Source organism: Bombina bombina, unplaced genomic scaffold, assembly GCF_027579735.1.
Source record: "Bombina bombina isolate aBomBom1 unplaced genomic scaffold, aBomBom1.pri scaffold_648, whole genome shotgun sequence".
Taxonomy (NCBI): Eukaryota; Metazoa; Chordata; class Amphibia; order Anura; family Bombinatoridae; genus Bombina; species Bombina bombina.
In genome coordinates, this window is record NW_026512540.1 from 156,593 (window position 1) to 228,681 (window position 72,089).

At 39.3% G+C, this 72,089-nt stretch overlaps 1 long non-coding RNA gene across 1 annotated transcript; it reads right to left on the reverse strand.

Annotated features, from left to right (window-relative positions):
- Positions 1 to 12,475: 12,475 nt before the first annotated feature.
- Positions 12,476 to 50,265, reverse strand: LOC128644351 (uncharacterized). Its single transcript, XR_008399977.1, has 3 exons — positions 50,129 to 50,265; positions 12,954 to 13,109; positions 12,476 to 12,544 (listed from the first exon to the last, which is right to left on the reverse strand). It is a non-coding gene; the product is annotated as an uncharacterized LOC128644351 (long non-coding RNA).
- Positions 50,266 to 72,089: the final 21,824 nt, after the last annotated feature.

Sequence of the window (72,089 nt, forward strand, 5' to 3'; positions counted from 1 at the left end):
TCCTGGTAGAGCGCTTCTCTCTTTGTATGCGAGGGAATTGAAGTGCAAGGAGACACAGACGATTATGCAGGTAAACTATTATTATTATTATTATTATATTTATATTGCTAATGAAGTATTTAAATCCTAATTGAAATTGATAAAAATGTTTTCATTCTCCTCACTCATTACTGGTGATTGATTTCAAATACAATTTTTTTCCTTATATTAAAATTTATTTTTGTTTTCTTTGAAACTTTTGTTGAAAAGCACATTCGATGTTCAATCTGTTTTTCACTTTTTGTTTGTAATGGAAGTAACTTAAATAATGCAGTAATATATTTCCAATTTTGTGCATTGCTTATTTCACTTTAATGGATATATTACATTAATCTTGGCTATTGATTACCCTTTTTTTTTTTAGGATCCCCACCTACACAATCAGATGCTCATGCATTAACAGAGATTGCCGCTTGCAGCAGCGTCCTGCAAGAAGTTGGTAGGTATTTGTGCCTATATTGTCCCTCAAGAGTGTGCTATACAGTGAGTGCAGAATTATTAGGCAAATGAGTATTTTGACCACATCATCCTCTTTATGCATGTTGTCTTACTCCAAGCTGTATAGGCTCGAAAGCCTACTACCAATTAAGCATATTAGGTGATGTGCATCTCTGTAATGAGAAGGGGTGTGGTCTAATGACATCAACACCCTATATCAGGTGTGCATAATTATTAGGCAACTTCCTTTCCTTTGGCAAAATGGGTCAAAAGAAGGACTTGACAGGCTCAGAAAAGTAAAAAATAGTGAGATATCTTGCAGAGGGATGCAGCACTCTTAAAATTGCAAAGCTTCTGAAGCGTGATCATCGAACAATCAAGCGTTTCATTCAAAATAGTCAACAGGGTCGCAAGAAGCGTGTGGAAAAACCAAGGCGCAAAATAACTGCCCATGAACTGAGAAAAGTCAAGCGTGCAGCTGCCAAGATGCCACTTGCCACCAGTTTGGCCATATTTCAGAGCTGCAACATCACTGGAGTGCCCAAAAGCACAAGGTGTGCAATACTCAGAGACATGGCCAAGGTAAGAAAGGCTGAAGACGACCACCACTGAACAAGACACACAAGCTGAAACGTCAAGACTGGGCCAAGAAATATCTCAAGACTGATTTTTCTAAGGTTTTATGGACTGATGAAATGAGAGTGAGTCTTGATGGGCCAGATGGATGGGCCCGTGGCTGGATTGGTAAAGGGCAGAGAGCTCCAGACCGACTCAGACGCCAGCAAGGTGGAGGTGGAGTACTGGTTTGGGCTGGTATCATCAAAGATGAGCTTGTGGGGCCTTTTCGGGTTGAGGATGGAGTCAAGCTCAACTCCCAGTCCTACTGCCAGTTTCTGGAAGACATCTTCTTCAAGCAGTGGTACAGGAAGAAGTCTGCATCCTTCAAGAAATACATGATTTTCATGCAGGACAATGCTCCATCACACGCGTCCAAGTACTCCACATCGTGGCTGGCAAGAAAGGGTATAAAAGAAGAAAATCTAATGACATGGCCTCCTTGTTCACCTGATCTGAACCCCATTGAGAACCTGTGGTCCATCATCAAATGTGAGATTTACAAGGAGGGAAAACAATACACCTCTCTGAACAGTGTCTGGGAGGCTGTGGTTGCTGCTGCACGCAATGTTGATGGTGAACAGATCAAAACACTGACAGAATCCATGGATGGCAGGCTTTTGAGTGTCCTTGCAAAGAAAGGTGGCTATATTGGTCACTGATTTGTTTTTGTTTTGTTTTTGAATGTCAGAAATGTATATTTGTGAATGTTGAGATGTTATATTGGTTTCAGTGGTAAAAATAAATAATTGAAATGGGTATATATTTGTTTTTTGTTAAGTTGCCTAATAATTATGCACAGTAATAGTCACCTGCACACACAGATATCCCCCTAAAATAGCTATAACTAAAAACAAACTAAAAACTACTTCCAAAACTATTCAGCTTTGATATTAATGAGTTTTTTGGGTTCATTGAGAACATGGTTGTTGTTCAATAATAAAATTAATCCTCAAAAATACAACTTGCCTAATAATTCTGCACTCCCTGTATGTATTTTGCCTCTATAATTTTTTTTTATTTTTTTTTTAAGAAGAGAATGATAATGATCAGAATATTGAAGGAGAGGAAACTTTGCTCCTTTTTGAAGGTAAAGCTACATTTTTTTTGTGTGCAAATCATATTAAAACATTATAAGACTTTTTTTTGTAGATTCAGATACAGCATGAAATTATAAGCAACTTACAATTTCACTACATTTTTCAGCTTTTATTAATTATATTGCTATCTATATTTTATAAGATGGAATGTAAATCTTAGCATCCATCCCATTTTAGGATCAGCACCATGGTTAGTGCTTGTTTATTGGAACCACTGACCATGGTGCTGAAACTAAAATATGATGGATGCTTTAAGAATTGCATTCCAGCTTATAACATACAGATAGCAATAGAATTAACAAAAGCTGACAATTGTAGTGAAATTGTAAGTTGCTTATATCCAGCAATTACAAAATTTGAATGTAATTGTTGTGGAATATTATACTTTAAAGATGCTGATACATGTGTATTCTGCCCTTTTAAAATCTCATCAATATTAAATTTAATTTTCATATTTTCAGTGAAAGATGATAGTAATCTATAATAGGTGGCATTGTCAAAATGAAATTATTGTTTATCTTTATTATAGATGATTCTGAAAATGTTGAATACGTTCTGAATTTACAACCAATACAGGAGACATCTCCTGTACATTCCTCAAGTACAAATGTAGAAGTACCAGAAGAAGAAATTGGAGATGTACACGAAGATATCCAACAAGAAGCACAAGCACCAACTGAAGAGGCAATATCAGTAAATTTGGTTAACATTCTGCAATTAGCCACAATTTTTCAGAATGAACAAAGGGCTTTTTTTCAACAGATGAGTGACCTGCAAAGTGAACGTTTGGAAATTGACAGGCAGAGTTTACTTGCACATCAAGAGACAAATAGGTTGCTTGCATTACTAGTGAATATTTTACAAACAAGAATTGAGAATCATTGATTTTTTTTTGGGTGGGTTTTCTTAAAATGTTTTTTTTGTTTTTTAAACAGTTAATGTATAAATGTTGGTTATGATTTATAACATATCATATGTTAAATTAAAAACTATTAATGCCGTTTGAATGTATTTCTCTATTATTAATCTTTACCTTTTTAAAAAAATAACAGACACATATATTATAATATAATAATTTTTTATAGAAACTAAACCAAAAATGCAAATATAATTGAAACATAGAAAGTTAAATTTTCAGGGTTATTTTTTTTTTTTTAATACATTTGCTCCGTTATGGCTCTTCTAAAATTTTGGATGCTTCTTGTTATAGTATGCATCATGACTTCTAACCGATCAAATTCTGCGATTATGGTCTCTCTTGAGATGACTCCAAGTTCTTCTTCCACAACCTCTTTTAAAGATAAAAAAATTTATTAAAAAATTGTTAGTAAGATTTAACATTCATTTTGTACAATTTTTATAAACTGAAGTTTATAATATATATTAATATGACAATCAACATTACATGCTTCATATAGAACTGAGAATTGGAATACACTTTATAATTTACTCCAATTATCTAAGTTTGTATATTGACAATATCAGTAAATTAGAAAGATGTTTCAAATTTTATGCTGTATCCAAATGCGTTTTGTATAAAGAACATTTCCACGAACATCCTACAATGTATAAATATTTGTTAATAAATATATATATATATATATATATATATATATATATATATATCTTTTTTTTTTTTTTTTTTATTTTTTTTTTAAGAATGATTTTTATTGGTGTTTTCAAATAATAAATTGACAAGTACAATGGTTATAGCACAAGGGTGGTACATGGTGTAATACATTTAGATTATTGGCATTAAATAGTCCTTTAGTTGTTGAGTCTCCCTTGTATATTCTCGGGGGGGGGCGGGCAAAGGGAATGCATACAATAGGGGAGGGGAGTGGAGAAGAGGGGGGGGGGATGACTAGTACATTGTACTCAGAATTGAAGTTAACAATCTATAAATGGATAACATTTATGTCAAACGTGACAACGACAATAACAACAGGAATAAAATGAAAATGAAAATCACTGGAAGAATTTAATGTATACTCATAGTGTGTTCTAGTTTTGTATGTTTATAGGCAAGGTCATCAAGTCAAGGAGGGCCTTTTTATTGTGTTAAGAAGTGTCTCCCAATAGAATTTGACTTCTAGAAATGTATTTAGTTGGTTCCTTTTATAATACCCATACTGCTCTAGCTGAATGATTTCAGAAACCTTAGATAGCCACTGTGAAACTGTTGGTGTTGATACAGACTTCCACTGTTGAGCAATCAGTAATTTCGCGCTATTTATGCATATCCTGGTCAGTGTAGCGCGCAATTTGCAGTGTAGATCTGGATTTTGGTTTAGTAACACTATTTCTGGAGTGAGTGTGAATGTTTCCCCTAATGTGGTTTGTAGTGTCTCTTCTATTGTGCTCCAGAATCTGTGTAGTTTTGGGCATTGCCACCAAATATGAGCCATGGTACCTACTTCTCCGCATCCCCTCCAGCACTGCGCTGTTGAGGAAGGGTATATTTTGTGTAACCTTTGTGGTGTCAAATACCAACGCATGAGGACTTTGAAGTTCATCTCAATGAGTTTTGCAGAGGTGGATGATTTACGTGTGTTGTGGTAGATTATCTGCCAGTCTTTGTCTTCTATTTGGATGTTTAAGTCTCTGTGCCACTGTACTGTGAATTGTGGTGGGGTTTGTTGTTTTGCGGTCTCAAGGGCTTTCTTGGCTCTTGACATAGTTCCTTTAAAGGGAATCTCTGAGAGACATAATTGCTCGAAGGGAGTAGGGGGTCTTATCAGGTCTTCTCTTGTATGATTGTTGTGGAGGTAATGTTGTAATTGAGAATGTTTCAGCCATGAGGTGAATGCGCCTCTTAATATGGTCGTTAAGCTGTTTCTGGGTTTGAGCTTTCGATTTTCTAGTAGAGTAAATATGGGTGCTGTTTCAGGGAGTTCCCATGGGGCCTTGGCGTTTTTCAGTGGGGTGTATCCTCCTGAAAGTTCCATGTTCGGGGAAATTGGGGTTAAGGGTGATTGTGGTGTGGACAGTTTTGGGTACCTCTGCACTAGTTGGTCCCAGGTTTCTAGGATGTGTCTATAGAGGGGGGACGTTGAACATGGGGTGGTTCGAATGTTATTAGGGATCCAGCAGAGTGAGCCTGGTCTAGGTGTTCTTAATATCTGGGAGTCCATGGATACCCAGGCTTTAATTCCACTCTTATTGTGCCAATCTAAGATATGTTGAAGGGCCACTGAATGGTAATATGTTTCTATTTGGGGGACTCCTAGACCTCCCTCCCTCAGGGAGCGGTATAATGTGGCTGCGTTTATACGGGGCTTTTGTCGACCCCAAATGAACATGTTAATACATTGTTGAAGTCTGTGTAGGTAGGGTTTCGGGAGAGTTATAGGTATTGTTTCTAGTATATACAGTATCTTGGGTAGGATTGACATTTTTATGGCTTGAATTCTGCCCCACCATGACAGTGGTTTGTCTTTCCAGTTTTGTAGGGTGTGTTGGACATGGTTATGTAAGGGTTTATAGTTTGCGTCAAACAGTTGTTGTATTTTGGGGGTTATAAGAACTCCTAAGTATTTCAATTGTGAGTTATTTATTTTGTAAGGGCATAGTTTCTCAATTAGATGGAGTTCTTTACGTGGAAGGGAAACATTTAGAATTTCGGATTTCTGACCATTGATCAGGAAGTTGGACAGGTTACCAAATGTCTCAAATTCTTTCATCAGGGCTGGGATAGAGCAAGTGGGGGATGTTAGTGTGAGTAGAACATCGTCGGCAAACATTGATAGTTTGTAGTGATTAGGGCCTATGGGTACTCCTGGAATGTTTGGGTTCATTCTAATGTGGGATGCTAAGGCCTCCATGGTTAACACGAACAAGATTGGGGAAAGAGGGCATCCCTGTCTTGTTCCATTTGTAATACTAAAGCTGTCAGATAATACTCCATTTACCTTAACTCTCGCTGTGGGACTGGAATAAAGTTGGAAAATTCTATTAATCATGTTGTCTCTAAAGCCAAAGTGGAGGAGAGTGCTTCTAAGGAAAGGCCAGGCCACTCTATCAAAGGCCTTCTCCGCATCAGTGGAGACCAGGAACATGGGTATGTTGTGTGACTTGGCATAGTCAATTAAATGTATGGTTCTAATGGTGTTGTCCCTGGCCTCCCTGAGCGGGACAAAACCTGTTTGATCCAGGTGGACTATTTCCGGTAAAACCGAGTTGATCCTACTTGCTAGGACTTTCGCATATATTTTGATATCCCCGTTTAACAAGGAGATCGGGCGGTAACTGCTGGGGCTTGACTGGGGTCTACCATCTTTGTGGATTACTGTGATATGGGCTTCTAGAAGTTGTTGTGATAAATGACCTTCTCCGTCTAATGAGTTGAATAATTTGGTCAAGTGGGGCACTAGAATTTGTTGGAATTGTTTATAATAGCCATTTGTTAAGCCATCTGGGCCTGGGCACTTACGGGTGGGGATTTTTTTAATCGCTGCGACGACCTCCTGCTCTGAGATTGCCTGCTCTAGGGTCTTAGCTTGTGAATCTGTTAGGGTTGGTAACTGAGCTTGTTCTAGGTACTCTTCTATAGGTGCAGTGGGTTGTGAGTTACCTAGGGGGGATATGTTATACAAGGTAGTATAGTAATTACTAAAAGTGTTGGCTATCTCTTTACAGTCATACTGTTCTCTTCCGTCTATGTCTAGCATTTTATGGATGAAGTGGGATAGTTGCTTCTTTTTTAAAGCCCTAGACAGTAGTGGACCTGCTCTATTCCCATCCGTAAAATATAGTTTCTTTAAGTAATAAGCTTTTCTGTGCATTTCCCTAGTTAGAAGGTTGTTTAAATTGGTTCTGGCAGTGGTTAGGGTTGCGAGGGTGTCTGTTGAGCTGGGTGTATTCATGTGGGCATGTTCTGCTGCCCTAAGTTGTTTTGATAATTGTTCATATTCCCTATTGTAAGTTTTTATGAGTATAGCTTTTTGTTTAATAAGTTCCCCTCTCACTACTGCTTTATGAGCTTCCCAGATTATTCTTGGGGACGTCTGAGGTGTTACGTTGAATTGGAAGTACTCAGATAATGTTTTAGTCGTTTTTTCTATTATTTGGGGCTGAAGTAAGAGAGTGTCATCAAGTCTCCAGCAGAAGTCTGTTATCGGCTTGTCTGGCCACTCTAATGACATGGTTACACCCGAATGGTCTGACCATGAAGTTGGTATTATATCAGTATCTCTGGCTAGGGACAACCCTATTTGATCTATGCAAATGTAGTCCAGTCTAGAGTATGTTTTCTTGGGGTTAGAGTAGAAGGTAAATGTTTTTTGTGTCGGATGTTGAATTCTCCAAGCGTCTAGTAATGAGATGGTTCTAAGGCTATGTGTAACCGCTTTAATTGTGTTGTGAGTCTGCGAGCTTTTGGAAGTAGAACAGTCGAGATTGGGGTTAAGAGCTATATTGAAGTCACCCGCTAAAATTATGGTGCCTTTGGCTACTTCTAGCAGTTTCCCTGTGATTTTCTTAAAAAATTTTGCCTGACCTGTATTGGGGGAATATGCATTTGCTAGGGTGATTGGTTTGTTATAAAGTTCTCCCACTAATATCAGATATCTACCTTCTGGGTCTGTGAACGTGGAGATGTTGTGGATATGGATTGATTTGTGGAGGAGGATCCCTACCCCATTTCTTTTTTTGTGGGTGTGTGAGCAGAGATGACATGAAGGGTAGTGTTTAGTTGTGAACTTGGGTTCCTCATTATGTTTGAAGTGGGTTTCTTGGATGAAAATTATCTCACTTCTATGTTTTGAAAACCAATTAAGTGCTATCGATCGTTTTGATTGGGAGTTTAGCCCTTTAGCGTTTTGTGTCAATATATTGAGGCGTTTCACAGCCATCTGTAGGGGTATGTAAGCTGTGTCTGGTGATTAGTAATTGTAGGCTTAGGTGTTGCTAGAATGGGTGTGTTATGGGATGTTGGGTGCTTGATCACCTTCGGTCCTTGCAACAAGATGCTATATGTGACGTTTTGTACAGTCATGGTTCCAGTGTAAACAAACTTAACAATAATGAACTTTGAAACAACAATTAGAAACAAACACAAAGTCATTGCATAAATACATATACAATATATCAGAACAAGGGGGATACTACTCCATTCATAATTATGCATGAACATGAGTGTATCAGCTACTTCCTGTATTTGGGTTATGGTTACTGGTGTGGTGGATTATACATTTACGGTAATACTGTATATTGTGTACACAGACAACACAGTTCAATCAATGATACTCACGTGTCCAGGCGGGTATATGGCTAAACCTGGTCAGTTTGATGTAGCAGACCGGGCTGATTCTACCTCTAGTCTAATAAGAGAAGGGTAAAAAAATAAAAAGAAAGAAACAGTGCTAGGTTAACTGACAAGTCTTTTGGCATTGTTTATAGTCTCAGGTGAGACTCAGTTCAGGGTCCAGAGAGTTAGAGAATTGTTGTGGTCTTTTCCTTCCAACTCTGTTCCATGTGCTTCTCTGCAGCTTGGGGTCATTAGTAGATCTTGTTTCCTTCAGTGGAGAGTCCTCGTCTAGGGGTGGCAAGGTGGGTTGATGAATGTTTAGTTGTTTGCAAAAGCTCTCCAAGTCTTCAGGTGATCTATATATTGCTAATTGGGAGCCTTGGAGGACTTTTATGCTAAATGGGAATCCCCACCTATATGGGATTTTCAGTTCTTGCAGATGCTGTGTTAAATACCTTGCCTCTCTTCTCTTGTTTAAAGTGATACTGCTCAAGTCAGCATATATCTGGATTTTATCTCCTTCAAAGGTAATTTGGTGCATTTTCCTTGAGGCTTCCATGATCTTTTCTTTGTCTGTGAAAAGCTGCATTTTCAGTATGATGTCTCTGGGAGGTTTATCTTCCGGTGGTTTGGGTCTCAAGGCCCTGTGGGCTCTTTCTATGAGCATATTAAGCGGGTCTGTACTTTTCAGGAGGAACTGAAAGAGGTTCCGCAGGTATTGTGGAATTTGGGGTGTATTTATTTTTTCAGGTATTCCTCTTATTCTAAGGTTATTGCGGCGTCCTCGGTTGTCTAGGTCCTCTAGTTGGAGCTGCATTTGCTGTATTAGTGAATCGTGGACTTCCACTGTTCTGTTTCGTGTATCTGAGTCAGTTTGTATGTGGTCTATATCTTCTTCAATATGAAAAACCCTCTCACCTAATTCAGAGATGTCTTTTTGTACTTCTTTGAGACCATCTTTTATCATTTTACCCACTTGAGAGATGAGTATGGCGAAATCTGCTTTTGTGGGGAGATTGTCAATGTCTGCCTTTGTGAGAGGGGCTCCTGGTGCCATGTCTTGTGTGCTTGGGTCTGAGACTGGCAGCATCTCTGTTGAGTCTTGGGATGTAGGTGACTCTAATTCAGGCTCCTCAAGTACTTTAAAAAAATTATTGAGTTTTGCCGATGTTGTTGTGTGTGGTTTTGCATTCTTGTCTTGTTTAGGTAGTCTTCTTGCAGCCATTATATATCCGATTGCACAGACGGTTGTGGCCTGCTCTGAGGGATGTAAGTATGAGAGGGTTTTAGTGATAAGCCTGTGCTGTGGCCTAGTTAAAGAGGTATATTTGCTTTTGTTTGCACTTATTTGTATCCGTGCTGCAGCGTTAAGTAAATATTAAGTGCCCAGGTGTAGGGGCCGGTCTGGTGTTGTGGTGCTTATTTGCACAATAAAAGGAATTAAGCCATTTATCGAGTCTGTGTTAGCTTAGTTATCCGTCTTGGCATGGATGCCTTAGAGGGATTGATGCCGGATAGCCCTTTTCGTCGTCTCAGGTAAGGAGATGTTATCAATCTGCTATTAGGTGTATTGAGCGAGGGTACCGGGCATCTTAGGGGCTTCAGTTCATGTTTTGTGGCAATGAAGTTACCTTATTTGTTGACAGGTGACGAACCGGGCTTGCAGGTGCACTGTTTGAGCTGCGCATTTGGGCCTAGTCGGTAGACGCGTCACGCATTTTCTCTGCTTGTCAGTTTTCTTTCTGAGCGAGCAGCGTCTCCCAGACCAGCCTTGTGGTGCCTTGTGATTTTCCGGTGTCCGGTTCTGTTGTTTGGGACCCTTTTACACCGGTTATGGAGTAGTTATTTGCTCAGGAAGAGCTTGTGGAATCGGAGCTTTAGCTTTTTGCAGCCATGTTTGACGATGGCTGGCTCCGCCCCTATATATCTTTTTATATATATATATATATATATATATATATATATATATATATATATATATATATATATATATATATATACAGGGAGTGCAGAATTATTAGGCAAGTTGTATTTTTGAGGATTAATTTTATTATTGAACAACAACCATGTTCTCAATGAACCCAAAAAACTCATTAATATCAAAGCTGAATAGTTTTGGAAGTAGTTTTTAGTTTGTTTTTAGTTTTAGCTATTTTAGGGGGATATCTGTGTGTGCAGGTGACTATTACTGTGCATAATTATTAGGCAACTTAACAAAAAACAAATATATACCCATTTCAATTATTTATTTTTACCAGTGAAACCAATATAACATCTCAACATTCACAAATATACATTTCTGACATTCAAAAACAAAACAAAAACAAATCAGTGACCAATATAGCCACCTTTCTTTGCAAGGACACTCAAAAGCCTGTCATCCATGGATTCTGTCAGTGTTTTGATATGTTCACCATCAACATTGCGTGCAGCAGCAACCACAGCCTCCCAGACACTGTTCAGAGAGGTGTACTGTTTTCCCTCCTTGTAAATCTCACATTTGATGATGGACCACAGGTTCTCAATGGGGTTCAGATCAGGTGAACAAGGAGGCCATGTCATTAGATTTTCTTCTTTTATACCCTTTCTTGCCAGCCACGCTGTGGAGTACTTGGACGCGTGTGATGGAGCATTGTCCTGCATGAAAATCATGTTTTTCTTGAAGGATGCAGACTTCTTCCTGTACCACTGCTTGAAGAAGGTGTCTTCCAGAAACTGGCAGTAGGACTGGGAGTTGAGCTTGACTCCATCCTCAACCTGAAAAGGCCCCACAAGCTCATCTTTGATGATACCAGCCCAAACCAGTACTCCACCTCCACCTTGCTGGCGTCTGAGTCGGACTGGAGCTCTCTGCCCTTTACCAATCCAGCCACGGGCCCATCCATCTGGGCCATCAAGACTCACTCTCATTTCACCAGTCCATAAAACCTTAGAAAAATCAGTCTTGAGATATTTCTTGGCCCAGTCTTGACGTTTCAGCTTGTGTGTCTTGTTCAGTGGTGGTCGTCTTTCAGCCTTTCTTACCTTGGCCATGTCTCTGAGTATTGCACACCTTGTGCTTTTGGGCACTCCAGTGATGTTGCAGCTCTGAAATATGGCCAAACTGGTGGCAAGTGGCATCTTGGCAGCTGCACGCTTGACTTTTCTCAGTTCATGGGCAGTTATTTTGCGCCTTGGTTTTTCCACACGCTTCTTGCGACCCTGTTGACTATTTTGAATGAATCACTTGATTGTTCAATGATCACGCTTCAGAAGCTTTGCAATTTTAAGAGTGCTGCATCCCTCTGCAAGATATCTCACTATTTTTGACTTTTCTGAGCCTGTCAAGTCCTTCTTTTGACCCATTTTGCCAAAGGAAAGGAAGTTGCCTAATAATTAGGCACACCTGATATAGGGTGTTGATGTCATTAGACCACACCCCTTCTCATTACAGAGATGCACATCACCTAATATGCTTAATTGGTAGTAGGCTTTCGAGCCTATACAGCTTGGAGTAAGACAACATGCATAAAGAGGATGATGTGGTCAAAATACTCATTTGCCTAATAATTCTGCACTCCCTGTATATATGTATACATTTTTTAATATATATATATATATATATATATATATATACATATATATAGATAAATAAATATATATATATATATTTATAAAAACAAAGTAATAATGATGGCTAAAAACAAAAGTAAATAATTTGTACTTACGTGTACCAATGTTTCTTGTGGAAGTAGATTCTTCGGCTTCAACATCATCTATGAATAAAACAAATTAATGAAACGGATTACCATATTCAAATAAAGATGCTTATAGAAAAGCACAATCATTATATTACAAATACCAAAACCAAACTTCAAAACCCACAGAATCGGAGTCCGAAGAATGTTCTACTGTTATTTTTGGTCTTTGGATAGGTAGAACAAAATCTGGCTCTTCAGTTCTAATTTCTACTGCTGCTTCTATAACCAAAAACAAATATATCTATATAATATAGGCCTTTTCTGTTTTTCAAAAGCTGTTATTGCGCAGTAGAGACCTGTAATCGTTGCTAGTGCTGATCGGGTGTGAGGGTGGTGTGAGGTTGGCGTTTCCGGGCGTGAGAGAGCTGAAAAGACATAGCGAGTAGAGAGAGGGAGAGAGACAGCAAAAGAGAGAGGGGAGAAAGGGGAGAGAGAAATCAAGAGAGAGGGGGGAGAGAGACAGCAAAAGAGAGGGGGGGAGAAAGGCGAGAGAGAAATCAAGAGAGAGGGGGGATAGAGGCAGCAAAAGAGAGGGGGGAGAAAGGGGAGAGAGAGAGCAGAAGAACGGGAGAGAGAGACAGCAAAAGAGAGGGAGATAGAGAGAGAGCATTGTACATTAACTTTATGACCTATTTATCTTTGTTGTAATTTTAATAAATCTGTGGACATTATTTCACGGGTATTATACAAATAAAATGTAAGTGAAACACTTTTGGTTATATATGAGTAATCAATTACTGAGTGTCTAAAAAAGTGTAACAAAATTTACCATACCTTCTGTATTTTCTTCGAAAGGTTTTTCAATTACAGTAATCTGTCTATTTTCAAGTGTGACTAAGGGCATCGGTGGGGATCCGGAAGTTTCATCACTAACAACCTCCATAGTCCTCAGATATTTAGGGCATCTTTTGTTTGTTTTTTCTCTCCTGTCTGATCCAATAAAAAAATATATATATATATAAAATTAAGATTTCCTTTAGTTAAAAACAATTATATAGTGCACAATAGCGTTATTGCTAGATGACATTCTTTTTACTTGTGCCCCAAGAATGTATCCAGGCGCATAATAACAGGCATTCCACAATACCTTTTTGGGGCGCAAGCAAAAAAGAAAAAGTCATGTGGCAATCATTGCGCACTGTATAATTATCTTTCATTTTCGAGAACACAAATTAGCAATATTTGATGAAAGTGCATTGTTTTTGGACCCTTTCTTGGGGCATAATAACAGTATACGATACCTTTTTTGGGGCACAAGTAAAAAATGAAAAGTCATGTGGCAATCGTTATTGCGCACTATATAATTATAACTTTCATTTGCAAGAACCATAATGTTTATAAATTTTATTTTAAAGTTGCAACAGTTTTTTTGGAAACTTTCAAGGGGCATAATAACAGGCGTTCCACGATACCTTTTTGGGGCGCAAGCAAAAAGATAAAGTCATGTGGCACTAACGCTATTGCGTAATTGCGCACTCTATAATTATAACTCATTTTCAATTTAGAATAATGTATATAAATATTTTTTACAAAGTTGAAACATTTTTTTTGGGATCCTTTCTTGGGGCATAATAAAAACATTTCTTGATAGTGTAAACTAAAATAACAAATTGAATCAAATATAATAGAATGTAACATATACCTTGATTCAAATATATATTTAATTCTTAGTGGACAGAAAATAATTTATCCTTATATTATACTTACATTCTCTAAGAAATCTTATAATCGATCGTTTTAATTCTTTGTCTCTTCGGCTTAGGTCCGAAAAGCGCTTAAGACAGTCGCCCTGGGTCCTTCTAAACCCAGCGACTCTGCGGACTCTACGGGTCATTTCGGACAAAATTATATTTCGCTGGTCTTGAATGACCCCATATACGCCCCCAATTCTTTTTGGGAAATATTTCCTCATGAAAGCAGTTATAATAATCAGCTCTCCAAGAGTGAATTTGGGCTTCCTGGCAAAAGGCATTTTACACTCTGATCCAAAAATAGGAAAACATGTGCTTTTATTGGATAATGGTTTTTTTGGTTGTTTTTATAGTCTATAATTTAGACATTTAAGGTACTTTTGAAAAATTATGGAAACGTAAATAAATATTTTTGCATCATTGTTATTAGTATTTATGCTGCTTATGGCTTTTAATAATAATGTTTAACTGAGGGATTTTTTTTTTTCAATTAATATGTTTATTTTATAATTATGTTTATGTAAAACAAAGCACTAAAGAGACAAGGATGCTCTTTTCTTCCATCATAAAAGGATGCTCTTCTCCTACACTGTCTATGAATTTATTTTTGCCATCAATTATTTGACATATTATTGTTGATTTTAAAGGGACAGACAAAACATGAATGTTTGTTGTTTAACAATGGTAGCTAATCCATATATAACACATTCAACAATTTTGAAGTTTTTGAGTTTGTACATTTGTATATAATGGACCTTTAATATAACAGTATTGGTTACACCATTATTTTAAAGGGACATCATATAAAAAAATGTTTAAACAATTGAATATGATGCAGCATAACTTTAAGATATTTTATGTTAAGATGTACTTAAAGGGACAATGTACCCAAAAAAAATCTTTTGTGATTCACATTGAGCATGAACTTTAAATCAACTTTTTTTACTCACATTATCAAATTTTATTCTTTCTCTTGGTATCTTTATTTGAAATGCAAGAATGTAAGTTTAAATGCCAGCCCATTTTTGGTGAACAAACTGGGTTGTCCTCGCTGATTGGTGGATAAATTCATCCACCAATAAAAAAGTGCTGTCCTGAGTACTGAAACCAAAAAAAAAGCTTAGCTGACTTCTTTTTCAAATAAAGATAGCAAGAGAACAAAGAAAAAATGATAATAGGAGTAAAATAGAAAGTTGGTAATTTACTTCCAGAAACAACACGTGCACAGTCTTTTTATATTTACAATTTTTGAGTCACCAGCTCCGAATGAGCATGTGCAATAGTTCACAGCATATATGTAGATGCATTTGTGATTGGCTGATGGCTGTCACATGATACCTAAAAGAATTTTTTTTTAATTTTTTTTTGTTTATGAAAAGCACTATCTGAATCTTGAAAGTTTATTGCTTTTATGACTGTCCCTTTAATGGGTAATGATTTCCAGGCAACAATATACTGCCTCAAATAGTATATAAAGCGAACGTTAAAAATTGGATAGTAATAGCACATTCACTTAATATAGTATTTGAAACAGTATATTGTTGTCTGCAAAACATTAACCCATTAAAGGGACAGTCATAAAAGAAATAAACCTTCAAGATTCAGATAGGGGTTTTCATAAAAAAAAAAAAAAAAAAATTATCAACAATTCAGCTTTGTTCTTTTGGTATTCTTTTCAAATTTAATTTTCTTCAAAAACTGATGATTGATAAAATGAAGGGTTAAAGGGACATTATTGTGAAAATTCAACTTTTAAGATCCATATAGGCAATCAAATATTATTCTAATTATTTGAAGATTGTAGCGGAAAACCAATTAATTTAACCATGATGCTTTTGTCCAAAAAATAACAAGATAACCAAAAAAAATATGTATTTAACAATTTTTTTTAATGAACGATTAACAAAAAAATCAAATCGATAGGGCTTGAACTGGATTCATTCTTCTCTATTTTCTTTAAACCGGATTTGATTCCTTTAAAAAGAAAAAAAATATATATAAATTTTAAAATGGGAAAAGCACAGACTAATTAAAAAAGGTATTGGTTAAAACTAGAATAAAATATACTAACATGAGAAATATCTAGCAACAAGGCTATTCCGAACTTCGACTCCACCAGCGGTGGAATCTCTTGAAGCATCAAGATCTTCATTGTTTTCATTATTACTGAGGACAGTGACATCCACATCTCAATCTTGCAGCGCTATGTTGTGCAAAATGCAGCACACCAAAATGATATCTGATACCTTGCACGGGTCATATTGCAGCACTCCACTGGATCTATCTAGACACCTAAATCTAGTTTTTAATAAACCATAGGTGCGCTCAATGGCTAGGCTGACCATATTGCCGCTTTAAGAAGGAACACATATGAAAAATACATATGTGAGGGTTCTTATACAAAACCATTTCTTTAAACAGCCCTGAAAACGACCCTGACATATGTATTTTTTATATGTGTCCCTTTTTAAAGCGGCAATATGGTCAGCCTATCAATGGCTGACCGAGTGCTCCGATGAGCATCATTATATTTTTTCTTAGTGTCGGTTCTTGGATTTGTGAATGGCGTCATGAGCCAGTGCCGCAAGGATATCCACTGTCTCAAAGAAAAAGATTGTAAATAAATTAGAAAACATTTACAATAAAATAAAAAAAAGTCAAAAATAAAATGTGAAATAGACTATCAAATAAAGGAATAATATACATAATTACCTAATAGCCATCCATCAGGCATCTCTGCCGACTCAAACATCCGATAAAGTGCCGACTGTTGAAGAATATAATAGTCATGACATGACCCATGAAAATTTGAGCGGACACTCATTATTTTGAGCTTTGCATCAGAAACCATTTGTACATTTAAGGAATGGTTATGTTTCCGATTTCTAAACTGCTCTTCTTTGTGTTGCGGAGGTCTCTATTGGATGTGTGTACAATCAATAGCCCCTAAGACATTGGGCATACCAGCAACTTTAAAAAAATTAGTTTTCAAACTTTGCCAACCTTCAGCATTATTAGGGAAATGAATAAATAATTTTAAATGCTTCAAAATAGCTTTGAGCACATGTGTCAGATGCCTTGAAATAGAAGGTTGACTGAGGCCCACAACTATACTACTGACAGATTGGAAATTAAGACCCAGTAGCCAAAAAATGGATAACTGCCAATAATTTTATCATTCCTGGAAGAGCATGGGTCCTTCCTGTCTTAAGGTCGATATCAGCCTCAACTAGATGATACAAATTAATTAAGGACTGTCTATTCAGTCGGAATCTTCTTTTTATTTCTTGGTCAGAAAGGGCTTCCAAACCAATTCTTAAACGAAAAATTCTTGGAACCCTTCTTCTTGTTTCTGGATCCGCATCTTGCTCTGCGACCTGTTGTGGGCGATTTCTGTTTTGAGAAACAGCAATAACCGCAAGAAAAAGGAAATTTTCCATTGCAAACAAGAACAAAAAACAACTACTTGCGCTTTTCCACTATCTCGCAACCTCAAAATTGGTGAATATAGAAAAAGTGAATATGACATGCGACAATTTTGATAAATACAAGATAATTGCGAATAAAAAAGGGCGTGTATGAAAAGGGTATACATGTAATAGAAGTATTAGGCATTTCCAGACAATTGATTCTCAAAATTCAAAACTTGCGAGTGAACATAAGTCACTTTATTCGCATATCAGAGAAATAGAGACTTTTCTGGCGCATCAACTTTAATAAATATGTCGATATAATGTTAACTTTCATTTTATGAGAAAAATATGAGAATTTTCATATTCGGCGCTTGATAAATCTTGCCCAAAGTTACATTACAGCAAGTGAATAGTAATATGTTACAGTGGTTTTCCATGTATCTGCAATTGCAGTGTAAAAATATTGTCTTGTTTCATGAGAAGACATAGGAACAGCAATGATTTAAGACTAAACAGACTAAGAATGGAAAAAAGGCAATTGTTTCAAACAATAATAGATCTTACTTCTAATTAAGAGGCTTAATCTTTATAAAATAGATTTTATTTCTGGTAGTGCATTATTTTGCTTGGGGGGGGGGATGATCATAAAGTTGCTGAGATAGAAAGGTTTACATTTGAAATAAAAAGCCACATAAACAAAACCATCTGTACAGATGTGTAATTAGGCCATGTGAGAACAGACCTGCCATGTTTGTTTAGGGAAATGCCCTTTTATACCATTTCTATAAGAGATTATTATCTTGTTACTTCTTTAACATACCATATTCATCACAGTCACATTTATTTAGCCTTGTACTAATGAGTTTGTATACAGGGCATGTACCTTTATCCAAGGGCCCCATCACCAGAATAGCTGTCTGTCGCCCCTCATCTAATAATAGATCTTCTAGTTAAGGGGCTTTTCAAGTGTTTTGCCTTTTCTGTTGATGTGCTGCCCTAGGCACTGGTAATATATTGAGACTTTCCATGTATTGTTTTTTTTCTGTAGTTATACAGCTCTAGGCACTAGTAATTTGTTCAGACGTTGTAGGTTATTGGTGTTTAAGGCACTGGTAATATTTTTGTGGAACTTCAGCCAATGTGTTGTGTGCCAGATGAAGAAATAACAGAGACCAGACCAAATATCCAAACAATGGCTAACCCTTCACAGGCTGATCTCTAATTCACTGCTAGCAGAACTTCCCTTACAGACAAAGGGAAAGTGAAGCTCTTGCTAAGTGTAACAGCTAATATAATCGGAACATTCCTAGATAGGAGAAATAGATCTGATAAGTCATTATTAATCACACCACCCAGCTCCTCCAATAGCAGGTGCAATGGGAAGGGGAGCAAACAATCACAATAACGCTAGTGTCATTATTGGCACCTCACTTGTAATCCTGCTCTTATTTGCACATTTCTTTCATGTTGGTTGAGTTGTTAGGCAAAATACAGACAAAGAAGAGTTTTATTTCTCTTAGAAAAACTAAGTCTTGTTTGTTACATTTCATGTGAGTTACCTGCAGACAAGACTATGTGACATTACAAATATTATTTAAAGATAAATGAGGTTTCTACCAGTATAAATTAGACTTGTGCGCGGCAGAAAAATTAGTTTTGGATGTTTTAGAATTTCGTTTTAGGATCGATTCAAATTCGGATACATTCAAATGCATTTGTTTCTGATTCATTCGGATTAAAATAAATTTGGATGTATTTGGTTCGGATTCGATTTGTAAATTCGGAAGTTCGGTATGTGTTAGTTTGGATGTGGTGTGTATTAGATTAGTATTATGTACTGTAATATTAGTAGTGATGTCCCGAACTGTTCGCCCGCGAACGGTTCACAGCGAACATAGGTTTTTCGCGTTCGCGTTTGTGGGCGATCCGCCCCTATGTGTCATCATTGTGGAAACTTTGACCCTTTATGTCACAGCCGCCTGACACATTAGAGCCAATCAACATCAGACACTCCCTCACAGACACTCCCAGCTACTCTGAATCCGCCATTTTAGACTCATAACGACTTTGCTTTTTTAATGAGAGGACGTGTTGTGTTTTTGCTCCTGACATTAATAGGAAAAACATAGCTAGGCTAGTGTATTTACAGTCCAGAAGGACTCCACTCATCTCTGCTGCAAGCACAGCACCCCAAAAAGCCCTTTTTAGGGCTATATTTCGTGCCGTTTTTTTTTTTTTTTTATTAGCATTTGCCTGGCTTTCAGCTGTGTGTTTAAGGCTCACAGCATATGCTGTGACTACTGCCACCACTGATATCTCCCTAACAACATTAGTTTAAATTTAACTAACCCAAAAATACAATTATTTTTCTAGTGTAATTTTGTTTCATTTTCTATCAGGCCAGTGTCACACAGCATATACTCTGGTTCATTGCTCTGTTCCAGCGGCAGCCAGCAGCCACCAGTGTTAATATCCGTTTATAACATTATTTTTAATTTAAAAAAAAAACACAAAAAAATATTTTTCTAGTGTAATCTAATTACATTTACTATCATGCCTGTGTCTGTCAGGCTCACTCAACATTTTGGTTAATTGGTCTGTGCCAGGCAGCCACCCAGCACTCATATCTATTTTTCTTTCACCTTAATTTTAATATAAAAAAAAAGTTTAAATTTGTTTGCTAGTGTAATGTAATATAATTTTCTATCCGGTCTGTGTGTTTTGCTGACATAGAGAGCCTACTGTGTTTACTTGCTGCCCTCCCTAGTCTATGAGCCATGACTCATATGTGTTTAACCTTTTTTTAATTTCCCCCCCAAAAAAATAATTTCAATCATTTTTCTAGTGTAATCTAATAGTATTTTCTATCAGGCGTGTGTGTATCCGACATACAGAGCCTACTGTTTTTAATAGCTGCCCTTCCAAGGCTATCAGCCACGACTCATATGTATGTGCTTAACCTTTTTCTTAAAATTTCCAAAAAAAAGTCTTTAAATCATTATGCTAGTGTAATCTAATTGTATTTTCTATCAGGCCTGTGTCTAACTGTCTATCTGACTTACACAGCATACTGTTGTTATAATTGCTGCCCTACGTAGCAGCCAGCCAGTGCGACCACTCATAGAGTCATATGTGCATTGCACTTCTTAACATAATTTTAATATTAAAATCTAAAATTTTTAAATATTTTGCTAGTGTAATGTAACTTAATTTTCTATCAGTCCTGTGTTTTTGTCACTTACACAGCATACTGTGTTCAATTGCTGCCCTACCTACCATCCACGACTCATATCTGCCAGCCTGTCTGCCAGGCCCAAGTAGCCAATTAGTGGCACCAATCACAATTCTTGTAACAGTAATAATAAAAAAAAAAAACATAATTTTTAGGACTGCAAATATTCAGTCTCCTAGTGCCATTGAATTTCATTTACCTCCTGCCTGCCACTGCCAGCCTTTTGTGCCAGGCCGTCTAGCCAACTATTTACACCAATCATAATTGTTGTCACAGTCAGACAGTATAGTTATTAATTTAAATAAAAAAATGTTTTAGTGTTGATCTTAATCCTCAGTTTGCTCGTGCCTTTGAATTGCACTTTTCTACAGCCTTCCATGCCTGTGTGCCAGGCCTACTTAAAAAATATTTACACCAATCATATTTGTTGTGACAGTATTCTAATAATTAAAAATTAAAATTTTTGGTAATAGTTGCTGTGATTTGAATCCTCAGTTTGCTGGTGCCATTGAATAGCACTTTCCTCCTGCCTTGCAGCCTGCTGTGAGCTAGGCCCCCACCTAGCCAATTGTTGTCAGCAATCATATTTCTGTTAACAGTATTGCAAAAATTGTCAATCATCACTGTTTAGACTGTCAGTAATCAGTCTCCTAGTGTCCTTGAATTGCATCTCCCTCCTGCCTGCCATCCTTTTGTGCCAGGCCGTCTTGCCAACTATTTACACCAATCCTAATTTTTTGTCACAGTATAGTTACTAATTAAAATTAAAAAAATCTTTATTGTTGATGATCTTAACCCTCAGTTTGCTCGTGCCTTTGAATTGCACTTTTCTACAGCCTTCCAAGCCTGTGTGCCAGGCCTACTTAAAAAATATTTACACCAATCATATTTGTTGTGACAGTATTCTAATAATTAAAAATTAAAATTTTTGGTAATAGTTGCTGTGATTTGAATCGTCAGTTTGCTGGTGCCATTGAATAGCACTTTCCTCCTGCCTTGCAGCCTGCTGTGAGCCAGGCCCCCACCTAGCCAATTGTTGTCAGCAATCATATTTCTGTTAACAGTATTGCAAAAATTGTCAATCATCACTGTTTAGACTGTCAGTAATCAGTCTCCTAGTTTCCTTGAATTGCACCTCCCTCCTGCCTGCCATCCTTTTGTGCCAGGCCGTCTTGCCAACTATTTACACCAATCCAAATTTTTTGTCACAGTATAGTTACTAATTACAATTAAAAAAATCTTTATTGTTGATGATCTTAACCCTCAATTTGCTCGTGCCTTTGAATTGCACTTTTCTACAGCCTTCCAAGCCTGTGTGCCAGGCCTACTTAAAAAATATTTACACCAATCATATTTGTTGTGACAGTATTCTAATAATTAAAAATTAAATTTTTTGGTAATAGTTGCTGTGATTTGAATCCTCAGTTTGCTGGTGCCATTGAATAGCACTTTTTTCCTGCCTTGCAGCCTGCTGTGAGCCAGGCCCCCACCTAGCCAATTGTTGTCAGCAATCATATTTCTGTTAACAGTATTTCAAAAATTGTCAATCATCACTGTTTAGACTGTCAGTAATCAGTCTCCTAGTGTCCTTGAATTGCATCTCCCTCCTGCCTGCCATCCTTTTGTGCCAGGCCGTCTTGCCAACTATTTACACCAATCCAAATTTTTTGTCACAGTATAGTTACTAATTAAAATTAAAAAAATCTTTATTGTTGATGATCTTAACCCTCAGTTTGCTCGTGCCTTTGAATTGCACTTTTCTACAGCCTTCCAAGCCTGTGTGCCAGGCCTACTTAAAAAATATTTACACCAATCATATTTGTTGTGACAGTATTCTAATAATTAAAAATTAAAATTTTTGGTAATAGTTGCTGTGATTTGAATCGTCAGTTTGCTGGTGCCATTGAATAGCACTTTTTTCCTGCCTTGCAGCCTGCTGTGAGCCAGGCCCCCACCTAGCCAATTGTTGTCAGCAATCATATTTCTGTTAACAGTATTGCAAAAATTGTCAATCATCACTGTTTAGACTGTCAGTAATCAGTCTCCTAGTTTCCTTGAATTGCATCTCCCTCCTGCCTGCCATCCTTTTGTGCCAGGCAGTCTTGCCAACTATTTACACCAATCCAAATTTTTTGTCACAGTATAGTTACTAATTACAATAAAAAAATCTTTATTGTTGATGATCTTAACCCTCAGTTTGCTCGTGCCTTTGAATTGCTCGTGCCTTTGAATTGCACTTTTCTACAGCCTTCCAAGCCTGTGTGCCAGGCCTACTTAAAAAATATTTACACCAATCATATTTGTTGTGACAGTATTCTAATAATTAAAAATTAAAATTTTTGGTAATAGTTGCTGTGATTTGAATCCTCAGTTTGCTGGTGCCATTGAATAACACTTTCCTCCTGCCTTGCAGCCATGGGTGTTAGTGCAAAACCGCTTGTCTTTTTTTTTGGCTTTGGGTGCGGCTATTCATGCAGGCCATATAGAGCTGCCACCATTCGGTGTCGTATCAGCTATTAAACTAATAAGAACAGTACTACCAAATACAGCCAATGAAGGGCCTTAGGAAGACTGAGCCAAGGTTGGATTGTAGTATTTGGTTAGGCTAATCATGATGGCCATGTAGACCACCACCACCGAGAGTCCTGGAAGTAACAGGGATGATGAGATGAAAGAGCTAAGAATAGTAGAACTTGAAACAACAGAGTTAGCCATGGGTGTAAGTGCAAAAACGCTTGGCTTTTTTTTGGCTTTGGGTGCGGCTATTCATGCAGGCCATATAGAGCTGACAACATTCGGTGTCGTATCAGCTATTAAACTAATAAGAACAGTACTACCAAAATACAGCCAATGAAGGGCCTTAGGAAGACTGAGCCAAGGTTGGATTGTAGATTTTGGTTAGGCTAATCATGATGGCCATGTAGACCACCACCACCGAGAGTCCTGGAAGTAACAGGGATGATGAGATGAAAGTGCTAAGAATAGTACTACTTGAAACAACAGAGTTAGCCATGGGTGTTAATCCAAGACCGCTTGGATTTATTTTTGTATTGGGTGCAGCTAATCATGCAGGCCATATAGAGCTGACAACATTCGGTGTTGTATCAGCTATAAAAATAATAAGAACTGTACTATCAAAATACAGACAATGAAGGGCCTATGAAGACTGAGCAAAGGTTGGATTGTAGTATTTTGTTCGGCTAATCATGATGGCCATGTAGACCGCCCGTAACAGGGATGAAAGTGCTAAGAATAGTACTAATTGAAACAACAGAGTTAGCCATGGGTGTTAGTCTAAGACCACTCAGCTTTTTTTTGGGTTTGGGTGCAGCTAATCATGAAGGCCAGATAGACCTGCCACCATTTGGTGTTGTAACAGGTATGAAAATGCAAAGAACAGTACTACTTAACACAACCTACTTACCATGGGTCCCAGAGCATATGTTTGGTTGTTATATTTTGTAAGGGTAATCATGCAGGCCATATAGACCTCCACCGATAGGGTGAGTATGAGTAACAGCTATTAAAATGCGAAGGACATTACTAATTAACACAACATAGTTACCATGGGTCGCAGACCAAGAGCAGATGTCTTATTATTATATTTTGTATGGGTAATCATCCAGGCCGTATAGACCTCACCAAATAGGGGGAGTTACAGAGATTAAAGTGCTAAGAATGGTAGTACTTAAAACACAACCTCGTTAAAATAGGTAGCAGACCACATGTCTTATTATTATAATTTTTAAGGGTAATCTGGCAGGCCATATAGAACTCCCCCGATAGGGGGGGGGGAACAGGGATTAAAGTGCTAAGAAAAGTACTAATTGACACAAGCTAGTTGGGTCCAAGAACGCATGTTTGATTATTAGAATTTATTAGGGTAATTATATATCTAACAAATCTATCTATTTCTCTTCTATCGATTCTATCTAACTATCAATCTATGTATATCTATCTATCCTATCTATCACTATCAATCTATCTTCTGTCCGGGATGTTTTGAGACAGCCACTTTGGGAATGTTAGTTGATTTAGACCCATTATGGCTTAAAAGCAGACTCTGCATCAACTATGTAATTTTCCATGGGAGTTTTGCCAGGGATCCCCCTCCAGCATGCAACAGTCCAGGTGTTAGTACCCTTGAAACAACTTTTCCATCACTATTGTGGCCAGAAAGAGTCCTTGTAGGTTTTAAAGTTCGCCTGCCTATTGAATTCAATGGCGGTTCGCGCGGTTCGCGCGTTCGAGAACAATACTGGAAGTTCGAGTCCGCCGTTCGCGAACCGAAAATTTTAGGTTCGCGACATCACTAAATATTAGGTGTAAAACATAGCAGAGTGATATAACCTAATATACTGTAAACTACTAGTGTAATCGTGGTTAGTCCATGGCCATCCGAATGTAACAAATAAATCCAAACTAATTTGAATTTATTATTTATTTGAATTTTTATTTATTTGAATTTTATTATTTATTTATTTATTTATTGGGATCCTTCTAACGCCGATATTTAGAGTCGTGGCTGAAGTGAGCGTTAGAAATCTAACGACAAAACTCCAGCCGCAGAAAAAAAACAGGAGTTAAGAGCTTTATGGGCTAACGCCGGTTTATAAAGCTCTTAACTACTGTGCTCTAAAGTACACTAACACCCATAAACTACCTATATACCCCTAAACCGAGGCCCCCCCCACATCGCCGCCACTCTATTAAATTTTTTTAACCCCTAATCTGCCGACCGCACACCTCCGCCACCTACGTTATCCCTATGTACCCCTAATCTGCTGCCCCTAATACCGCCGACACCTACATAATATTTATTAACCCCTAATCTGCCGCCCCTGCTATCGCTGACACCTGCATATTTTTTTAACCCCTAATCTGCCGCTCCGTACACCGCCACAACCTACATTATACCTATGTACCCCTAATCTGCTGCCTATAACACAGCCGACCCCTATATTATATTTATTAACCCCTTATCTGCCGCCCCCAATGTCGCCTCCACCTATCTACAATTATTAACCCCTAATCTGCCGACCGGACCACACCGCTACTATAATAAATGTATTAACCCCTAAAGCTAAGCTCTAATGCGAGCTCAATCTGATTGGCTGATCGGATCAGCTAATCGGATTGAACTTGAATCTGATTGGCTGATTTCATCAGCCAATCAGAATTTTCCTACCTTAATTCCGATTGGCTGATAGAATCCTATCAGCCAATCGGAATTTGAAGGACGCCATCTTGGATGACATCCCTTAAAGGAACCGTCATTTGTCGGGAAGTCGTCGGTGAAGATGGATGTTCCGCATCGGCGGGATATACTACATGGATCCGGAAGAAAGAAGATTGAAGATGCCGCTTGATAGAAGACTTCAGTCTGATCATGGACCTCTTCAGCTCCCGCTTGGATGAAGACTTTAGCCGGATCATGGACATCTTCAGCCTCCCGCTTGGGCTTGGATCAAGACATCGGAGGCTCTTCTGGATCGATCGGTGAACCCGGCGTGGTGAAGACAAGGTAGGGAGATCTTCAGGGGCTTAGTGTTAGGTTTATTTAAGGGGGGTTTGGGTTAGATTAGGGGTATGTGGGTGGTGGGTTGCAATGTTGGGGGGGGGTATTGTATGTTTTTTTTTACAGGCAAAAGAGCTGAATTCTTTGGGGCATGCCCCGCAAAGGGCCCTTTTCAGGGCTGGTAAGGTAAAAGAGCTTTTCTATTTTAATTTTAGAATAGGGTAGGGCATTTTTTTATTTTGGGGGTCTTTGTTATTTTATTAGGGGGCTTAGAGTAGGTGTAATTAGTTTAAAATTGTTGTAATATTTTTCTAATGTTTGTAAATATTTTTTTATTTTTTGTAACTTAGTTCTTTTTTATTTTTTGTACTTTAGTTAGTTTATTTCATTGTATTTATTTGTAGTTATTGTATTTAATTAATTTATTGATAGTGTAGTGTTAGGTTTAATTGTAGATAATTGTAGGTAGTTTATTTAATTTATTTATTGATAGTGTAGTGTTAGGTTTAATTGTAACTTAGGTTAGGATTTATTTTACAGGTAATTTTGTAATTATTTTAACTAGGTAGCTATTAAATAGTTATTAACTATTTAATAGCTATTGTACCTGGTTAAAATAAATACAAAGTTGCCTGTAAAATAAATATTAATCCTAAAATAGCTACAATATAATTATAATTTATATTGTAGCTATATTAGGATTTATTTTACAGGTAAGTATTTAGCTTTAAATAGGAATAATTTATTTAATAAGAGTTAATTTATTTCGTTAGATTTAAATTATATTTAATTTAGGGGGGTGTTAGTGTTAGGGTTAGACTTAGCTTTAGGGGTTAATACATTTATTAGAGTAGCGGTGCGGTGCGGTCAGCAGATTAGGGGTTAATAATTGTAGGTAGGTGGAGGCGACGTTGGGGGCGGCAGATTAGGGGTTAATAAATATAATATAGGGGTCGGCGGTGTTAGGGGCAGCAGATTAGGGGTACATAGGGATAACGTAGGTTGCGGCGGTGTACGGAGCGGCAGATTAGGGGTTAATAATAATATGCAGGGGTCAGCGATAGCGGGGGCAGCAGATTAGGGGTTAATAAATATAATATAGGGTTCTGCTGTGTTAGGGGCAGCAGATTAGGGGTACATAGGGATAACGTAGGTTGCGGCGGTGTACGGAGCGGCAGATTAGGGGTTAATAATAATATGCAGGAGTCAGCGATAGCGGGGGCGGCAGATTAGGGGTTAATAAGTGTAAGGTTAGGGGTGTTTAGACTCGGGGTACATGTTAGGGTGTTAGGTGCAGACTTAGGAAGTGTTTCCCCATAGGAAACAATGGGGCTGCGTTAGGAGCTGAACGCTGCTTTTTTGCAGGTGTTAGTTTTTTTTTCAGCTCAAACAGCCCCATTGTTTCCTATGGGGGAATCGTGCACGAGCACGTTTTTGAAGCTGGCCGCGTCCGTAAGCACCGCTGGTATCGAGAGTTGTAGTGGCGGTAAATATGCTCTACGCTCCCTTTTTTGGAGCCTAACGCAGCCCTTCTGTGAACTCTAAATACCAGCGGTATTTAAAAGGTGCGAGGAAAAAAAAGCATGCGTAGCTAACGCACCCCTTTGGCCGCAGAACTCTAAATCTAGCCGTTAGGGTTTATTTTATAGGTAAGTATTTAGTTTTAAAAAGGAATAATTTAGTTAATGATAGTAATTTTATTTAGATTTATTTGAATTATATTTAAGTTAGGGGGGTTAGGGTTAGACTTAGGTTTAGGGGTTAATACATTTAGAATAGTGGTTTGGACGTTGGGGACGGCAGATTAAGGGTTAATAAGTGTAGGTAGGTTAAGGAGACATTGGGGCGGCAGATTAGGGGTTTAATAAATATAATGTAGGTGTCGGCGATGTTGGGGGCAGCAGATTAGGGGTTATTAAATATAATGTAGGTGGCGGCGATGTTGGGGGCAGCAGATTAGGGGTTAATAAATATAATGTAGGTGGCGGCGATGTCCGGAGCGGCAGATTAGGGGTTAATAAGTATAATGTAGGTGTCTGCAATGTTGGGGGTGGCAGATAAGGGGTTAATAAGTGTAAGATTAGGGTTGTTTAGACTTGGGGTTCATGTTAGGGTGTTAGGTGTAAATATAACTTTAGTTTCCCCATCGGAATCAATGGGGCTGCCTTACGACCAGCTCACCCCTGATTTAAGCAGCGCTGGTATTGGAGTGTGGTATGGAGCTCAATTTTGCTCTACGCTCACTTCTTGCCTGTTAACGCCGGGTTTGTAAAAACCTGTAATACCAGCACTGTAGGTAAGTGAGCGGTGAGAATAAACTGCACGTTAGCACCGCACAGCTCATAACGCAAAACTCGTAATCTGGCCGTTTGTTATTTTTGTAAGGTTAGGTTTTTGGTTTTCAGTAATCTTAGGGTTGTTTTATTCTCTGCAAGGGTATTTTTTTTATATTTTCTGTAATCTTAGTTTTGTTTTTTCAGTAATCTTAGGGTTTTTTATTTTATGTAATGTTTGGGTTTTTTCTAATGCAGGTTTTTTTTGTTTGTAATTTTTGAATGCTTTTTAGGTAGTTAGTATATTTTTAATTTTATTTCAGTGTATTTTAATTGGGGTTAAGTTAGGGGGTGTCAGGTTACGGGGCTTTGTTTTTAGTTTAATGCTTTGTGCTGTGGGGGTAAGAGGATTAGGGGTTAATAGGTTAATTGGGTGTTTGCATTGTGGGGGCTGGCAGATTAGGGGCTAATAGGTTAATTGGGTGTTTGCATTGTGGGGGGTTGGCGGATTAGGGGTTAACAAGTTAATTAGGTGTTTGCGATGTCGGGGGATGGCGGTTTAGGGGTTTATATGTTTTATTAGTGATTGCGATGTATGGGGATGGCGGTTTAGGGGTTAATAAATTTTATTAGTGATTGCGATGTATGGGGATGGCGGTTTAGGGGTTAATATATTTATTTAGTATTTGTGATGTGGGGGATGGTTTTAAATGGTGTTTTAACATTTGGGTTAAAAAAAATTCCGGTTTAGATTTTTACGTGTGACTTCAACATTTTTTTTTTTATGTTTATGTTACGCGTGCAATATGATATACTGGCGTAAGCTACTGTGGAACATAAAAGGGCCATAAAGATCACATTCTGGGGGTTGGGGGCCATATTGCTATGCTGAATGTTAAATATTACATTTCCCAACATCCCTGTCTCTCACTGCTGATATATATAAAAAAAATGGCCATTTTCAAGCATCTTGACATGGACTTCAACCCCATTAGACTGCCACATTCAACTCTCTGTCCCTATACTACTAACTCCTTAAGGTGCTACACTGTCCCTGTTACCTACTCACCCACTCTGCACACATTCAGGGAGGGGTTTCTATAAGAAACACCACATTTTGACCCAACAGCCACTTTATCTACAGTGGAGGGTTATAATGGGAGTCACACATATATTGCAGCAATGAGGCTGAGCCAGTCAAGAATGCAGGACAGCTAACCGGCCAATTATCCCTAGCAAACTAACTGGTATTTATAGTTCTCAATCCAGGACATTTTTAACTTAGGGAGGCTTCAAACAGTTTTCTTTCACCCCTATATCAGAGCAACATTAAACTTGTTGAACTGGTCATTTTCATCTGAGACAACAGACAGTAAAAGATGTTTTGTGATCCAGAAGTTTAAATATTATATCTCCCAGCATGCCTTTCTCCAGAACTGCCAACTAATTTGCATAGTCGGTAAAGTCAGACAAAGTTACATTACAGCAAGTGAATAGTAATATGTTACAGTGGTTTTCCATGTATCTGCAATTGCAGTGTAAAAATATTGTCTTGTTTCATGAGAAGACATAGGAACAGCAATGATTTAAGACTAAACAGACTAAGAATGGAAAAAAGGCAATTGTTTCAAACAATAATAGATCTTACTTCTAATTAAGAGGCTTAATCTTTATAAAATAGATTTTATTTCTGGTAGTGCATTATTTTGCTTGGGGGGGGGGGTGATCATAAAGTTGCTGAGATAGAAAGGTTTACATTTGAAATAAAAAGCCACATAAACAAAACCATCTGTACAGATGTGTAATTAGGCCATGTGAGAACAGACCTGCCATGTTTGTTTAGGGAAATGCCCTTTTATACCATTTCTATAAGAGATTATTATCTTGTTACTTCTTTAACATACCATATTCATCACAGTCACATTTATTTAGCCTTGTACTAATGAGTTTGTATACAGGGCATGTACCTTTATCCAAGGGCCCCATCACCAGAATAGCTGTCTGTCGCCCCTCATCTAATAATAGATCTTCTAGTTAAGGGGCTTTTCAAGTGTTTTGCCTTTTCTGTTGATGTGCTGCCCTAGGCACTGGTAATATATTGAGACTTTCCATGTATTGCTTTTTTTTCTGTAGTTATACAGCTCTAGGCACTAGTAATTTGTTCAGATGTTGTAGGTTATTGGTGTTTAAGGCACTGGTAATATTTTTGTGGAACTTCAGCCAATGTGTTGTGTGCCAGATGAAGAAATAACAGAGACCAGACCAAATATCCAAACAATGGCTAACCCTTCACAGGCTGATCTCTAATTCACTGCTAGCAGAACTTCCCTTACAGACACAGGGAAAGTGAAGCTCTTGCTAAGTGTAACAGCTAATATAATCAGAACATTCCTAGATAGGAGAAATAGATCTGATAAGTCATTATTAATCACACCACCCAGCTCCTCCAATAGCAGGTGCAATGGGAAGGGGAGCAAACAATCACAATAACACTAGTGTCATTATTGGCACCTCACTTGTAATCCTGCTCTTATTTGCACATTTCTTTCATGTTGGTTGAGTTGTTAGGCAAAATACAGACAAAGAAGAGTTTTATTTCTCTTAGAAAAACTAAGTCTTGTTTGTTACATTTCATGTGAGTTACCTGCAGACAAGACTATGTGACATTACAAATATTATTTAAAGATAAATGAGGTTTCTACCAGTATAAATTAGACTTGTGCGCTGCAGAAAAATTATTTTTGGATGTTTTAGAATTTCGTTTTAGGATCGATTCAAATTCGGATACATTCAAATGCATTTGTTTCTCATTCATTCGGATTAAAATAAATTTGGATGTATTTGGTTCAAATTCGATTTGTAAATTCGGAAGTTCGGTATGTGTTAGTTTGGATGTGCTGTGTATTAGATTAGTATTATGTACTGTAATATTAGGTGTAACTCATAGCAGAGTGATATAACATAATATACTGTAAACTACTAGTGTAATCGTGGTTAGTCCATGGCCATCCGAATGCAACAAATAAATCCAAACTAATTTGAATTTATTATTTATTTGAATTTGTATTTATTTGAATTTTATTATTTATTTATTGGGATCTTTCTAACGCCGGTATTTAGAGTCGTGGCTGAAGTGAGCGTTAGAAATCTAACGACAAAACTCCAGCCGCAGAAAAAAAACAGGAGTTAAGAGCTTTATGGGCTAACGCCGGTTTATAAACCTCTTAACTACTGTGCTCTAAAGTACACTAACACCCATAAACTACCTATGTACCCCTAAACCGAGGCCCCCCCACATCGCCGCCACTCTATTAAATTTTTTTAACCCCTAATCTGCCGACCGCACACCGCCGCCACCTACGTTATCCCTATGTACCCCTAATCTGCTGCCCCTAATACCGCCAACACCTACATAATATTTATTAACCCCTAATCTGCCGCCCCCGCTATCGCTGACACCTGCATATTTTTTTTAACCCCTAATCTGCCGCTCCGTACACCGCCACAACCTACATTATACCTATGTACCCCTAATCTGCTGCCCCTAACAAAGCCGACCCCTATATTATATTTATTAACCCCTAATCTGCCGCCCCCAACGTCGCCTCCACCTACCTACAATTATTAACCCCTAATCTGCCGACCGGACCACACCGCTACTATAATAAATGTATTAATCCCTAAAGCTAAGCTCTAATGCGAGCTCAATCTGATTGGCTGATCGGATCAGCCAATCGGATTGAACTTGAATCTGATTGGCAGATTTCATCAGCCAATCAGAATTTTCCTACCTTAATTCCGATTGGCTGATAGAATCCTATCAGCCAATCGGAATTCGAGGGACGCCATCTTGGATGACGTCCCTTAAAGGAACCGTCATTTGTCGGGAAGTCGTCGGTGAAGATGGATGTTCTGCGTCGTCGGGATGAACTACATGGATCCGGAAGAAAGAAGATTGAAGATGCCGCTTGATAGAAGACTTCAGTCGGATCAAGGACCTCTTCAGCTCCCGCTTGGATGAAGACTTTAGCCGGATCATGGACATCTTCAGCCCCCCGCTTGGGCTTGGATCAAGACATCGGAGGCTCTTCTGGATCGATCGGTGAACCCGGCGTGGTGAAGACAAGGTAGGGAGATCTTCAGGGGCTTAGTGTTAGGTTTATTTAAGGGGGGTTTGGGTTAGATTAGGGTTATGTGGGTGGTGGGTTGTAATGTTGGGGGGCGTATTGTATGTTTTTTTCTTACAGGCAAAAGAGCTGAATTCTTTGGGGCATGCCCCGCAAAGGGCCCTTTTCAGGGCTGGTAAGGTAAAAGAGCTTTTCTATTTTAATTTTAGAATAGGGTAGGGCATTTTTTTATTTTGGGGGTCTTTGTTATTTTATTAGGGGGCTTAGAGTAGGTGTAATTAGTTTAAAATTGTTGTAATATTTTTCTAATGTTTGTAAATATTTTTTTATTTTTTGTAACTTAATTCTTTTTTATTTTTTGTACTTTAGTTAGTTTATTTCATTGTATTTATTTGTAGGTATTGTATTTAATTAATTTATTGATAGTGTAGTGTTAGGTTTAATTGTAGATAATTGTAGGTAGTTTATTTAATTTATTTATTGATAGTGTAGTGTTAGGTTTAATTGTAACTTAGGTTAGGATTTATTTTACAGGTAATTTTGTAATTATTTTAACTAGGTAGCTATTAAATAGTTATTAACTATTTAATAGCTATTTTACCTGGTTAAAATAAATACAAAGTTGCCTGTAAAATAAATATTAATCCTAAAATAGCTACAATATAATTATAATTTATATTGTAGCTATATTAGGATTTATTTTACAGGTAAGTATTTAGCTTTAAATAGGAATAATTTATTTAATAAGAGTTAATTTATTTCGTTAGATTTAAATTATATTTAATTTAGGGGGGTGTTAGGGTTAGACTTAGCTTTAGGGGTTAATACATTTATTAGAGGAGCGGTGTGGTCCGGTCGGCAGATTAGGGGTTAATAATTGTAGGTAGGTGGAGGCGACGTTGGGGGCGGCAGATTAGGGGTTAATAAATATAATATAGGGGTCAGCGGTGTTAGGGGCAGCAGATTAGGGGTACATAGGGATAACGTAGGTTGCGTCGGTGTACAGAGAGGCAGATTAGGGGTTAATAATAATATGCGGGGGCAGCAGATTAGGGGTTAATAAATATAATATAGGGGTCTGCGGTGTTAGGGGCAGCAGATTAGGGGTACATAGGGATAACGTAGGTTGCGGCGGTGTACGGAGCGGCAGATTAGGGGTTAATAATAATATGCAGGGGGCAGCGATAGCAGGGGCGGCAGATTAGGGGTTAATAAGTGTAAGGTTAGGGGTGTTTAGACTCGGGGTACATGTTAGGGTGTTAGGTGCAGACTTAGGAAGTGTTTCCCCATAGTAAAAAATGGGGCTGCGTTAGGAGCACCACATTTTGACCCAACAGCCACTTTATCTACAGTGGAGGGTTATAATGGGAGTCACACATATATTGCAGCAATGAGGCTGAGCTAGTCAAGAATGCAGGACAGCTAACCGGCCAATTATCCCTAGTAAACTAACTGGTATTTATAGTTCTCAATCCAGGACATTTTTAACTTAGGGAGGCTTCAAACAGTTTTCTTTCACCCCTATATCAGAGCAACATTAAACTTGTTGAACTGGTCATTTTCATCTGAGACAACAGACAGTAAAAGATGTTTTGTGATCCAGAAGTTTAAATATTATATCTCCCAGCATGCCTTTCTCCAGAACTGCCAACTAATTTGCATAGTCGGTAAAGTCAGACAAAGTTACATTACAGCAAGTGAATAGTAATATGTTACAGTGGTTTTCCATGTATCTGCAATTGCAGTGTAAAAATATTGTCTTGTTTCATGAGAAGACATAGGAACAGCAATGATTTAAGACGAAACAGACTAAGAATGGAAAAAAGGCAATTGTTTCAAACAATAATAGATCTTACTTCTAATTAAGAGGCTTAATCTTTATAAAATAGATTTTATTTCTGGTAGTGCATTATTTTGCTTGCGGGGGGGGGGGGGGTGATCATAAAGTTGCTGAGATAGAAAGGTTTACATTTGAAATAAAAAGCCACATAAACAAAACCATCTGTACAGATGTGTAATTAGGCCATGTGAGAACAGACCTGCCATGTTTGTTTAGGGAAATGCCCTTTTATACCATTTCTATAAGAGATTATTATCTTGTTACTTCTTTAACATACCATATTCATCACAGTCACATTTATTTAGCCTTGTACTAATGAGTTTGTATACAGGGCATGTACCTTTATCCAAGGGCCCCATCACCAGAATAGCTGTCTGTCGCCCCTCATCTAATAATAGATCTTCTAGTTAAGGGGCTTTTCAAGTGTTTTGCCTTTTCTGTTGATGTGCTGCCCTAGGCACTGGTAATATATTGAGACTTTCCATGTATTGTTTTTTTTCTGTAGTTATACAGCTCTAGGCACTAGTAATTTGTTCAGACGTTGTAGGTTATTGGTGTTTAAGGCACTGGTAATATTTTTGTGGAACTTCAGCCAATGTGTTGTGTGCCAGATGAAGAAATAACAGAGACCAGACCAAATATCCAAACAATGGCTAACCCTTCACAGGCTGATCTCTAATTCACTGCTAGCAGAACTTCCCTTACAGACAAAGGGAAAGTGAAGCTCTTGCTAAGTGTAACAGCTAATATAATCGGAACATTCCTAGATAGGAGAAATAGATCTGATAAGTCATTATTAATCACACCACCCAGCTCCTCCAATAGCAGGTGCAATGGGAAGGGGAGCAAACAATCACAATAACGCTAGTGTCATTATAGGCACCTCACTTGTAATCCTGCTCTTATTTGCACATTTCTTTCATGTTGGTTGAGTTGTTAGGCAAAATACAGACAAAGAAGAGTTTTATTTCTCTTAGAAAAACTAAGTCTTGTTTGTTACATTTCATGTGAGTTACCTGCAGACAAGACTATGTGACATTACAAATATTATTTAAAGATAAATGAGGTTTCTACCAGTATAAATTAGACTTGTGCGCGGCAGAAAAATTAGTTTTGGATGTTTTAGAATTTCGTTTTAGGATCGATTCAAATTCGGATACATTCAAATGCATTTGTTTCTGATTAATTCGGATTAAAATACATTTGGATGTATTTGGTTCGGATTCGATTTGTAAATTCGGAAGTTCGGTATGTGTTAGTTTGGATGTGCTGTGTATTAGATTAGTATTATGTACTGTAATATTAGGTGTAACTCATAGCAGAGTGATATAACCTAATATACTGTAAACTACTAGTGTAATCGTGGTTAGTCCATGGCCATCCAAATGTAACAAATAAATCCAAACTAATTTGAATTTATTATTTATTTGAATTTTTATTTATTTGAATTTTATTATTTATTTATTTATTTATTGGGATCTTTCTAACGCCGGTATTTAGAGTCGTGGCTGAAGTGAGCGTTAGAAATCTAACGACAAAACTCCAGCCGCAGAAAAAAAACAGGAGTTAAGAGCTTTATGGGCTAACGCCGGTTTATAAAGCTCTTAACTACTGTGCTCTAAAGTACACTAACACCCATAAACTACCTATGTACCCCTAAACCGAGGCCCCCCCCACATCGCCGCCACTCTATTAAATTTTTTTAACCCCTAATCTGCCGACCGCACACCGCCGCCACCTACGTTATCCCTATGTACCCCTAATCTGCTGCCCCTAATACCGCCGACACCTACATAGAATTTATTAACCCCTAATCTGCCGCCCCCGCTATCGCTGACACCTGCATATTTTTTTAACCCCTAATCTGCCGCTCCGTACACCGCCGCAACCTACATTATACCTATGTACCCCTAATCTGCTGCCCCAACACAGCCGACCCCTATATTATATTTATTAACCCCTAATCTGCCGCCCCCAACATCGCCTCCACCTACCTACAATTATTAACCCCTAATCTGCCGACCGGACCACACCGCTACTATAATAAATGTATTAACCCCTAAAGCTAAGCTCTAATGCGAGTTCAATCTGATTGGCTGATCGGATCAGCCAATCGGATTGAACTTGAATCTGATTGGCTGATTTCATCAGCCAATCAGAATTTTCCTACCTTAATTCCGATTGGCTGATAGAATCCTATCAGCCAATCTGAATTTGAGGGATGCCATCTTGGATGTCGTCCCTTAAAGGAACCGTCATTTGTCGGGAAGTCGTCTGTGAAGATGGATGTTCCGTGTCGGCGGGATGAACTATATGGATCCGGAAGAAAGAAGATTGAAGATGGCGCTTGATAGAAGACTTCAGTCTGATCATGGACCTCTTCAGCTCCCGCTTGGATGAAGACTTTAGCCGGATCATGGACATCTTCAGCCCCCCTCTTGGGCTTGGATCAAGACATCGGAGGCTCTTCTGGATCGATCGGTGAACCCGGCGTGGTGAAGACAAGGTAGGGAGATCTTCAGGGGCTTAGTGATAGGTTTATTTAAGGGGGGTTTGGGTTAGATTAGAGGTATGTGGGTGGTGAGTTGTAATGTTGGGGGTGGTATTGTATGGTTTTTTTTTACAGTCAAAAGAGCTGAATTCTTTGGGGCATGCCCCGCAAAGGGCCCTTTTCAGGGCTGGTAAGGTAAAAGAGCTTTTCTATTTTAATTTTAGAATAGGGTAGGGCATTTTTTTATTTTGGGGGTCTTTGTTATTTTATGAGGGGGCTTAGAGTAGGTGTAATTAGTTTAAAATTGTTGTAATATTTTTCTAATGTTTGTAAATATTTTTTTATTTTTTGTAACTTAGTTAGTTTATTTCATTGTATTTATTTGTAGGTATTGTATTTAATTAATTTATTGATAGTGTAGTGTTAGGTTTAATTGTAGATAATTGTAGGTAGTTTATTTAATTTATTTATTGATAGTGTAGTGTTAGGTTTAATTGTAACTTAGGTTAGGATTTATTTTACAGGTAATTTTGTAATTATTTTAACTAGGTAGCTATTAAATAGTTATTAACTATTTAATAGCTATTGTACCTGGTTAAAATAAATACAAAGTTGCCTGTAAAATAAATATTAATCCTAAAATAGCTACAATATAATTATAATTTATATTGTAGCTATATTAGGATTTATTTTACAGGTAAGTATTTAGCTTTAAATAGGAATAATTTATTTAATAAGAGTTAATTTATTTCGTTAGATTTAAATTATATTTAATTTAGGGGGGTGTTAGGGTTAGACTTAGCTTTAGGGGTTAATACATTTATTAGAGGAGCGGTGTGGTCCGGTCGGCAGATTAGGGGTTAATAATTGTAGGTAGGTGGAGGCGACGTTGGGGGCGGCAGATTAGGGGTTAATAAATATAATATAGGGGTCGGCGGTGTTAGGGGCAGCAGATTAGGGGTACATAGGGATAACGTAGGTTGCGTCGGTGTACGGAGAGGCAGATTAGGGGTTAATAATAATATGCGGGGGCAGCAGATTAGGGGTTAATAAATATAATATAGGGGTCTGCGGTGTTAGGGGCAGCAGATTAGGGGTACATAGGGATAACGTAGGTTGCGGCGGTGTACGGAGCGGCAGATTAGGGGTTAATAATAATATGCAGGGGGCAGCGATAGCAGGGGCGGCAGATTAGGGGTTAATAAGTGTAAGGTTAGGGGTGTTTAGACTCGGGGTACATGTTAGGGTGTTAGGTGCAGACTTAGGAAGTGTTTCCCCATAGTAAAAAATGGGGCTGCGTTAGGAGCACCACATTTTGACCCAACAGCCACTTTATCTACAGTGGAGGGTTATAATGGGAGTCACACATATATTGCAGCAATGAGGCTGAGCTAGTCAAGAATGCAGGACAGCTAACCGGCCAATTATCCCTAGTAAACTAACTGGTATTTATAGTTCTCAATCCAGGACATTTTTAACTTAGGGAGGCTTCAAACAGTTTTCTTTCACCCCTATATCAGAGCAACATTAAACTTGTTGAACTGGTCATTTTCATCTGAGACAACAGACAGTAAAAGATGTTTTGTGATCCAGAAGTTTAAATATTATATCTCCCAGCATGCCTTTCTCCAGAACTGCCAACTAATTTGCATAGTCGGTAAAGTCAGACAAAGTTACATTACAGCAAGTGAATAGTAATATGTTACAGTGGTTTTCCATGTATCTGCAATTGCAGTGTAAAAATATTGTCTTGTTTCATGAGAAGACATAGGAACAGCAATGATTTAAGACGAAACAGACTAAGAATGGAAAAAAGGCAATTGTTTCAAACAATAATAGATCTTACTTCTAATTAAGAGGCTTAATCTTTATAAAATAGATTTTATTTCTGGTAGTGCATTATTTTGCTTGCGGGGGGGGGTTATTATAAAGTTGCTGAGATAGAAAGGTTTACATTTGAAATAAAAAGCCACATAAACAAAACCATCTGTACAGATGTGTAATTAGGCCATGTGAGAACAGACCTGCCATGTTTGTTTAGGGAAATGCCCTTTTATACCATTTCTATAAGAGATTATTATCTTGTTACTTCTTTAACATACCATATTCATCACAGTCACATTTATTTAGCCTTGTACTAATGAGTTTGTATACAGGGCATGTACCTTTATCCAAGGGCCCCATCACCAGAATAGCTGTCTGTCGCCCCTCATCTAATAATAGATCTTCTAGTTAAGGGGCTTTTCAAGTGTTTTGCCTTTTCTGTTGATGTGCTGCCCTAGGCACTGGTAATATATTGAGACTTTCCATGTATTGTTTTTTTCTGTAGTTATACAGCTCTAGGCACTAGTAATTTGTTCAGACGTTGTAGGTTATTGGTGTTTAAGGCACTGGTAATATTTTTGTGGAACTTCAGCCAATGTGTTGTGTGCCAGATGAAGAAATAACAGAGACCAGACCAAATATCCAAACAATGGCTAACCCTTCACAGGCTGATCTCTAATTCACTGCTAGCAGAACTTCCCTTACAGACAAAGGGAAAGTGAAGCTCTTGCTAAGTGTAACAGCTAATATAATCAGAACATTCCTAGATAGGAGAAATAGATCTGATAAGTCATTATTAATCACACCACCCAGCTCCTCCAATAGCAGGTGCAATGGGAAGGGGAGCAAACAATCACAATAACGCTAGTGTCATTATTGGCACCTCACTTGTAATCCTGCTCTTATTTGCACATTTCTTTCATGTTGGTTGAGTTGTTAGGCAAAATACAGACAAAGAAGAGTTTTATTTCTCTTAGAAAAACTAAGTCTTGTTTGTTACATTTCATGTGAGTTACCTGCAGACAAGACTATGTGACATTACAAATATTATTTAAAGATAAATGAGGTTTCTACCAGTATAAATTAGACTTGTGCGCGGCAGAAAAATTAGTTTTGGATGTTTTAGAATTTCGTTTTAGGATCGATTCAAATTCGGATACATTCAAATGCATTTGTTTCTGATTAATTCGGATTAAAATACATTTGGATGTATTTGGTTCGGATTCGATTTGTAAATTCGGAAGTTCGGTATGTGTTAGTTTGGATGTGCTGTGTATTAGATTAGTATTATGTACTGTAATATTAGGTGTAACTCATAGCAGAGTGATATAACCTAATATACTGTAAACTACTAGTGTAATCGTGGTTAGTCCATGACCATCCGAATGTAACAAATAAATCCAAACTAATTTGAATTTATTATTTATTTGAATTTTTATTTATTTGAATTTTATTATTTATTTATTTATTTATTTATTGGGATCTTTCTAACGCCGGTATTTAGAGTCGTGGCTGAAGTGAGCGTTAGAAATCTAACGACAAAACTCCAGCCGCAGAAAAAAAACAGGAGTTAAGAGCTTTATGGGCTAACGCCGGTTTATAAAGCTCTTAACTACTGTGCTCTAAAGTACACTAACACCCATAAACTACCTATGTACCCCTAAACCGAGGCCCCCCCACATCGCCGCCACTCTATTAAATTTTTTTAACCCCTAATCTGCCGACCGCACACCGCCGCCACCTACGTTATCCCTATGTACCCCTAATCTGCTGCCCCTAATACCGCCGACACCTACATAGAATTTATTAACCCCTAATCTGCCGCCCCCGCTATCGCTGACACCTGCATATTTTTTTAACCCCTAATCTGCCGACCGCACACCGCCGCAACCTACATTATACCTATGTACCCCTAATCTGCTGCCCCTAACACAGCCGACCCCTATATTATATTTATTAACACCTAATCTGCCACCCCCAACGTAACCTCCACCTACCTACAATTATTAACCCCTAATCTGCTGACCGGACCACACCGCTACTATAATAAATGTATTAACCCCTAAAGCTAAGCTCTAATGCGAGCTCAATCTGATTGGCTGATCGGATCAGCCAATCGGATTGAACTTGAATCTGATTGGCTGATTTCATCAGCCAATCAGAATTTTCCTACCTTAATTCCGATTGGCTGATAGAATCCTATCAGCCAATCTGAATTTGAGGGACGCCATCTTGGATGTCGTCCCTTAAAGGAACCGTCATTTGTCGGGAAGTCGTCTGTGAAGATGGATGTTCCGTGTTGGCGGGATGAACTATATGGATCCGGAAGAAAGAAGATTGAAGATGGCGCTTGATAGAAGACTTCAGTCTGATCATGGACCTCTTCAGCTCCCGCTTGGATGAAGACTTTAGCCGGATCATGGACACCTTCAGCCTCCCGCTTGGGCTTGGATCAAGACATCGGAGGCTCTTCTGGATCGATCGGTGAACCCGGCGTGGTGAAGACAAGGTAGGGAGATCTTCAGGGGCTTAGTGATAGGTTTATTTAAGGGGGGTTTGGGTTAGATTAGGGGTATGTGGGTGGTGGGTTGTAATGTTGGGGGGGGGGTATTGTATGTTTTTTTTTACAGGCAAAAGAGCTGAATTCTTTGGGGCATGCCCCGCAAAGGGCCCTTTTCAGGGCTGGTAAGGTAAAAGAGCTTTTCTATTTTAATTTTAGAATAGGGTAGGGCATTTTTTTATTTTGGGGGTCTTTGTTATTTTATTAGGGGGCTTAGAGTAGGTGTAATTAGTTTAAAATTGTTGTAATATTTTTCTAATGTTTGTAAATATTTTTTTATTTTTTGTAACTTAGTTCTTATTTATTTTTTTTACTTTAGTTAGTTTATTTCATTGTATTTATTTGTATGTATTGTATTTAATTAATTTATTGATAGTGTAGTGTTAGGTTTAATTGTAGATAATTGTAGGTAGTTTATTTAATTTATTTATTGATAGTGTAGTGTTAGGTTTAATTGTAACTTAGGTTAGGATTTATTTTACAGGTAATTTTGTAATTATTTTAACTAGGTAGCTATTAAATAGTTATTAACTATTTAATAGCTATTGTACCTGGTTAAAATAAATACAAAGTTGCCTGTAAAATAAATATTAATCCTAAAATAGCTACAATATAATTATAATTTATACTGTAGCTATATTAGGATTTATTTTACAGGTAAGTATTTAGCTTTAAATAGGAATAATTTATTTAATAAGAGTTATTTTATTCCGTTAGATTTAAATTATATTTAACTTAGGGGGGTTTTAGTGTTAGAGTTAGACTTAGCTTTAGGGGTTAATACATTTATTAGAGTAGCGGTGTGGTCCGGTCGGCAGATTAGGGGTTAATAATTGTAGGTAGGTGGAGGCGACGTTGGGGGCGGCAGATTAGGGGTTAATAAATATAATATAGGGGTCGGCGGTGTTAGGGGCAGCAGATTAGGGGTACATAGGGATAACGTAGGTTGCGGCGGTGTATGGAGCGGCAGATTAGGGGTTAATAATAATATGCAGGGGTCAGCGATAGCGGGGGCAGCAGATTAGGGGTTAATAAATATAATATAGGGGTCTGTGGTGTTAGCGGCAGCAGATTAGGGGTACATAGGGATAACGTAGGTTGCGGCGGTGTACGGAGCGGCAGATTAGGGGTTAATAATAATATGCAGGGGTCAGCGATAGCGGGGGCGGCAGATTAGGGGTTAATAAATGTAAGGTTAGGGGTGTTTAGACTCGGGGTACATGTTAGGGTGTTAGGTGCAGACTTAGGAAGTGTTTCCCCATAGGAAACAATGGGGCTGCGTTAGGAGCTGAACGCTGCTTTTTTGCAGGTGTTAGTTTTTTTTCCAGCTCAAACAGCCCCATTGTTTCCTATGGGGGAATCGTGCACGAGCACGTTTTTGAAGCTGGCCACGTCCGTAAGCACCGCTGGTATCGAGAGTTGCAGTGGCGGTAAATATGCTCTACGCTCCTTTTTTTGGAGCCTAACGCAGCCCTTCTGTGAACTCTAAATACCAGCGGTATTTAAAAGGTGCGGGGGAAAAAAAGCATGCGTAGCTAACGCACCCCTTTGGCCGCAGAACTCTAAATCTAGCCGTTAGGGTTTATTTTATAGGTAAGTATTTAGTTTTAAAAAGGAATAATTTAGTTAATGATAGTAATTTTATTTAGATTTATTTGAATTATATTTAAGTTAGGGGGGTTAGGGTTAGACTTAGGTTTAGGGGTTAATACATTTAGAATAGTGGTTTGGACGTTGGGGACGGCAGATTAAGGGTTAATAAGTGTAGGTAGGTTAAGGAGACATTGGGGCGGCAGATTAGGGGTTTAATAAATATAATGTAGGTGTCGGCGATGTTGGGGGCAGCAGATTAGGGGTTATTAAATATAATGTAGGTGGCGGCGATGTTGGGGGCAGCAGATTAGGGGTTAATAAATATAATGTAGGTGGCGGCGATGTCCGGAGTGGCAGATTAGGGGTTAATAAGTATAATGTAGGTGTCTGCAATGTTGGGGGTGGCAGATTAGGGGTTAATAAGTGTAAGATTAGGGTTGTTTAGACTTGGGGTTCATGTTAGGGTGTTAGGTGTAAATATAACTTTAGTTTCCCCATCGGAATCAATCTTTATAAAATAGATTTTATTTCTGGTAGTGCATTATTTTGCTTGGGGGGGGGGGATGATCATAAAGTTGCTGAGATAGAAAGGTTTACATTTGAAATAAAAAGCCACATAAACAAAAGCATCTGTACAGATGTGTAATTAGGCCATCTGAGAACAGACCTGCAATGTTTGTTTAGGGAAATGCCCTTTTATACCATTTCTATAAGAGATTATTATCTTGTTACTTCTTTAACATACCATATTCATCACAGTCACATTTATTTAGCCTTGTACTAATGAGTTTGTATACAGGGCATGTACCTTTATCCAAGGGCCCCATCACCAGAATAGCTGTCTGTCGCCCCTCATCTAATAATAGATCTTCTAGTTAAGGGGCTTTTCAAGTGTTTTGCCTTTTCTGTTGATGTGCTGCCCTAGGCACTGGTAATATATTGAGACTTTCCATGTATTGTTTTTTTTCTGTAGTTATACAGCTCTAGGCACTAGTAATTTGTTCAGATGTTGTAGGTTATTGGTGTTTAAGGCACTGGTAATATTTTTGTGGAACTTCAGCCAATGTGTTGTGTGCCAGATGAAGAAATAACAGAGACCAGACCAAATATCCAAACAATGGCTAACCCTTCACAATCTGATCTCTAATTCACTGCTAGCAGAACTTCCCTTACAGACAAAGGGAAAGTGAAGCTCTTACTAAGTGTAACAGCTAATATAATCGGAACATTCCTAGATAGGAGAAATAGATCTGATAAGTCATTATTAATCACACCACCCAGCTCCTCCAATAGCAGGTGCAATGGGAAGGGGAGCAAACAATCACAATAACGCTAGTGTCATTATTGGCACCTCACTTGTAATCCTGCTCTTATTTGCACATTTCTTTCATGTTGGTTGAGTTGTTAGGCAAAATACAGACAAAGAAGAGTTTTATTTCTCTTAAGTCTTGTTTGTTACATTTCATGCGAGTTACCTGCAGACAAGACTATATGACGTGCATTACAAATATTATTTAAAGATAAATTAGGTTTCTACCAGTATAAATTAGACTTCTGCACGGCGGAAAAATTAGTTTCAGATATTTTAGAATTTTGTTTTCGGATCGATTCAAATTTCGTAAACATTCGAATGCATTTGTTTCGGATTCATTTGGATTCAAATAAATTTGGATGTATTCGGTTCGGATTCGATTCGTAAATTCGGAAGTTCGGTATGCGTTAGTTTGGATGTGCTGTGTATTAGACTAGTATTATGTAGTATAGTATCAGAGTAATATTTGTAAGAAGTGTAATCCACAAATAGAAGCCCCTTAAAAATGAACAATCAAATAGTAATATTCAGTGCAAATGCACTGTTAAGAGCAAGGCTGTGTTACTAATAATGTGCAGGGGGGTGCTGGCTGTCTAGTAACATAGGAAAATGAACAAGAAAAAGTTGACAGTACCTCAGCACTCAGAGGGTTACCACAATCTAGGAAATATCAATATCAGGATTTGGGTAGATGCCAGACAATGGAAACTTACGTAACTTTTACTGATATGCTAGTAAAAATATGTAAGTGTGTAGCACATAGAATATATGTAAAGACAAGGACATTTAAAACTTAGAATAAAAAACTATATACATATGTGTGTATGGCACAGAGGATAAATTATAATAATGGGATAAGCACGATATGGTAAAACCACACAGACCAAGGCTTCAACAGGTTCACGGATTGCAACAAAGCTATCTAGAAAAAGGGGATTGACCCCTACAACAATTACACTGAGCTATGCAATACTGGAACAGCTAGTCTGAGCTGTACTGTGTGGCAGAGAAAATTAAATAAGGTAATGAGAAAGCCAAACGTATGATACACAATTAATATCCCATAAGTATTAGGAAGAGGGTCTCATACACACAAAATACGCCTCATGCACATTTCGCCGCTAGCACAGCTTTCTCAAAGGCTAACCAGAGTCTGGCCACCAACCTGGTCCTTATTAGACAATAAGCCAATCAGGGGTGGCTAAAAAACACACCCCTCACAGTAGCCTATCAAATGAGACCTGCCGTCATTGGTTGATCATTCATCACATGTGTTAGGCAAGCCGGATAGTGTAACCACACCTACCCGTTGCCATGGTAATGTTAATACCACTGCTGATTCAATATACGTAGAGGAGGTAACAAGTCACATATGCGTGAAGTCAAAGTGATAATCTGACAATGCGGTTGCAGTCATAAATGTATTCATAAATGATAACAACAGTTGGGGAGAAAATATTGGATATAATGTTGTTGTTAGTCACAGTAGTAAAATGGAACTTATTTAGCATATGCTTATACATTGATCAGATCAAAGATCATGGTACATAAGTTTTTGGAAGATGGGGGAACGTAATCTCCGATATGCCATATAAAATGCATACCATAAAGAAAACGGGCTGGATTGCACATGTCCAATAAAGTAATATATAATAATCTTAAGTTGTATAATACGTCAAAAAAACGTCAAAAAACATTTCAGTGCACATTTTCAACATGCATAACAGATATTGAAAGTTAACCAATAATTCTGTAAGATATTAAAAAGAGGGAAATTATCCATAATTTTCCGTAATTTTGCCACGATCACAATAAATGCCCATAGGTACTAGATCTTACGTGTTTTAAATCGATACCACAATACTGATATCCTATGGTACTAAGTATAGAAATCATGTAGTAGTTATTTACTAATGATGGGTACAATCACATAAGAGCTGCTAAAAAGTGTTCTGTCAAACATATTAAGCATAATTAAACAATATAGAAACCATATAGTATTATATCTCTTAATGATATCGTAACTGTTTACTGCTGCTGGCTCAGATATATATAGGAATTCTATTCCAACATATAGAGAATGAGTAATACTGAGTTAGTAAAAAAGGGGGTTCATCAACTGATTGAGGCAGTTAGAAACGCATCTATATAAGTGCAATTGCTCCTAAACCGCTACAGTCCAATAACTAGAAACATATGTTGCTGTGAATTCTCATAGTCATTAAATTATGTTTGTGCAGCTTAGAAGTGACAGAGTGAATGGTACAAAGTCTTATATCTAAAGTCACTATAAGAGTATACTAGATAAGTTTAGTAAGATATGCTAGTTTGTCTAATTATAGAATTTGATAGTAGTACCATATCATGATGATTATAGTTTCTAAATTTAAATCATCCATATAGAGCTAAGTCCCTATGGTTGAAGGTATAATTTAGTGAAAAACTCTCATAAAAAAGCTGCAAAGCCATCTTGCTCATTAAGGCCATAGGGTACTAGTGTGTTCAGCCAGAAAATCCAGCGGCACTCAGATTGGAGTAGCATTTGTTCAGTGTCACCTCCTCTTATGCCAGGTTTGATTACCTGTAAAACAGATACTTTCAATAGGGGTTTGATGCCGTGTTGTTTCAAATAGTCTCTCGCTACAGGGGTTAGTGTTTTCTTTTTACCCATGTCGGTTATACAATTTTTAATACTGTTGATATGTTCACCTATTCTGGTGCGTAACTCGCGTGTCGTGATTTCCACGTACCTCATGCCACATTTGCATAAGAGACAATAGACAACGTTTTTGGTCCTGCAATTCGCAAAACCAAACATTCGTTTGGTTCCTGCTGGAGTAATAAACTCCCTTTCGTCATGTATATACTCGCAGAAACTACATGAGCCACATGCGTATGTTCCACACAGTCTTTTATTACCTGGTTTCTTCTTAATAAAGTGACTCTGAACCAATTTGTTTGCTATTGTAGGAACTCTACGCCAGCTAGTATTAATTTTGTATCCTATGCTTTGGGCTAGTACTTGATCAGATTTAAGGATACTTGCGTATTTATTTAATATCCCATTTATGAGTTGATGTTCAGCATTATAGGTTGTAACAAATCTAACAATATTTTCAGAGTCTGTTTTTTCTTTTTAGGTATAAGTAAGGAGTCTCTAGATCAGGGGTGTCAAACTCAAATTCATCGGGGGCCACATCAGCAGTTTGGTCACCCTCAAAGGGCCTCAAAGGGCCGGTTGTATAGGACTATGTATATCCAAAGTTTACCGCTCAGACTTTTAAGCAGAATAATAAGCAGACCCCCATAATAAGCAGACCCCCCCCCTCCCACATACATCACATACATTCCCAGTGGCGTATTTAGTTTTTTTGCTGCCCTAGGCAATCAAAATTCTGCTGCCCCCCCCCAACCCCTTTGTTTTTAGGCTGTTTTTCAGCCACAATAATTTTTGGTCACATCATGTTTCTTTATTCAGACTTCCTCATTGACTTGCCAAATACCTAAGTAAGGGGTCAGGTTCCTTGCCCAATGCCGCCCACTAAACTAATATACCAGTTTTATACATAACAATAACTAACTAACCTTTGCAAACAGCCCCAGGGGGTATATAATACATCTGCTTTCTGTGACTTTATATGCTTTTATGATATCACACAGAAAACATAGTACTCCAGTGTCACGCTATGGAGGGAGGGGCGGGTGTCAGTGTGCAGGTCTGCAGGAGCCGAACACCGGTACGTGAGACATCTAGAGATCCCCCCCCCAGCTGCCTTTTCTGCAAACCCTTGTAACCCTTCTCCTCCCCGCTCAAAGTGTTAATAGCACCGCACAGGGAAAAAAAGGAGTTATCCCTGCTGCGGTCTGCTTGTGAAAACTGTTAGCTGAAGAGATGTGTGTGGGTGGAGTTCCGGGAATTGCCGATTCCCATTTTTGATAATCAATCACCATTGCCAAATTAGACACACAACCAACCGGTATAAGCTTTCACGGTAGTGTTGTAAAAAAAGAACATGAAGGGTGAAGCTAGCGCGTGCACATTCACAAACAAATGTTTACAGCCTGGGCGCGGGCTTCAGTAGAGGGGGGGGGGAACCGCCTCAGTATTCAGCAGCGCTAGCTTCAGCCTTCATGTTCTTTTTTTACAACACTACCGTGAAAGCTTATACCGGTTGGTTGTGTGTCTAATTTGGCAATGGTGATTGGATTATCAAAAATGGGAATCGGCAATTCCCGGAACTCCACCCACACACATCTCTTCAGCTATCAGTCTTCACAAGCAGACCGCAGCAGGGATAACACTTTTTTTTTTCCTGTGCGGTGCTATTAACACTTTGAGCCCGGGAGGAGAAGGGTTACAAGGGTTTTTCTGCTATTAACGCGCATCCCTGGCTGCACACTTACCTCAGTCGCAGAAGCAGACGTTCTGGCGGCTAAAAGTAACATTAAGTTATAAGCAAAGCATCTAATAAAATGTATCAATTTCATGAGAGGCAGCCAATAATGTGAAAGTAAAAATGTGCCGGTTGCTATGCATAATAATAATAATAAAAAAATCGCGGTATCAGGGGTGAAGGCTGGCGGCCGGCGGCGGTTACACGGGCCACATGACAAGGTCTGGTGGGCCGGATTCGGCCCGCGGGCCTTGTGTTTGACACCCGTGCTCTAGATGTTCTCTTAGCACGTTGAAATGCTAATCTTATCGTTTTTCGTGTATATCTTCTCTCCCTTAGACGCAGCTTCAATTCTTTAGCTCTTTGGATAAAAACAGATTCATCAGTACAATTTCTCCTGATTCTCAGGAATTCCCCAGTAGGAATTGCTCTCTTTGTTGGTGTCGTGTGGCAACTGTCATATTGCAGTAGTGAATTCGTTGCCGTCTCTTTCCTGTACAGATCCGTCTTAAGTGTATTAGTCTCATCTTTATAAATTATAATGTCAAGGAATTCCACTTGTGATTCACTAATATTGTAAGTTAGTTTTAGGTTAAGATCATTTTTATTTAACAGCGACATGAATGCTTTGAATTCATAAGCACTGCCTGTCCAAATGATAAACAGGTCCTCTATGTAACGACTCCACATACTTATGTATTTAGTGTAGTGGGACAAGTCAACCCTGGAGCTGTTAATATGAGTCGGAATGGTTTCGCAGAAAGACTCTCCCTGCATCTCCGGTCTCTAACATTCTCCCATTCTCTCAAGAAGAGGCTAACAGGACTGCTTAAAGCTCCAGTCCCATTTCAAAGAGTACTACCCTCCATAAGAGACTACTCCGAATCTTCCGACTCTTCTCTGCCAACCACCTGTGACGAAAGGCAAAGAATGACTGGGGGATAGGGAAAGTGGGGGAGGTATTTAAGCCTTTGGCTGGGTTGTCTTTGCCTCCTCCTGGTGGCCAGGTTCTAATTTACCACAAGTAATGAATGATGCCATGGACTCTCCTCCCCTTTAGTTGGAAATAGCCCTGGTACCAAAAGGCCAGAAAATTGAAAAGTGCTGTGATCACTAAGGGGTTAAAACGTTTGTGTATACTATCAATAGTGTCAGCATATTTGTAGAGGTTATGCCTCTGTGCTGGCCACTTTTCCACGTAGCAGGTAGCCAAAACCCTAAAGCACCTCTGCTACTCTTCATAAGTCTCTGGCCGCTTGACCCTCTTGGGGCCGGTCCCATCTTCTGCCCTCTCTTTGTTCCTGTATGCTTCAGCAGAAAGTTCAAAGATATTGACATACCACCCTAACTGAATCTTTTTGATTACCTTTGTATTCAAATGCCCATACAGGGAATGCACCAGACAAGGGTAGGTGTACCCTTGAGCTGCCACTTTTCTGGATACTGGTAGACCTGCACCTGAGCCGCTATACACTACCAACTGCTGACTAGTAGCGTCTGCTGTAACCCCAGTGCCACCTGTCTTAGCTTTCTCCTGCGCTGCAAACATTTTTTTTGATCATCCTAAACATGTGCTGCTTTCCCTTGCCCACTAGCCCCAGTTCCTTTCCACTCTCTGAGTCTGACCCACTGGATTATGAGCTCATATCAGCATGTGTGTGTATAGGGATCAATAACTCACCAGTCACCAACGCCTGCCCAGTTGTTCCAGACATAGAAGGCTCCGCCACTGCCGCAGCTGTTCCTGCTGTCTGTTGAGTCACTGTTCTTGCCTGCTGACATTGCTGCCACATAAATGTACTGGTTGAGGTATTCATCACTTCCTGTGAAATAACAGAAAGATGGGGAGTACTCTGGAAAGAGGATGGGACTCCAGAGGGGCCCACCCCTTCTAAAATAACAAATTTCCAACATTCATACTGGAACCTTGACCTACATAAGCGCTGGCAGGCCCTGACCCATGAGTTCCTGAGTTTGCAATCATACCTCTTCCGCAACTAATGCTAGGCGCATTATATATGCTAGCCTGACTTGTAAGATGATAATTAACTCCATGTACACTGCTAAGGTTAATAACAGAACAATTCCCTGCCATCAATGACTCATTAACATTCAGAACGCTCCTACTTCTGTCCGTAAGGCTCCCAGCATTTCGACAGTGCGTCACATTTATACTGCCTACTTGCTCATGCAAGCCTCCATCCGACTCTCTTCTGCATCAGGCTTCATCATCTCGCACACTCAAAAATTCTACCTCTGTGTTTGAAACCCTGCTCACTATACGAGATTCATTGAGCCTTCCGGATCCCATATTGGCCACGCCTTGACCCGAGCTCCGAACAAGGCCCCTCCTTGCTGGATCTACCGCTCTTTCCTGCTGACCTGACCTCCCACCTGGAGCGCTACACTCTTCCCGGAGTCTCCCCAACATACTCGGAGCTCTGTAAGGTGAGTGTAGTCCGCTCCGTGTTTGCCTCCTCCCTCGACTGCGGCCGAGATTATCACCGCTCTCTACGTCTGACGGTGATTATGTGCGTGCCGAGTCTCTCTTTGGCACCAACCACCATAGCCACACCAGGCCGCAGCAGGCCAGATGCCTCATCGCCACGCCCCAGGCCCTCCAACCCAGCCGCAGTCCCTGGTGGAGTTATAACAGCAGCCAGGGACTGGGCCAAGGCCAGAATGGCAGCCAGGATAGCTGGGGGAACTGAGCAGCACTAGATCCGACCAGTGGGTTAGCCACCAGATGTGCACCTGTATCCTGTCGGGTAATTAAACCTGAGGGGTGTGAATGTAGGTATACCTGTGCAACAGATTGAGTGAGGTCTGATTGAATTGTGGGGACAGCGTCCACCAGTCTTCCCGTGCTAGGCCCAGCAACCACCTCCATTACATTACTGGGGACAGCCATTACGGGATAAGGCCTAGTGCTAGTGCCACTACCCTGCCCAACATTTTTCAAAGACCTGGTTAAGTGTGCTACAGTGGAGCGGGGTTGGGGTGTTAGTGGTACAACCTCATCTGAACTTCCCACGCTTTCCCTTGCAGGCCCTCTTCTCCCTGTGGATCCTTCCGTCTCCTCCCTGTACTGCCTGGGGCAAACAGAAGCTCTTCTAGACCGACCCATGCTGCCTTCCAGAAAAATTCCTCGACACAGAACAAAATCCTCTCAAAGTTTGTAAACAGGAAAAGAGAAAGGAACCACTGCAACATAGACCTATAAAGGTAAGCACACTGTCCGCTCCTCCAGTTGCAACAAAGTAACACACACACACATAGCAAACTCAAGACTTCAACTCAGTTATCCCTTAATTTTGTTACAGGCCCACTAGAGGGTCCTCCTCTGTCACTCCCCCCCCCTCTTTTTTGTGCTCTCTCTCTCTTCCCCCTCTGTTTTGCGCTCTCTCTCTTTCCCCTCTCTTTTGCGCTCTCTCTCTCCCCTCTCTTTTGTGCTCTCTCCCCTCTCTTTTGTGCTCTCTCTCTCCCCTCTCTTTTGCGCTCTCTCTCTCTCTCTCTCTCTCTCTCCCTCCTGTCTTTTGCTATCTCCCACCCCTCTCTTTTGCTCTCTCCCACCCCCCTCTTTTGCTCTATATCCCCTCTCTTGTGCGCTCTCTCTCTCTCACACAGACGGCCACGGCAGCTCCCACCCGGTTCCGCCCCATCACACCCACCGGCTCCGCCCCATCATGCCCCAGCTGAGCCCCCGTCACGCCCGTCCAGCCCCGCCTCCTTCACTGATCAGGTGCCAGGTCAGCTTGTTGAAGGCCAGGTGTGTTTGTCCTCACACAGTCTCTACTGTGCATGACAGCTTCGGACAAACACACTTGGCCTTTTATATTATAGAATGATTCTTAGTATGTTCATGATATTCAGAACATGCACAACATTATATGAAATTGCACATGTGTGTGGTACTGATATTATTGATTAAAGTGATGGTAAATTAAGCTAAACATTATTGAACAGTTAGATCACCTTATATTATAAAATATAAGTTTAATTCATGAAGTCACCTATTTTCTAACTAAATCTGATTCTACGGTCTAATCTTTACGATAACACAATAACCCTATTGAAATCAATGGAGCAGCGACGTTCAAAAAACCTAAAACCTACAATTGTGCGTTAACCTCCATGGCAATAAGCCCCCTACTGTAATAACCCTTAAACCACCACAACCTCCACTGCAATAAACTCCCTACACTATATTTGCCCCTAAAAACCGCATCCCCCATAACAATTTACTTTGCTACACTAATACCGCCTAAACCACCACACTTCCATTGTAAAGCTGCCCACTAAAACTATTAACACCAAACCGCCACACCCCCATTGCAAACTACCCCACTACACAGTTTGTGGTGGCTTTGGACGGGGGCTTTGTGCTTAGTGCAACTTTTTTCCCAGCCCAAACTCTTTACATGAGCTTTGTGTTCACATAAAAAGTTTGAGCATAAAATGCGACTGTGTTTAAGTGATAGCTTTTTCTTTAAAATTGTAATCCGAGTGCACATTGACACTCTATGCCACCCAAAGAAAATATGGGGATAGTAAATTACCGCAAAATTGTTTGGAGTAATTTAAATACTGTGCCACTTGTAATGTGGATTCAAGCGATCGAGTTTGTGCTCCTCATGCTAAAGATAGTGCGCCACTTGTAATCTAGCCTAAAGCACTTGCCTACATTTTTTCCTTTTAATTCCGTAAAGCAAGCGCTTTAATTGGTTATTCAAAGAAATGTCACGAAAAAAAATAATAAAAGCAAATAAAAAAAAACTTTTTTTTTCTGATAGAGCGGCCGGAGCTACAATCTCAGTAATAAGATTTGATACTCAATGATCAGCTACTCGCTGGTTGACAAAGACAACTCTTACAGCTCCATTAACCCATTAAATGCAAGTGCTATTTTGTATTTTAAAGACCAATGTTATTCTTTTGCTCTTTGACATGCTGTGTTTGATGATTGGTTCAGGGGTTTTAGGGGAGGCACAAAACAAGGCTGCCTGCAGATGTGCCAAGGATGAGAGAATAAGCATTCTGAAGATATGTGTACTGAGAAGTTTGCAGATCTTTATGCCGTCTCAAACATTTATAGATTAACACAGTCCTTAAAGCCTAGGAAAGTGTGTACGAAACATTAAAATACCAATTACTAACAATTAATAAAATTACAATTCAAATACTTAATTCTAACAGCTGCGCATTTAGGGGGTGTAAGAACGTGGGTCTCCCCAACAACAGTGAGACAACGCTATCTCTACCTCGGGCAGCCCCTTGCAACAGCCAAACTACAGATTAAATATATTAAAAAACATGTTTAATTACTTCACTACAATTTAAAGGGACATAAGAGCCAAAAAATGTCTTTCATGATTCATATAAAGTATACATTTTTAAAAAAACTTTCCAATTTACTTCTACTATTTAATTGGCTTCATTCTATTGGTATCCTTTGTTTTAAAAGCATATCTAGATAGGATCATTAGCTTGGAGTTAGCTGCTGATTGGTTGCTAAATGTGCATGCCCATTTTCATTGGCTTACAAATGTGTGCAGCTAGCTCCAAGGAGTGCATTGCTGCGTCTTCAATAAAAGATACCAAGAGAATGAAGGAAAATTGAAAAACAGAATTACATTGTAAAGTTTTTTTTTAAATGTATAATCAATCTGAATCATGAAATAACAATAACCTAGATTACGAGTTTTGAGCGATATAGAGAAATTAACTAACGCAACAAAAGTTACGTTATTTAATTTCCTATAGCACTGCCATTACAAGTTTCAAACATACGCCTTTTGTGTGCGATATAGTTGCGTTGAGCTCCATACCGCACCCAAAACAAGCACTGTGTTTGACGTGCACGATTTCCCCTTCAGCCTCGCCGGAAATAGCAGTTAGGAAACAGCTGTTAGGAAACAGCGGTCTAAAGATCAATGCTTCATAACTTGTCCGCTGCCTCTGAGGCTGAGGCCTTCAATCCGCCCGATCCTATACGATCGGACTGATTGACACCCTCTGCTAGCAGCCAATTGGGGTCAGCATTGCACAAGCATTTCACAAGAACTGCTTGTGTAATGATAAATGCAGACAGCTTATGCTGTCTGCATTTATCGATGCGCGGCGGACATGATATGCTACATCGTATCATGTCCGCTCGCACTTTGATAAATTGACCCCATACTCTCTATTACAATTACGTTTCAATCTACAGAACTGACTTACGGGATATTGTCCAGCCATCTCGGATGATGGTTGCCAGTACGGTCACTGTAACTATGAAACTCAACCTTCTTAAAGAAGATATTAGAGCAAATTTTACCATATTCATCCAAATATTGCGAAACATCTAAAAAGTCCACTCTATTAGGATCAATATTACGTGAAAAAGAGATACCAAATTAGTTGCAGTTTAATGCTTAATAAATTCCTTTTATTCTTTAAAAGACCCCCCCCCTCAAAAAAAAGGAGATCGTAAATGTAGCGGCCAAATAATCCCATAAACAATTTGGAAAACTAAGGTTGAATCAGGTCTCCATGGCTGTACCACATATCTGGAGGAAAAAAAGTGTCCAAATAGACAAATTAATTATGGGACAAAATTAATTCAATTGATTTAAGAATAAACCTCTTTTATTTCTCAGGCATAAAAATGTCCAAATTAAAAAAAAATATTCTACTGCTGATAACCCTAAAGGATGTTGTATATTAGAATACAGTGCTGTGACATCACCGCTTATCCAAATTATGTTGTTGTCAATTCTAGGTGGAACTTTACCCAATCTGTGGCCCTCTCTGCATCGGCCAGCGATAGTGCGAATGTTGGTTGGTGGGAGCTGCTGCAGAGAGGCGGGTGGGCGGTCATCGCAGGGATCAATGACGTCAGCGGGGACAAGATCACGCGGGAGCGCGCACGGGTCAGGGCACATGCACAGTGGTGGAGGCGGGAGCGTGCGTGGGGCAGGAGCGGGTGAGAGCCCTACAGAGAGGAGGGGGGGCATTTTCGGTCTAAGGGATCTGGGAGGAGGTCGGGGTGGTTATTGAGGGGGGAAAGCTACACTACAGAAAAATAAATAGTAAAAAAATAAAATATATATTTTTTTTTTACATTTCTATGCAAACTGGGTACTGGCAGACAATAAGGTTGAGGGGGAGGGTTAGAGAACTGTTTGGGGGGATCAGGGAGGTTGGGGGCTAAGGGGGAATCCTACACATCAGAATATGTAAAAAAAAAAAAAAATTTTTTTAAAGCCTTTTATTTTAGTACTGGCAGACTTTCTGCCAGTACTTAAGATGGCGGGGACAATTGTGGGGTGGGGCAGGGAAGAGAGGGGTCAGGGAGAAATCAGGGGTGGGATGTGTCAGGTAGGAGGCTGATCTCTACACTAAAGCTAAAATTAACCCTACAAGCTACCTAATTAACCCCTTCACTGCTGGGCATAATACACGTGTGTTGCGCAGCGACATTTAGCAGCATTCTAATTACCAAAAAGTAACGCCAGAGCCATATATGTCTGCTATTTCTGAAAAAAGGGATCCCAGAGAAGCATTTACAACCATGTGTGCCAAAATTGCACAAGCTGTTTGTAAATAATTTCAGTGAGAAACCTAAAGTTTGTGAAAAAGTTTGTGAAAAAGTTAACAATTTTTTTTATTTGATCACATTTGGCGGTGAAATGGTGGAATGAAATGTACCAAAACGCGCCTAGATCAATACTTTGGGTTTTCTACTAAAAATAAAAATATATACATATCAAGGGATATTCAGGGATTCCTGACAGATATCAGTGTTACAATTTTTTGGAAAAAAAAAATTATTTGGATATAGAAAAGTGCTACTTGTAATTATTGCCCTATAACTTGCAAAGAAAATGTTAATTTGGGTATTTTTAAGCTCAGGACAAAATTTATAAACTATTTAGCATGGTTGTTTTTTTGCTGGTTGTAGATGTGTAACAGATTTTGGTGGTCAAAGTGAGAAAAGGTGTGTTTTATTTTTTTTTTCTTTCAGATAGAGCATGCCATTTCTTTCATGTAATTGGCAAGAGTCCATGAGCTAGTGACGTATGGGATATACAATCCTACCAGGAGGGGCAAAGTTTCCCAAACCTCAAAATGCCTATAAATACACCCCTCACCACACCCACAATTCAGTTTTACAAACTTTGCCTCCTATGGAGGTGGTGAAGTAAGTTTGTGCTAAGATTTCTACGTTGATATGCGCTTCTCAGCATTGTTGAAGCCCGATTCCTCTCAGAGTACAGCGAATGTCAGAGGGACGTGAAGGGAGTATCACTTATTGAATACGATGATTTCCCTAACGGGAGTCTATTTCATAGGTTCTCTGTTATCGGTCGTAGAGATTCATCTCCTACCTCCCTTTTCAGATCAACGATATACTCTCATTTTACTATTACCTCTGCTGATAACTGTTTCAGTACTGGTTTGGCTATCTGCTATATGTGGATGGGTGTCTTTTTGGTAAGTATGTTTTTTATTACTTAAGACACCTCAGCTATGGTTGGGCACTTTATGCATTTATATAAAGTTCTAAATATATGTATTGTACTTATATTTGCCTTGAGTCAGGTTCATGTATTTCCTTCTGCAGACTGTCAGTTTCATATTTGGGGAATGTAAGGTGTATAATCCAACGGGGGGGTGTCAGCGCAGACCAAAGCCTGGGGCCTACGGTACCACGAGAGGCAGATGCAGATTTATCTGATAAGGAGCTCCCTGAACAGATTCAGACCACGCAGCATTATGATCCAAAGCTATTCATGTTTATTGAACAGTGTAATCATGTCTTATAGCGTACAGAGATAGCACATAGGGTTAAGGGGATGACACGTTTGGACCGCGTCATTTTACACAGTTATACAGAGCAGTAATACATGGAAAAGCTAGAACATGAGTTTCTCATAACAATATTTACAGAGTCATAACAAACTACCATCTGCAGAGACAACCAAGTGTCTAAAGCCTCTTGTTTACATTATCTTATGCTATCTTACTTCTAGGCGTTAGGCCAGGGTACATTGGCAAGGCCGAATAGCTAAAGAAACTCATAACATGCATAAAATTCTCACTGCATAATAACCCAGTATAATAAAGTGTATTCATTCTAAAATGGCTGCGAGGAACAAGATGGCTGCGAAGAACAAGATGGCTGCCATCAGGTTCATATTACCCCTAACATACCACCCTTTTATTCTAACAGAATAACATAAAAACTAAAACAACTTAACGAATATAAAGAACCTTATAGCGAGATGGCTGAGCGGTGACATTATGGAAAAAGGAATGGTGAGGGTTAGCATGAGTACTGGTAAGCTTATTAATCAAACACACAGTAAGCTTATATATGAAAAAGAAAGCAAGAAACAGAAAAAAAAGAAATGCAAAACCCATTAAAATTTTCATACCAAGAGCTCCCAGCCAGGAACTCAAACCAAAGGTCCAATCTATACCATCAAAGAGACCTGTTGGCTGCTTACGTATGTGTGATTGAATGTCATGCAAAGTGTCAAGATCATGGTGTATTCTACCAGTGTTGTTCCAGATAAAAACACAGCAAGAAGAACCTATGCGCTTACATACTCCTCCTTCTGCTGCTAGCAAATAATCTAAAGCCATACGATTCTGGAGAGCAGTCTGAGCGATCTGCTCTTGTCGCATAGTTAAGGACTCTATGGCGTCTGCAGTAGAGTTAAAAGCTGCATCTACCAGTGTAGCAAACAAATTAAGCTTATCATGACAGCTGCAGTAGGAAACCAAGATGCAGTAGCTATCTCGGCAGTACTAGTCTTAACTGTAAAATCAGAAGCTCTACGTGTTCGCAGTTTAGCATTAGGGAGTGTGTCATGAATACTTAATGCTGGGAATATGTAACCCAAATAACAAGGTGAGAGATGACTACATGGTATAATTTTAACTGCCCATCTTTCACAAAGCCAATAATAACCATAAGGTAACTTAATAACTGAAGGACATGAGGGAAATCTTTTCCTCTTAGCTTCTGGAGAAGCACCTGTCTGTTTACCTATATTTCTGTTGTTACGCCAGAACCAATTACGAATTGTGTTGTGTGGTTCAGTGTACTTAGCAGTAAAATTACGAATATACTCAAAAGAAAGATAAGATCCATCCCATATATTTAACAGTGTAGCATTAACTGGTGTGGCTGCATTGTAGATTAAGGCAACTGTAATAGGCATTTGACTAAGTGTACTGGGGTGAAAACTAGTACCATTAAGATTATGGGACATAATAACACCATGGTTTACACAATTGACTAAGTGTACCCTATCCTTTTCAAAACCTTTATCAGTGTTAACTATTGGTGTAAAATTCCACATAGTATCATCATTTATCATTTGTGTCAAATTGTGTGCGGTAATAGGAAAACCCACAAATGGATAACCCCATTTCCCCCATGAGGGACATAGCCACAAACCCAACAAGAATCAGTCTGATTAGTCACTTTGTATAAGTTCGTGGCAGCTTTAACAAAAGCATTGTCAGTTTCCCATGCCGACATATGCAACTCTCTGACATCACGGGTGAGAGGGATGGATAAGGGATTAGTGACATTGTCAATTATACTTTTATTATCATTGTGCTGGGGCGCACCAGGACTAGGGAATGGCCTGAGTTTGTGCAGGGGCGCACCAGGATTGAAGATTAGGACCAGGATGACAATCACGGATGCGAAGAACACTGCTGGCAGGAGGTACCACACTATTCGATACTCGATGGAATCATGGAGCGGCCAGGGTTGACGTCGTCTGGGGCCCTCTTGATCCGGTTCGCGTGGATCCATACTGGAGCTTCCTCTGTAAGGACAGCGGTTCTCGTCACAGCGATCACTGTAGTTGGAAGGCCAAAAGGAGGATCCAGCGACTTATTCTTGTGGAGCTGCTTCACCAAGACAGTATCTCCAGGCTTGAACGGGTGTGTCGGGATACCTGTAGGCTGAGGAAGAGTAGAAGAAACATCACCATAGATGCCATTCAATGTTTCAATCAGATTAGTTACATATTCTTCCCTTACAACATTGATATCTCCCCTTACCACAGGAGAACCTTTTTGTTTACACCATGGGGTTGGAAAAGGTCTGCCCATCAGAATTTCAAAAGGTGAATAACCCGTAGTGGTGCTAGGGGTCATTCTGATTTCTGCCAATACTGCAGGTAAATGTTCAAGCCAATTAGTAAATGTACCACCAGTTCCCTTCCTGAACTTATCTTTAATGGTTCTATTCATGCGCTCTACCTGTCCTGATGACTGTGGGTGATAAGGAATATGAAACTTCCAGTCAATGGACAACATAGTACAAATCATTTGTGTAATCTGTGAAGTGAAAGGAGTACCTCTGTCACTGTTTATCTGTAATGGACAACCAAAACGAGGAATAATTTCCTTGCACAATATCTTTGCTACAGTACGTGCATTCTCTTGAGTGGTTGGAAAGGCCTCAACCCACTTACTGAATTGATCAACAATGACTAAAAGATACTTGTATCCACCTCACGCAGTGGGCATGTGTGTGAAATCAATTTGCAATACCTGCATAGGACCATCAGGGGGTGGTAAATGCTCAAGTTTACCATGTACAAGGCCTCCAGGATTATTTCTGGCACAAGTTAGACATCTGTCCAGTTGTCTATCAATCATGCGCAACAGATCTTTAATGACATACTTGGATGTCATCAGATTCTTGGTCTGTTGTTTACTTATGTGGCCAAAACCATGAAAATGACTAATAAACAAAGGTGCGGCAATTTGTGGTATCCCTACTCTCCCCTCCTCGTCTGACCACAGGCCATCTTGGCCTTTGGTCAGACCAGCAGAGATCCAAGTCTGTAAATCAGTTTCAGTTGCGCCAAACTGTAGGTGCGCCACATCCACATCAAATGCTAAGGCAGGAATCATTACCATGTGTAACTGTTCCTGTGTAGTAGTGCTGAGATAGTCAGGGTGCGGTGGACCCCGAAACGCAGCCTCCTTAGCAATGGTGTCTGCAAAATCATTGCCAAGTCTAACGTCAGTGGAGTCAGTACTGTGGCCTTTACATTTAACAATTGCTAGCTTATGTGGTAATTTAATTGCATCTAAGAGTTCCTGTACCAGTGTAGAATGTGAGATACTCTTACCATCAGCTGCAACAAAACCTCTGTTCTGCCAAATCACTCCAAAATCATGCACAACTCCAAACGCATACCTTGAGTCAGTGTAAATGGTCACATCTTTCATCGCAAACGCTCTACATGCCTGAGCTAGGGCTACCAATTCAGCTGCTTGGGCTGACACAAAAGGCAGAGAACCAGCAGTAACCACTGTGTCGGGTAACTGTACCACAGCAAAGCCTGTAAGATAAACACCATCAGCAGGTTTAGAACATGACCCATCAACAAAAACAACTTCTCCCTCCTCTAGTGGAGTTGTTTGCAAGTCAAGACGTGGTGATGTCTCTGTGTGTACAGTGTCTATGCAATTGTGGGCCTCAGGGTGTTCTAAAGGACATTTAGAAATCAATGCATGTAATAAAGGTGCTGGGCCTCCTGTGGGTGCAATGTATTTGATAGTGAGGTTTGCAGTGGATGTGAGAATTGTTTCATAGCCTGACCTTCTCTGTGCAGTCATGTGCTGTGTAGTGAGATTATTTAACACTTGCAAGACTTGATGTGATGTATGCAATATCAGAGAATGTGACAGTACCAATGTTTGTGCCGCTTCCACCATCATAGCGCATGCTGCTGTAGCTCTTAAGCATGCTGGCATACCCTGTACCACCGTTGGCAATAATTTTTAATAAAAAGCTACCGCTCTGTACCCATGACCGTGTTCCTGAGCAAGGACCCCTGCTGCTGTACCTCCCCCTTCTGTGCAATACAGGTGAAATGGTAGGTTATAGTTGGGTAAACCTAGGGCTGGAGCGGTACAGAGAGCCTGCTTGAGGGTGTTGTAGGCCTTATCAAGAGCCTGTGTCCAGTGGATTTGTTCTGGTTCATGCTGACCTGTAACTGAACGCAAAATATGATCATAATATGAACAGTCTGGTATCCATTGCCTGCAGTAAGTAACCATACCCAGAAAAGATAACATAGCAGTCTTTGTTTGTGGTCGAGGAATAACCATGAGAGCCTTAACTCTTTCAGGGGATAACAGTCTCTTGCCTGCTGAAAGAAGAAAACCCAGGTATGTTACTTGTGGAAGACAAAATTGCATTTTTCTCAGTCACTTTGTGCCCTGCATCACCTAAGTGCTGAAGCAAATGGAGAGAGTCAGTTTTACAAGTCTGTTCATCAACACTGCACAACAACAAATCATCCACATACTGTATCAAAGTGGAACCTTCAGGAGGTGTCCAGGATTCTAGGGTCTTACGAACTACAGCTGAGTAGGCGGCAGGGGAATCAATAAAGCCCATTGGTAAACGATTAAACGTATATTGATTCCCTAAATACGTAAAACCAAACAACGGTTGAGTGTCGGGATGCACAGGGATGCTAAAGAATGCACTGCAGAGATCAATGACTGTAAAGCAAGTTGCAGTACTTGGGATGGCTGTTAAAATAGCATTAACATCTGGCACTATCGGTGCAAGTGGCTGCACCAGAGCATTTACTGCTCGCAAGTCTTGTGTAAATCTGTATTCTGTACCTCCAGGTTTAGGAACAGGATTGATAGGTGTATTGTATGGTGACAGTGTGCGTCTAATAACATTCTTATTCAATAGGTCCTTGATTACAGGAGCTATTCCCTGTTCCTTTTCCTTAGACAAAGGGTACTGCTTAATGTATACAGGTTTAGCACCTGGTTTGAGAGTGGCTTTGTAAGGTGTGCATGAAATGAAACCTGGATCATTAAATCCAGTGGCCCATAAACTCTGTTTTAACTCATCAAGTGCCTCTGGCACGTCATTAGTGACATATGAAGCATGTGTGAATGCATCTGGCTCTAATTGTACAGGTATAACCTTAGGATCTTTTACAATATTCCTGCCATATTTCCATGTCCACAAATGTTCTGGTGTTTGCACATAAACTGTATCTGGTGTAAGTACAACTGCATTAACTGGTGCTTTCCACATCTCTTTCTCAACATGGTCAGTAATCCAAGGTCTGTAAAAAGCTTGTGTCACAACTTTGTCAGGGTGTGAGGCATACTCAAACACATTCTCAAGAGTCTGTAAACTGAGTTTATCAAGGTACAACTGTTTAGTAAGGGCAGGTTCAGGATCAGCTGCATACAGCAACGGAACTGAATCCCAGGGAGTGTCAACATGCAATCCTCCCTTGCAATCAATGTTAACAGACATTTGCATCTTAGCCATTAAATCCCTTCCAAGCAAATTAACAGGACTATTGGGTATTATGCGAAAAGCATAAACAAATCTGTTTGAAGGGCTGTCATTTGGCTACACCTCCAAAGGAGGCGTCCTGGGACACGAGATTGGGACTCCTGTAATGCCAACAGATTTTTCACATGTATTAGTCACTGGCCCATTGTATTCTCTAGCAGAAATGCTAGATTTAGTTGCTCCGGTATCTACCAAAAAATCATGTGGGACACCTTGCACAACTAAAGACATTAAGGGTAAATCTTGCCAATGATACGACAACTGAGCAGTATAACATGTGAGCAGTCCCTTCTGCTGGCAATCCTAGCGGGTACTATTCTGATTCTGGGAAGGAGACTGAGTCCAGGGAATCTGATATCTAGGAGTGTTGCTGGGATTCTGGGAGGAATTATTATTCCCACCATACTGATCATTTCTATCCCTTCTAGGCTGTGGGCAGTCCTGCTGCCAATGATCATAAGACCCACAATTCCAGCAAGATCTGTCTGTGGAGTTATGTGCCTCTTGTCTCCTATCACCGTTCCACTGAAATCTGTCTCTTCCCCTTCCTCGAAAGCTTCTATTCTGCCCTCTATTCTGATTTCTTCCTCTCCTGTTACCTGACACATTAAACATACTCTCCTGACCTTTCTCATTATACACACGAAAAACATCTGCTGCATCTTTCTCTCTTATAGCCTTTTCAAATTCTTCCACTTTCATTGCATGAATACCTGAAATTGTCTGTCTCACCAATTGCGCAGTTTGCGAATGCATATTATTCAACAAGTGTTGCACATACAGTTGTGCCAACTCTCCTTGCGTACCCAAACAACATTCCTGTCGCCAACAATCACCAAACCTCTTCAGAAAATCAGACACCTGTTCACCCTTCTTTTGCTTACATGCACCAGCTTTCGTAATATCTTTACGATCACCATGCTGACTTTTAAAGAATTTCTCAACGTCCTCCCACTTTACACTCACAACAGCCGCATCTCTCCACACATAATCATCATTCACTGGAACATCATACTTATGGGCCTAGTTATCAAGCCGTCAACCTCAAATACGCTGCGTATTCCGCAGCGTATTTGTGGCGAGGCTGATACGCCTTAGTTATCAAAGGCTCGAGACCGGCAAAAGTAGAATTTTGTGACGTAAGCATCGATCCGCCGGACTCAGTCCGACACAGATCGATTCTTACGTCACTCCAGATGTTCCGCACACAAGTGCGGCACATTCTCACTACTTTTGCTAGCTATCAAAAAACTAGCAGGTACGCTCGGCACTTTTACGGCCCAGCGTACCTGGTTTTCAAAGCGCCAGCCTGGAGGCGGCGGATCCCATAGGAATCAATGGGAGTCTGACCATAGCGAAAGTACAAGTTCGCTGCTGACAGACATCCCATTGATTTCTATGGGAGCTGTCTACACCTAACACCCTAACATGTACCCCGAGTCTAAACACCACTAATCTGACCCCCCCTACACCGCCGCAACTAAATAAAGTTATTACCCCCTAAACCGCCGCTCCCGGAGCCCACCGCAAGCTACTCTATACATATTAACCCCTAAACCGCCGCTCCCGGAGCCCACCGCAACTATAATAAATGTATTAACCCCTAAACCGCCGCTCCCTGAACCCGCCGCAACCTATATTAAATGTATTAACCCCTATCCTGCCCCCCCTACACCGTCGCCACCTATAATACATTTATTAACCCCTAATCTGCCCCCCCTACACCGTCGCAACCTATAATAAATTTATTAACCCCTATCCTGCCCCCCACTACGCCGCCGCCACTGTAATAAAATTATTAACCCCTAAACCTAACCCTAACCCTAACGCCCCCTAACTTAAATATTAATTAAATAAATCTAAATAAATTAACTCTTATTAACTAAATGAATCCTATTTAAAACTAAATACTTACCTTTAAAATAAACCCTAATATAGCTACAATATAAATAATAATTATATTCTAGCTATCTTAGGATTTATTTTTATTTTACAGGTACCTTTCAATTTATTTTAACCATGTACAATAGCTATTAAATAGTTATTAACTATTTAATAGCTTACCTAGCTAAAATAAAGAGAAATGTACCTGTGAAATAAATCCTAACCTAAGTTACAATTACACCTAACACTACACTATACTTTAATAAATTATTCCTATTTAAAAATAAATACTTACCTGTAAAATAAACCCTAAGATAGCTACAATGTAATTAATAATTATATTATAGCTATCTTAGGATTTATATTTATTTTACAGGTAACTTTGTATTTATTTTAGCTAGTTAGAATAGTTATTAAATAGTTATTAACTATTTAATAACTACCTAGCTAAAAGAAATACAAAATTACCTGTAAAATAAATCCTAACTTAAGTTACAATTAAACCTAATACTACACTATCATTAAATTAACTAAATAAACTACCTACAAATAACTACAATGAAATACAATTACATAAACTAACTAAAGTACAAAAAAATAAAAAAAGCTAAGTTACAAAAAATAAAAAATTAAGTTACAAACATGTTAAAAATATTACAACAATTTTAAGCTACTTACACCTAATCTAAGCCCCCTAATAAAATAACAAACCCCCCCCAAAATAAAAAAAATCCCTACCCTATTCTAAATTACATAAATTTCAAAGCTCTTTTACCTTACCAGCCCTTAAAAGGGCCATTTGTGGGGGCATGCCCCAAAAAGTTCAGCTCTTTTGCCTGTAAAATAAAAATACAACCCCCCCCAACATTAAAACCCACCACCCACATACCCCTAATCTAACCCAAACCCCCCTTACAAAAACCTAACACTAATCCCCTGAAGATCATCCTACCTTGAGTCGTCTTCACTCAGCCGAGCCACCGATGGAACTGAAGAGGACATCCGGAGCGGAAGAAGTTAATCCTCCAAGCGGCGCTGAAGAAATCTTCCATCCAATGAAGTCATCATCCAGGCGGCGCTGAAGAAGTCTTCGATCCGGCCGATGTCATCTTCAAAGAGGCGCTGAAGAGGTCTTCTATCCGGGCGAAGTCATCTTCCAAGCCGGGTCTTGAATCTTCCTTCCGCCGACGCGGAACCACCTTCTTCACCGACGGACTACGACGAATGACGGCTCCTTTAAGGGACGTCATCCAAGATGGCGTCCCCTCAATTCCGATTGGCTGATAGGATTCTATCAGCCAATCGGAATTAAGGTAGGAAAATCTGATTGGCTGATGGAATCAGCCAATCAGATTCAAGTTCAATCCGATTGGCTGATCCAATCAGCCAATCAGATTGAGCTCGCATTCTATTGGCTGATCGGAACAGCCAATAGAATGCGAGCTCAATCTGATTGGCTGATTCCATCAGCCAATCAGATTTTCCTACCTTAATTCCGATTGGCTGATAGAATCCTATCAGCCAATCGGAATTGAGGGGACGCCATCTTGGATGACGTCCCTTAAAGGAGCCGTCATTCGTCGTAGTCCGTCGGTGAAGAAGGTGGTTCCGCGTCGGCGGAAGGAAGATTCAAGACCCGGCTTGGAAGATGACTTCGCCCGGATAGAAGACCTCTTCAGCGCCTCTTTGAAGATGACATCGGCCGGATCGAAGACTTCTTCAGCGCCGCCTGGATGATGACTTCATCGGATGGAAGATTTCTTCAGCGCCGCTTGGAGGATTAACTTCTTCCTCTCCGGATGTCCTCTTCAGTTCCATCGGTGGCTCGGCTGAGTGAAGACGACTCAAGGTAGGATGATCTTCAGGGGATTAGTGTTAGGTTTTTGTAAGGGGGGTTTGGGTTAGATTAGGGGTATGTGGGTGGTGGGTTTTAATGTTGGGGGGGGTTGTATTTTTATTTTACAGGCAAAAGAGCTGAACTTTTTGGGGCATGCCCCCACAAATGGCCCTTTTAAGGGCTGGTAAGGTAAAAGAGCTTTGAAATTTATGTAATTTAGAATAGGGTAGGGATTTTTTTTATTTTGGGGGGGTTTGTTATTTTATTAGGGGGCTTAGATTAGGTGTAAGTAGCTTAAAATTGTTGTAATATTTTTAACATGTTTGTAACTTAATTTTTTATTTTTTGTAACTTAGCTTTTTTTATTTTTTGTACTTTAGTTAGTTTATGTAATTGTATTTCATTGTAGTTCTTTGTAGGTAGTTTATTTAGTTAATTTAATGATAGTGTAGTATTAGGTTTAATTGTAACTTAAGTTAGGATTTATTTTACAGGTAATTTTATATTTCTTTTAGCTAGGTAGTTATTAAATAGTTAATAACTATTTAATAACTATTCTAACTAGCTAAAATAAATACAAAGTTACCTGTAAAATAAATATAAATCCTAAGATAGCTAGAATATAATTATTAATTATATTGTAGCTATCTTAGGGTTTATTTTACAGGTAAGTATTTAGTTTAAATAGGAATAATTTATTAAAGTATAGTGTAGTGTTAGGTGTAATTGTAACTTAGGTTAGGATTTATTTCACAGGTACATTTCTCTTTATTTTAGCTAGGTAAGCTATTAAATAGTTAATAACTATTTAATAGTTATTGTACATGGTTAAAATAAATTGAAAGGTACCTGTAAAATAAAAATAAATCCTAAGATAGCTAGAATATAATTATTATTTATATTGTAGCTATATTAGGGTTTATTTTAAAGGTAAGTATTTAGTTTTAAATAGGATTCATTTAGTTAATAAGAGTTAATTTATTTAGATTTATTTAATTAATATTTAAGTTAGGGGGGCGTTATGGTTAGGGTTAGACTTAGGTTTAGGGGTTAATCATTTTATTACAGTGGCGGCGGCGTAGTGGGGGGCAGGATAGGGGTTAATAAATTTATTATAGGTTGCGGCGGGTTCATGGAGCGGCGGTTTAGGGGTTAAACTATTTATTTAGTTGCGGAGAGGTGCGGGATCAGCAGGATAGGGGTTAATAATTTTATAATAGAGGGCGACGGAATAGGGGGGGCAGGATAGGGGTTACTAGGTATAATGTAGGTGGCAGCGGTGTCCGGGAGCGGCGGTTTAGGGGTTAATACATTTATCAGAGTTGCGGCAGGGTCTAGGAGCGGCGGTTTAGGGGTTAGTAACTTTATTGAGTTGCGGGGGGCTCCGGGGGCGCCGGTATAGGGGGTAGAACAGTGCAGTTTAGTGTGAGTGCTTAGTGACAGGCTAGCAATAAAGCTGGGAAAAAGCCGAAGGGCAGCGAGATCGGATGAGTGATAACTGTCACAGTCCGCTGCTCATCGCCCCGCGGCTTTTTGACAGCTTTATTTGATAACTTAGGCGTATTTTTTCAGGTCCGCGGCGGCGAAGGTAGGCGAGCTTAGGCGGACGTATTGGGCCGGCGAAGCCAGAAAAGTAGACGGCTTGATAACTAGCCCCCTTAGTATCCAGGAACTTGCACACTTCAGTAAAATTCACATCTGTGTATTTAGTGATCACATTCAACAAAAACCTATAGTCTGGACCACCCAGACACATATCTCTAGTCACCCGTCTAAGATAAGTTATTGCTCCCATCGGATGCTTTACAGGATCAGGACATTTTAATGCCCAATCCATCAAGCGGTCTGTGTCGGGAGGACGAATCATCGTCTGGTCCCCGATTATAAAAAACGGTGCTTCTATGTTCACATCATCCTCTAAATCAGTGTCTGCTCCCTGCGTGTGTGATCTCGTATGCTTCCCTATAGGACTGGGACCTGTTACAGCTGCAGTTTTCACAGCTTTCGCTTTCACAGTTTTAGATGTCTTTGCAGCACTATGCAACCCCCCTTCTCTGCCCACACTGTTAGGGAATGTGAGAGCTAATTTCTTTACACTACCAGGAGCCCGACATTCCACTCTCTCCCCCTCCCCTTCAGACATTCCTGCATCTGTACTGCTCTGAAGAGAACCAGTTAACCCTTTTTTAGCACTTAAAGTGGCAACAGCCGCGTCTTCCAGCTGCTCTATTTCCCTAACGCTGTGTGCTTTCTTAAGCACAGACAACGAAGGGTACAGTGCAGATGGATGAGGCGGGGGAAGTGTCGGGGCAGGTGGGGGCAATGCCGGTGCCGTGGGCACGGCGGCTGATGGTATGGGCACAGCCGCTGATGCCGTGGGCACAGCCAGATATGGTGGAGGCAGGATATTTCATTCAGTCCAAAACACAGACAGCTTTATCCAAACCTCTCCACATTCCTTCATGTATTTCTTATCCCATTTAGGATCGCCCTCCGGTCCCTGATAAGCAGGATCCTTTAAACACATACCTCTTATCATAGTTACATGCGGTTCACAGAGAGAGCCTATACGGGGGAACGGATTTTGCTCCTGAGGGAACAAGGATTCGCTCCATCCACTCATGTTATCCACAAATGGAATAACATAAAATTGTCCTGCAATTCTAGCTACAAAGTCTTTTGGAGTTTCCCCTTTAACTGGCTTAGGGTTTGTAACACGCACAGTATTTTTACCAGCACTGGATGGTACACGCTGCACAGTCTTGTACTTAATATTACATTTCTGATCAGCATTTTTATCACATTTTTTGCTGTGGGCAGACCCCATTGTTACACAAAAATAATCACAGCGATATTAGCAGCAGCAATAATAAAATGCACAATCACTTAATATGTTCTATGCACAGCACAATAAACAAAGCAAAATAAGCAAAAGCAAAGCTTCAGATAGCAACACCAGCCTCAAGTGGATACCAAAACTCTATAACGGAATAAATCAGGGAAACTTCAACACACATGAGACTTACTCACGTCACTGCCAAGTTCGCCCGGGGGACCTTATCTTAAAAGAACCTCCCGTCAACTGGCATTCATATATTACTTGCGCGCTTATCACCGACAGGACTCACAATACCTGTTGTGTCCCAGCACAGGACTGATTACCTGTCTGGAGGGGTTATCACAACTGCCGGCAGGACTCTAACCTCCGCAAACCTGTGCTTCAACCACAGGAACCCCTTTAACCTTATATCATATATTACACCTCTTTTTAAAAATACAAACAATTAAATTTAGGTTCAGATTCACAGAAGGAAAGCAGCGTAATAAAACCACGGTAACTTACCCTCTGCGAATCCCACTTCTGACACCAAGAATTGTAAGGTGTATAATCCAACGGGGGGGTGTCAGCGCAGACCAAAGCCTGGGGCCTACGGTACCACGAGAGGCAGATGCAGATTTATCTGATAAGGAGCTCCCTGAACAGATTCAGACCACGCAGCATTATGATCCAAAGCTATTCATGTTTATTGAACAGTGTAATCATGTCTTATAGCGTACAGAGACAGCACATAGGGTTAAGGGGATGACACGTTTGGACCGCGTCATTTTACACAGTTATACAGAGCAGTAATACATGGAAAAGCTAGAACATGAGTTTCTCATAACAATATTTACAGAGTCATAACAAACTACCATCTGCAGAGACAACCAAGTGTCTAAAGCCTCTTGTTTACATTATCTTATGCTATCTTACTTCTAGGCGTTAGGCCAGGGTACATTGGCAAGGCCGAATAGCTAAAGAAACTCATAACATGCATAAAATTCTCACTGCATAATAACCCAGTATAATAAAGTGTATTCATTCTAAAATGGCTGCGAGGAACAAGATGGCTGCGAAGAACAAGATGGCTGCCATCAGGTTCATATTACCCCTAACAGGGAATATAAACATTTTTTTAAGAAATGTTTTTCTTACCTGGGGTTTAGTCTTTTTTTTCAATTGACTACTTCTTGCAAAGTGCGGGCGGTATTAGGCCCGCGGGTGCGCCAAATGCTAAACTTTATTGCGTCATTCTTGGCGGCTGGCGCGATAATTTTTTTGGCACGAAAGATATGTCTATGATGCAACTTTGTCATTTCCGGCGTCATAATTGACGCCGAAGCCTTACACACGGTTGCTTCAGTTACGTTGTGCGTCATACTTGGTGCCAAATTTTTTCATTATTTCAATACCCCATTGATGTTTGCCTCTTGTCTTTTTTCTCTATCAGAAGGCTATGCTATTTGCATTTTTTCCCATTCCTTAAACTGTCATATAAGGAAATTGATGATTTTGCTTTATATGTTGTTTTTTCTTTTACATTTTGCAAGATGTCTCAATCTGATCCTGCCTCAGAAGTTTCTGCTGGAACATTGCTGCCTGACATCGGTTCTACCAAAGCTAAGTGCATTAGTTGTAAAATTGTGGAAATTATTTTGCCGAATGTCATTGTAATAGTTGTCATGATAAACTTTTACATGCAGATAGTGTGTCCATCAGTAATAGTACATTGCTAGTTGCAGTTTCTTCAACTTCTAATGTACATTATATACCTGTGAATTTTAAAGAATTTGTTTCTGATTCTATTTTGAAGGCTTTGTCTGCATTTCCACCTTCTAATAAACGTAAAAGGTCTTTTAAAACTTCTCATTCAGTTGATGAAATTTCAAATGACCAACAACATAATAATTTATCCTCTTCTGATGAGGATCTATCTGATACATAAGATCCTTCCTCAGATATTGACACTGACAAATCTACTTATTTATTTAAAATAGAGTATATGCGTTCTTTATTAAAAGAAGTGTTAATTACTTTGGATATTGAGGTAACCAGTCCTCTTGACGTTCAGTCTAATAAACATTTAAATGCTGTTTTTAAACCTCCTATGGTTTCTCCAGGGTTTGTTCCTATTCCTGGGGCTATTTCTGATATGATTTCTAAGGAATGGAATAAGCCAGGTACTTCTTTTATTCCTTCTTCAAGTTTTAAAAAATGGTACAGTTTACCAGCAAAGTCTATAGAGTTTTGGGAAAAAATCCCCAAAGTTGATGGGGCTATTTCTACTCTTGCTAAACGTACCACTATTCCTATGGAAGATAGTACTTCCTTTAAGGATCCTTTAGATAGGAAGCTTGAATCTTATCTAAGGAAGGCCTATTTATATTCAGGCCACCTTCTTGACCTGCAATTTCTTTGGCTGATGTTGCGGCTGCATCCACTTTCTGGTTGGAGAATTTAGCGCAACAAGAATTGGATTCTGACATATCTAGCATTATTCGCTTACTGCAACATGCTAATCATTTTATTTGTGATGCCATTTTTGATATTATCAAAATTGATGTTAGATCCATGTCTTTAGCTATATTAGCTAGAAGAGCTTTGTGGCTTAAATCTTGGAATGCTGATATGACATCTAAATCTAGATTACTATCTCTTTCTTTCCAATGTAATAATTTATTTGGTTCTCAGTTGGATTCTATTATTTCAACTGTCACTGGGGGAAAGTGAGTTTTTCT